Source organism: Leucopleurus acutus, assembly GCF_964270905.1.
Source record: "Leucopleurus acutus genome assembly, chromosome: 13".
Taxonomy (NCBI): Eukaryota; Metazoa; Chordata; class Mammalia; order Artiodactyla; family Delphinidae; genus Leucopleurus; species Leucopleurus acutus.
In genome coordinates this window covers 5,953,950-6,026,038 of record NC_139155.1, presented here as the reverse complement: position 1 = coordinate 6,026,038, position 72,089 = coordinate 5,953,950, and positions in this window count along the sequence as shown.

Below are 72,089 nucleotides of genomic sequence, written 5' to 3'. Positions count from 1 at the left end.
AATGTGATTCTTGAGTCAAAGGGATCAAAATGATTGGAGAAGATTCACCCTTAAAAAGATTTCACGTGGAGATTGCCTCTTCATTTTAGCTGCTTTCCCCTTAAAGCTATCTCTTCTCTTTATTTTTTTTTAAATTTTATTTATTTTATTTATTTATTTTTGGCTGCATTGGGTCTTCGTTGCTGCACGCATGCTTTCTCTAGTTGCAGCGAGCGGGGGCTACTCTTCGTTGTGGTGAGCGGGCTTCTCATTGCAGTGGCTTCTCTTGTTGTAGAGCACAGGCTCTAGGCACACGGGCTTCAGTAGTTGTGGCACATGGGCTCAGTAGTTGTGGCTCACGGGCTCTAGAGCACAGGCTCAGTAGTTGCGGCGCACGGGCTTAGTTGCTCCGCGGCATGTGGGATCTTCTTGGACCTGGGATCGAACCCATGTCCCCTGCATTTGCAGGCAGATTCTTAACCACTGCGCCACCAGGGAAGTCCTAAAGCCACCTCTTTTTCTGAGGCCTTCTCCTTTGATATGCTCAGCGATCTCATTTTCTTCCAATATCTTTCTCTTTTACTTAAGCTTGTCAGATTTCGTTTCTGTTGCTTGCCTTCCCAAAATTCTAAGTGATACAGATATTAATATAAGTGGGGGCTGATACAACTTCAGAAAACGTCCAACCTCAAAGAGACAAGATTCAGTTGAAGTGGTCAGTATGATAATAAATAAGAAAATTAAAGTTAGGAATTCCTGCCTATTGCCAATGATCCAAGATTCTTGAGAGTCAGATATGAAAATTTGTGAAGTAGAAAAAGCGAATCATCTGTCCCAAGTTAAAGTCAGGGACTGAAAACCAGGGAGGGAGAAGACACGGGGCGTCCGGGTAAAGCCTTCCCTGCCTGCCCTCCACCCTGTGCACATATGTGCAGCTCAGGAGAGCTGACCTCGCGAGGGTGTAGATACCTATATAGTGATACTGCCTTTCTGTGTTTCAAGGAGTAAATGGAATGTGTGTGAATGAAGGAAGAAACAGGTTACTCTTAAGATAGATTTCGGTAAAGAAATGGAGGAGAATTGTGGTCCAGGGAGTTATTTGTTTTCAGGCATAGAGAAGATATGAATATGCTTGTAAGCCTAAAGAAGGAAGCAGTGGAGAGGAAAAGACCAAAGCAAGGAAAGAGAAATAAAGGCATCAGCCCACAAAGGCAGAGGGAGACGAGGAGGAAAAAGGCACAGTGCTCGTTACGCAGGCGTCACTGAGGTTAGTGGAGCATCAGATAGACCGCGGGGAGTTTACCCTCCTCGCGGTCTCCATCCACCCCTGGAAGCTAACCCTGCACAACAGGATGCTTTTCAAAGTGCGTTTGGTATTCTAGTGTCTCTTCTAGAAAAGCTGGGCGCCTTCTCACGTCAAGAGCTTTATCGATTTCGGCCCCTCCTATGCAGCACTTGTGGAATCGCTGCCGGGGTGGATGCTCTGTGTGAGGCTGCACGCGGCTGGGGGCCACACAGTGAAGGCACCACCCTTGGCCTTGTAGGGCTTGGTGTTGGGGAGCGGGGATGGGGTCTGTGCACTGATAAATGCAGAGCTGCATTGCAGTATGATGTGGTCCTATACCTAACCCAGAGTTGGGGCAAATTAAAAACTTCTTGGAAGAAACGACATCTAAGGTAAGATGTAAAGGATGTGTTGAAAGTATTCAAGGAAAGGATCTGGGAGAAGAGGAGCATGTTCAAGGCAAAAGAATGGCGGGTATGAAAGAAAACATAAAGGCCACTGAGAAGATGGGAAGAAAGCTGTACAAAGTAACAATGTGTAATCTAAATGGCAGAATTATTTTAAAATCTCTGTTTTTCTAAGTATAGTAAGTTCATATAAAAAGACTAAATAATTTAAGGAACATAACATGACCAGGTACAGCAGATAAACTGGAAAGTTTATCTTATTAGAAAATGTTAAATTGAATTATTTCAACCTAATGAAATAAGTTATGTTCATCCTACAAGAATGTTATTTAAAATTGTGTAAGGTAGTATTATTTCCTTACTCCAGACAGTTATTCTGTGACATAAAATGATCAAATTCTATATACACATAATCGTTATTTTCCCCTTGTCTGTTAACGTTTTATGTGTTTATTACTACGCATTATTTTTATATTTTATACTTATGATCATTTAAGCTTGACTTAGATCTAGAACATGGATGGAAGTACAGTCTGTATTTTATTGTGTTTAAATAAATGCATTTACAACTCATTTCCAGGTTAGGATTCTGAACTGTATACAGACACTACTCATTCTTTTTTTTTTTTTTTTGGAAACCTGTATCAATGCACTTTTAGTGTATTACTTCATTCTATTTTTCCAGTCAGGCTTTAATATTTTAAATTCCTTCTCCTTTAAGTTCTTGGCTTCGTATAAGTGTATGCAAATTTTTTTACCCTTTTATCTTTCAGAGAAGGTCACTTCAGTTTATTGAAAAGAGCAACAGGTTTGGAGCTAGAGAGACATCGGTTACTTTCCTGTCTCTGCCTCTTATTGGTTGATCCTAATAATACTTAAGTTATCTCAACTTTAGTCTCCTCAACCCCCACATAGAAAACACTTTTTCTCCCCTGAAATAATCTGGCAGTTCCTGCTTGGATTAAAAATTTGCACATCCAGTTGAGAAATTCAACTATGGAGAAGATAACCTACAGAAATAAAAGCACCAAGAGATCATAAATATGAGCAAATATGTTTGCTTCAAAAGCTTCCAAAGAACAAGAAATGGAAACTATGTAAATATTTACTTCAGGGCAATGACTGAAAAAATATATTTCATATTTATGATGTAGTTATCATAGACATGTATGATGTAAAAGCAATTGGTTAGACTTATAGTTATTGACATGGAGGCATAAGCATGATACATTGAGTGAAAATAGTAAAAAGAGAGTCACCATCAAATAGTTGTTGATTGAAATAGCCGAAGAAATGAATGCGTGGATGGACTGAGCTGTGTGCGTGGGTAGTAGAGCACAGCCTCTGGAGCAGTCAAAGGAGGGGTCACGAAGTTCAGGGTCATGGTGGTCATACTCAGGGTTGGGGGACGTGCTTTCCCAGGTTTGGTGGGGCAGAAAAGAAATGTGAAACCCACTGCCCCATCGCAGTGATCCCCGAGTGTACAGATTGCATGTCCAGGAAAATTTAAACAAATATTGGGCATCATTGCAAAATTTTTATTTTATTTTGAATTTTACCAGAGATGATTTTAAAAAGCACCCTGCAACCTACTCTCACATCAAAGAACACAAGAAATCACATTATTTCAAAATTAGCAAGGATCATGAACTACATGGTGTTCCTACAAATAGTACACATACACTTTGTGAAAACATTACTCGGCTGTTGTAATTTTCATCTTTTGGACTCAGACTGCTGAATACCTCTCATAATCCCAAACCAGCCCAGAGGCATGAGTCTAGGAGCCCCTGTCATGGTGTGACCATTGCAGATCTGAAGAATGGACAGAAGTAGAGGAGAAGACTTCAGTGGGGAGTTATTTTGTTTGCTTTTAATAGATTATTTGACCCAAAGAATTTAAAAGGAGGAATCTAAAAAAACAAGCCCAGTTTCTACAGTCAAACTAAAATCACCATCGAAGCTATAGATTCTCGGCTGATCAATTAAATGTTGTGTGTTCTTTATATTAATCTAACCCAAATAAAGACTCAGGGTCAGAGGATGGTATGGACTGAAGTAAAAGGTGAGAGTGAATTGCCTCGGCTACAAAGATAATGGATCCAGAGGCAAGAATACAAGCAGGTTATTATACTGGAGCTCAATCTAATGTATTAAAACAAAACAACAATTACAACTCCAGCACAAAAGCAGAGCTAAGGGGTTACAAAGCAGATGTCCTTGCCTGAGAGCGTAGTGCACACCACATGAATACGCCACGTGGCAATAGATGACAGTGGACACTTGACATTTGTTAAACTTAACCACGAGTGAGGTAATTTTTTTTTTTAATTTAATTGTAAGCTGAATACTTCAGAGAGAAGTACATTCCTCATAAACACTGCTACCTCTCTGCTTATGACTTTAGAAGCATCATTAACAGCCTTTACTTTTGATTGGATAGCTGAAAACCAAAAATGATACATATATATATATATATATATATATTTCAGAATCTCAGGTCAGATTTGTTTTGAGCATATTTTTATGAATTTATTTTATTAATTTCCCTGGGGGTGGGCACACTTTCTTTTAGAATATCAACACTCCTGGGAAGTAAAAAAGAATAGCCTCTTTCCCTTTTCATAATTCAAGAGTATTTACTGACTCTTATAGTATTCTGCTTGGGCTGCCATAGCAAAATACCACAGACCGGGTGGCTTAAATAACAGAAATTTATTTTTTCGCAGTTGTGGAGGCTAAAGTCCAAGATGAAGGGACCAACATATTTGATTTCTGTTGAGGGCTTCTTCCTGGCTTGCACCTTCTCCCTGTGTCCTCACATGGTGTTTCTTCTGAGCTCACATGGAGGAGACAGAGCTCTGGTGTCTCTTCATCTTCTTATCTAAGAACACCAATTCTGTGGGATTAGGGACCTACACTTATAATCTTATTTAACCTTAATCACCTCCATAAAAGCCCAACTCTAAATATAGTCATGTTGGGGGCTGAAGCTCAAACATATGAGTTTGGGGCAGATTCAGTTTCATCTATAATGAGATGTTTATATTATTCATTGTTTCATGTATCGAAAACTTTTTAAAAATTTTAATTAAACTTCTAAAATTTTGGTGAAAACTTGTGAGATCTCTGGTTTGGGTAAATAGCTTGAAAATTCCTAAGGCTTGAACTTTGGGGCAAAAATCCCCTGAAACTAATCCTGTATAACCTGTTTGTGATATGTTGTGTATTTGGCGGCATTAAAATATTTAGAAGTAAAGCAAGCTAAGCACAATTTATAAATTCATCTTGTAAAACAGAGGAATCATTCACCATAAAGGACAAGTACTAAGTGTGAGAATTTAGAAATAAATGACAAAGAGATGGCTTATAGTAGGTTAGTCCCCAAAAAAGGTCCCAAAATGGCTTTGGTAAAGAGAAATGAAGGGCTGTTTGAGCAGATAAGGTGATGTGAGGGGAATGAAGTCTCATTTATTTTGTTTCTTTGTACAGTAAAGGGAAAGTCTAGAAGAGATTAAACCAAGAATCAGAAAAGTTGCAAGTACAGTCTTCATAAGAGTTCGAGTATGAAAAATTTTTCAGATAAAAGGAAATTTCATTTTCTTTCAACTGTTTTACTGAACTATTTTGTTGTGTAAAATTTAAAACCTGGAAAAAGTGTTTTTATGTATTTCATAAGAACAAATTACATTTTAGGAGAAAGAACGAATGAGACTGGGTGTTCTACTCATGATGATGATTATAAATACCCAAGAACATCCCCACAATTTTGTTCCAAATACACTAAACAGAAATTAATGGCAGTCAAAGAACAATCCAGGAAAGTGCCCAGGAGGAGCTCTCTCATTTTCATAAAACTAGATTATACCCCTTGACCTACAATTACAGAAATTTTACACCTGTCACGTTGTGGCCATCAGTACATTGTTTCACTGTGAAATCCAGCTCGTTTCTCACACACAGTGGCAAGTTCAAAGAAACCTGCAATCTGAATTTGTCCTTCTCACTTTTAACACACTTGCTGCAACTTTCCCCCTAGATTCGTGACATCTGTTTCTAGCCTGTAGTATCCTTAAAACATGGGTCATTTCAAGGGAAAACTTTAAAAAATTTTTCTTAGAATATTTTTTGAGAGATGGCAAAGTGAATTTTATCTATGTTGCCTAGGCTGTGTGTTCCATTTGTGTTTTCTGGGTCCTAGATACTGGTCAAAGACCACCCCAGGGGACATAAAAAGGAATGGAAATAGTAGCAAAGGAATCAGCTTCTCAAAACGTCCACTGGCCTCTTGGTGAGAGCACTTCCTCCTGATGACTATATAGACATATTTTAATTTTGACCTCTAACACTCTGGGCCCCTGAAACAATGTACAGAGCTGTTCCCAACCACACAAACTCATTCAGGTCTTGCCCAATCATTTACCTCCTGAGCTGCTGGAGGGCATAATCCTAAGAACAGGAAAAGGCACGGATGTCCCCTCTCACCACTTATTTTCAACATCATACTGGAAGTCCTCGATAATGCAAGAGAGCAAGAAAATGAAATACAAGGTATACGGGTTGGGTAGGAAGAGATAAAATTGTCTTTGTTTGCAGATGACATGATTGCCGATGTAGAGATTCTGAAAGAAGTGATCAAAAAATTCTTGGAACTAATAAATTATTATAGAAATGTGCAGGATGCAAGGGTAATATAAAAAATCAATTGTTTTCTTATCAACAATAAACAAGTAGAATTTGAAATTAAAAATGCATTACCACTTACAGTAGCATTCTAAAAATTAAATTTTAGGTATAAATCTAACATAATGCATATAAGATCTTTATAAGGAAGACTATAAAACTGTGGATGAAAGATATCAAGGAAGGATTAAACAAATGGAGAGATATTCCATGTTCATGGATAACAAGACTCAATATTGTCAAGATGTCAGTTCTTCCCAACTTGATCTATACATTCAACACAACAAAAATCCCAGAAAGCTATTCTGTGGATATCCACAAACTGACTCTAGAGTTTATATAGAGAGGCCAAAGACCCAGAAGAGCCAAAATTATATTGAAAGAGAAGAACAAAGTTGGCAGACTTACACTACTTAAATTCAAGACCTACTATGAAGCTACAGTAATAAAGGCAGTGCCGTATTGGTGAAAGAAGAGAAAATAGATCAATGAGACAGAATGAGGGCCCAGAAATAAACTGGCATAATTAGAGTCAACTTGTTAAAGTAGAGATCTGTAACAATAACAAGGCAATAAAATGGAGCAAAGATAGTCTTTTCAACAAATGTTGCTGGAACCTGGACATCCACATGCAAAACAAATAAACAAAAAAATGTAAAGACCTTTCACCCTTCACAAAAACTAACTCAAGTGGATCACACACCTAAATGTAAAAATCGAAAGTATAAAACTCCTAGAAGACAGGACAAAACTTAGATAACCTTGGATATGGTGATGACATCTTAAACAAAACAAAGGTAAAATCCCTGAAAAAAACAAATGGCAAATTGCATTTTACTAAAATTAAAAATTTCTGCTCTGTGAAAGACAATTATCAAGAGAATGAGAAGAGAAAAAAGAATTGTTAAAACTCAGCAATAAGAAAAGAAACAGCCTGAATAAAAAATAAGCCAATGGCTTAAATAGATACTCCACCAAAGAAGATATACAGATGGAAATTATGTATAAGAAAAGATGTTCCATATTAGATGTCACTAGTCTAAATTAAATTAAAACAACAAGAAAATATCACTACATAGGTATTTCAATGGCCAAAAATCCAGAAAACTGACAAAATCAAATGCTAGCGAGGACGCAGAGCAACAGAAAGTCTCATTCATTGTGGTGGGAACGCAAACTGGTGCAGCCACTTTGGAAGACAGCTTGGCAGTTTCTTATAAAACGAAACAAATTCGTATCGTAAGATCCGGTCATAACATTCTTCGGTGTTTATCCGAAGTTGAAAACGTATGTTCATAACAATACCTGCACATGAATGCTTACAACAGCTATATTCATAATTACCAAAACTTAGAAGCAACTAAGCTGTCCTTCAGTAGATGAATGGATCAATGAACTGTGGTCCATCCAGACAAGGAAATATTATTCAGTGCTAAAAATAAGTGAGCTATCAAGCCACGAAAAGATGTGGAGGAATCTTAACTGCATGTTGCTTAGTGAACAAGCCAATCTGAAAAGGCTACATACTGTATGATTCCAAAGATATGACATTTTAGAAAAGGCAAAATTATCACTCTTTCACATTTTGGGATTACTTATCTCCTAGTTTATTGAAGATGTCATCAATTGTTGTGTCTTTTTTCACTATATTAATTGCTTTTTCTGTTTTGAATGGATAAGAAGACAATAAAATAATACATATGTTACTGCTAAGAACTTGCCATTTGAGACTGAAGATTTTACATTTTTTTCTAACATACAACTCAGAGGCTGACAGGCTTCTTCCCAATTCTAGCCCCTGACCTCCCCTTTCTTAGAGCATTTTATTTAGAAAACTTGCAATTGTAAATTATCCCTTTGCCCCTTGGAGATACAAATCTTCTTCCAGCTTCTCATCCCTTTTATAAACCAGGAGTGTCATTCTCAAGGACCCAGAAGCAATCCCTTTGAAACACAGTCACATAGAAAGATAAGGCCCTTATCTCCCAGTCTCTGTGGGACGGCAGGAAAATAACCTTGATAAGTCCCAACCAGCAAAAGAAGGTGGTTAATAATACTACCTGGCCTTCCCTATCCTTACAGCAATTTTCCACCAGCTCACTCTTGCACTTTTAATCTCCCCATCTTTTGTTTCAGGGAGTTGAGTGCAACCTCTCTCCCCCATTGCAATAGTGTTGAATAAAGTCCTCCTTGCCTGTACCAGTGAAAAAGTGTTGCCTGCCGTATCAGTAAACAAAGGATGTTGCAGCCATTAAAGACACCCCAACGGTGAGCCCTGAGGGAACTCAGAATAGAACAGGATGCCCGCCATCTAGCAGTCTAGCTGTAGCAGCCACCCCACCTCTACCCTCTCCACTCCCCCACCCCCCATGCCCCAGTGCACCCTGAGGAGACACAGGATGAGAAAGCACAGGATACTGGCCCCAAAGAGCTGAGGTGCCTATCAAAGGGATGATGTTAGTGAGCTCAGACTCTTGCACCTTCCCATACATAGAAAAGTGTTACATTCCTTAAGTGGAAGTGTCTGGTTTTCTTTAATTAACAGTAATCTTTTGTTGTTCCCAACTACCTGGTCTTTGTTGCAGAAACTCCTATACATGCTGGCTCCTCCTTTGCCTCTTGGGAGCTGTCTTTCAGAGCTATCTGAGACTGTCTCCCAGGCTTAGGTCCTCAGTTTTGTTCACCAAATAAAACATAATTCTCAACTTTCAGGTTGTGCTCTTTTTTCAGTCTACACCTGTTTACTTTGTCTGGGACAATCTTCCTTTGACAAAGATAATCTTTCACAGGTTTAGAAATCATAACATGGAGGACTTTTATCTCTGCCTGGCCTTAGAGGAATGTTTTTGCTTTCATGAATTTCTGATTCATTTTCAGAAGATAAAAGTTTCCCTTAAATTTGGAAGCTTGTATTTATTTCTCTTGGATAAAGACCACACCAAAGTCCTTTAGTTTTCTCAGACTCTTAAATACATAGAAAGTCAGGCTAAATCACGTGTCAAAAGAACTGGGAATTACACTAGGTGGATCAAAATCATTTTTTTAGAGATGAAATATCTTAATGAGATTGATTTGAACTATGGGGCAGGAAATAAAATGATTGAATTCTCTAAATTGAGGTACCTGTAGCTAAGCAATTCCTTTCACACATGTCTTGTATTTTTCATGTGTTAAAAGGGATCAGCCAACAATACTAATAACAGTAAACACACACACACACACACACACACACTTTCTCTGAAATAAAATGAAAAGTGCACTTAAAGAGTTTCTGTTTATCTTTCGGAAATCTTTCATGAGGGTCAAATCACCAGATCACACCTGGATAAGGCAGTTTTATTTAAATTAGCTTTCCAAGTCCCTCTTGACAAGGATAACTACTTTTATAGCTTTAGAAAGAGGTATACTGCAATTGCCATTTTAATGTAAAAAATAAAGGAAGCTCCTTTTGAGAGGCAGCTGCTAGGTAAAGTAGGAAGTGATCCATTTTTTTCTGTCTTTTTTTTTCCTACTTCTTTCCAGAACTTTCTCAGAGTATCTACTTTATTTTACTCTCAATTTAGAAAAGTATGTGCTTTCAAATTTGGGGTGAGTGTTTGTGACTCCAGGGCCAATTGGGGGCAATAGACAGGATTTCCTTAAATCTATTTATGACATGGTCAGACAATTGTTTCCTTCCTAATGGGAAGGAATCGCAGTAATATAGCTAGCAGCCACTTTCATTTGGGGGATGTAATAAAAGAGACTCTGTAGAAGGTCTTTTGCATCTCATTATCAGACATTCTTCTAAAGTAGCTCTTTATAATGGAAAAAAAGGAGTCTTTCTCCTGAGACTATCTAAAGCTCCATGCTGTTCATTAATAGGCCTGAACAGAGAGGTCTCACATCTTTATTCAAAACCAACATTGGACAAGTCTTTAAAGAAATTATTAGGGCCCTCTTTGTTACCAAGGCTACCTTGTTTCTTTAACCTCATCCTCTGGCTGTGCACAGATCACTCCAGAGAGGGCACATCCAATTCCCTTTACTGAAATGAAGATGGACTCGTTACTGTGCCACGTGAATATTAACCAGTCAGTGGGCACTGGCAATCTGGAAGTGTGTGCTGAGTTCCTTTCTTTCCATTTCTAAAAGAAGTAAATGAATTAAAAAAAAAAAAATTCTTGACTGGGGCATCTGGGCCCAGGAACTCAAATTATGAGAGCTGTAAAGAGAAAATTAATATGAGGTGTTGAAACTAAAGATATTCTAATCCTACCTGGCTGTGATGAGAAAAAGGTGTCAGGTGACAGGATGGGTTAGGCCACACTCATCATTCAGAACAAAGTAATGTCATCTCTTTCTGTTCTGAAAATGAACCATTGTCTTAATAAACAGTTGAAATTAACAATGCATTTGTAGATTCACCAGAGGATGGATAATCAACTTCATTTCCACCCAGGTGAACCAGTCTCCTTGGCCTTTTCCCTTATGCCTGGAACTGCATCCATGGTCATGAATTTTAAAAAGCAGCTGAAGATAACATATTTCATGTAATTACCATTGAAACTGCAGAAAATCCCACCTGGGAAAGGTTCTAAACCCTTAAAAAAACTACAAAGTGTTCACATGCTGCCAGCATGCCAGCGGCAATCATCTGAAACTCTACCGTTAAATTTAGAGAATGCCAAGGCACAGGGTCCCTGCATCATGAGAGAGAAAACTCTGTCTAAAAGATGGTTTGTTTGTAATGCTCTATGTTAATGTGGACACACATGGGGCAGGGAATTGTCTTGCAAGCTCTGCTGCTTGTGGGCTGTGCATGGGGGCAGTCACACAGGCTCTAAATACAGCCTGCCAAGGGTCAAAGCCTCATTATCCTCCTTATTAACCTTCTGTGACTCACCTTCCTCATCTGTAAAAGGGGCTCAGCAGCAGTTTGTATTTCACAGAGTTGTGGAGGCAAAATGAGTTATAGAACGTGCAGCACTTAGAACGGTGCCCGGTGCACTACAGCTCTCTGTAAACTGTAGTTATTATTTCTACCAGCTTGGTTCTACAAGGACACTTTTTTTCCTTGCCCCCCACTTTACCTTTATTAACCAAGTAACAATCATTGCAAAATTTTAAAAATGCAAGTAAGTAAAAAGAGAATAAGATTACTCCTATTCCCACCATCAAAAATATACACTGGTATATAGTATCCCTATCACTTTTCACTGCCACTATGTAATTTCATTGATTTGACATATATTGGGGGGCTTATATACACATTATTCTATGTGATGTTCTACATAAATAACCAAGCAAGTACCCTGCCTTCAAAGACTTTATATTTTAGTGGATAAGAAAGACTGTTTAAAGCATACATGCCTACACGCATGAGTGAATACATCCACAGATACATACATACACACATAAAATATTAAGTTAGGGAAGAGGATCGTGGAGAAGAATGCTGATTAAATCAATGGTGACTAATGGACAATGTTCTTTTAGGTAGGGTGGTCAGGAAAATGCTTTCTGTGGTGACACTGGAATAGAGACCAGAATTAACTGAGAGGGAATATCATGTAGGTATCTAGGGAAATAATTCTCTAGGCAGAGGCAACTGGAGGTAGAAAAGTCTGTCTGCATGCTGGGAGTCTTTTAGGCACAGTAGAATTAGTGTGCCTGGAATTCTGTGAGAGGGGAGAAAAGAGAGATGCTCTCTAGAAGTGGTCAGGTATCAGACCATCTATGGGTTGTAGCTCATTGTAGGGACGTCGAATTGTGCTTAAGCAGAAGAGATTCCATTGGTGGATTTAGAGTGGGAGAATATAAATATTTGTAAATATTTAAAAATAACATCTTATAGGCTCTGTAACAAGTGTATGCTATTCTGTAACTTACTTTATACTATATATAATATATATATATACAAACATACATATAGTTAGGCATCAAAGCCAAGGTAATATTGTCCCAGCCTAATTACTATTAGTCTGGGACAATGTGTAAGGTGAAAACTTCCTGGGCACAGAAGGAACCAATACCTAAATAAGTCGATTCTCCTGTGGTGTTCCCTGCAGGATTTCCTTTCATGAAGCTGTGGCAATTCAAGTGACAAAAAAGCGAATATGGCTTTATGGGCACGTGCCTCACTTACGTGGCTAAGCTAGGGGAGAAAAGATAGCAAGATATTATGAGTCAGAGGCTCTCAAGTCCGCAAGCGCAAGATGTATCCTTTAGGATGGATGAGACCGTGTGTGCTTCCTTTCTAAGTAATTATTTTTCATTATATTATTATTTATTTATTATTTTACTTTGTATGAACATATTTTGTTAATTATATGGGCAGACAGTTGTCACTGTGATACACACTGCCCTGTTGAAGATTTTCAAATTACTTAATTTCCAACTTCAATTATAAAAATATTTTTAATTATAGCCCATTTTTATAATCTATATTTTTAAGTTTTAGTCAAGTCAATATACCTATAAAGAATTTGTATTTGTTCACTCCTGAAAAATCTACTTATCTCTTGCACATTTTCAAAAGCCTTATTTACTTAATTCCTTTTGATTTCTCAGGTACTATTTGTCTATCATAGATACTATTTTAAATATGTTCTAATTGTGTGTGCACCCAATCTGTTTTCTTATGCTTTGTTTTTAAATTATCTGTTCAAAAATACATTTATTTATGGCTTAATACTTTGAGCTATGTTCAGAAAACCTAACCTCTGTCTCAAGATTATATAAATACATATCCTTTCATATTTTTAAATATTTCTCTCAAATTACCTTTGCATTTAGGTCTTGAACCATTGGGTAGGCTCTGTCCATGGGAGGCTCTGGCAGGCACCTGGAAGGTGCAGGAAGGAAGCAGTCATCTATTATCCTGCTCTCATCAGACGCCTAGAGCAGCAGTGGCAGCTGGGAGGCTGCAGACCAAGAAACTCGGTGCTGGTTTCAGCAACACAATCAGCTGGACTGCCCGGGTGCTGGCCCCTCTGTTGGGCATCTCCTAGAAGCGACAGCCAGTGCTACTAATAGTTTTTGATCAGTTCTTTATATTAAGTATGTGTTTCAAACACCTGAAGCAGCTTCGATTATTTTTTGCCTGGGCCTTGACTAATTGGACCAACTATTTCCCAAGCTGTCACTATTTCCCAAGCTGTCACTTTTATCTTCTATTAAATCACCTCCACTCTCCCTTACACCCCTCCTCAATGCTTGGGTTCCCTTTCATGTGTCCTACTGCAAATACCCTCCATCTCAAAACTCTCTAGTAAACCTCTCTGCAGCAAAGGGATCTTTCCCAAGTACAAATCTCATATTGTCATTCTCCGCTTTGTTGAAAACTTTCTGTGAATGACCATTTTTTTTTTCCAACAAAGACAAAACCTATGAAAGCCTCTGCATGATGCTAAGCAAATGGTCTTTTGACTCCACTTTCTGACTCATCTTGAACTGTGTTCATTCTAACTTTCTCACTGTTCGTACAAACCTGAGACTGGTTTTCTTCTAATCTTCATGCTGCCAAGCTTCTCTCCACCCCAGGACCTGTGTTCATGGTGTTTCCTCTCCCTTTAAAGCTGTTCCTTCCCTTTGTGCATTTTTTTCAGTCATTTGATGTGTATCACTTATTAAATCAAGACTTCTCATACCTGATTAGTCTAATCCTCTATTAGAGTTTATTTTATTACTGTGTACATATCCTACATTACCCTTGGCAAAATCACAAATTTAATATTTGCAGTGGAGGTTATTGGATTAATATCTGGTATCTTTCACTCCAACCAGACTTAAAGTCTCATGCATGCAAAGGATGTGTCTGCTTTTGCTCATTCTTTAATTCCAGAAACTAGCACAGTGCCTGATATATTGGGTTCTATGATTACTTACTGCGGCCCTTATTCCTAGATTCTCTGCTGGGTTCATGTGCTGTTCCACTTCTATACTAGGCTATCTTATATGATTAGAGGAGTGTTGTAATGTCCTTTGCTCCATGATACAGCAAGCCCCCCTGCATCATTCTGCTCTTTTTTCACGATTTTATTGACTATTCTTGTATACCTTTTTCCAGGTGACCTTTATAATTCTTTTTCTGGTACGAAAACAATAACCACAATGATAGAAATAATAATAATTAGGATTTTAATAAGAGCTGATGTTTTAATATGTTTGTTTAGGAAAGATAATGCTTTCAAACAACCCTTAGCAGTGGGCGTTGGGTTTGTTTGCAGTTGTTTTATATTATAAATAGCTTGTGTCCATATGCATGTATCTTTCTTTTCAAAAGATAAGTTTAAATTTTATGCATTTTATTGTATGTGAATTTTAACCTAAGAAGGGGAAAAAAGTGTAAGCACATGTTGAACCCTAGATTATATGCTTAACAAAGAATTTAAGGTATACTGGTGTCTGTCACTTACTTTTTTTTCTTTTTCTTTTATATTGGAGTATAGTTGATTAACAATGTTGTGTTAGTTTCAGGTGTACAACGAAGTGACTCAGTTTACATATACATATACCTATTCTTTTTCAAATTATTTTCCCATTTTTATTAAAGAATATCAGAAAATGAGATGAGTTAATAAATGAACAGAGGGATGGATGGATTCAAACATGGTAAAGTGAATTTTAGACAAATAGTAATTATAAAATCTAGATGGTTGGTATATGAGATTTACTATAAAATTATTTTATTGTTTATGTATGTTTGAAAATATTCCTAATAAAATATTGGAATGAGAATTATAAACATCATCATCAGGATAATGATATTTGCCATGATCTTGTTTCTGGTACCTAAATTATATTTTTGAGGAAATATTAATGCATCATAGTGAATTTATAGAAAAATGATATAAAGCTAAAATTTTATATTTGACCAAATTTCCATTAATATATTTAAATAAAACTTTCATACAATTTATTTTCCATTGACTATCAGTCTCCTATTCATGGGTTTTTCACGGATTCCAGCAAGATTCTGTTAATTCATGTTTATTTTAAAACAGTTTTTCCCAAACAATTAAATGCATTATATATTTTCTTATAATCATATATATATCAGCTTTATTCCTGTATTGACCTTTAATATAATTTGTTGTTTTACTATAATATTTTTGCTCATGTTTTCCATGTGAAGCAAATAATATATACTCTACAATTATTATTAATTAAATGGATTCTTTCAAATATGGTTCACTTAAATATTTACATAACTTTAGTAGCCAAAGTAGATTTAAACATTTCTGGCAACACAATTGCTACATTTTTAAAACAATTGCAATAATTTATTTACAATTTGGGTAAACTGTTTCTCTTTTTCTTTTCTGCTTGATATTGAAAGTCTCCTTATTAGAAGCTCTAGAATTTAAAGCTTCAAATTTTCTAAATTTAAATATACCTAGATCACTTAAAAAAGAGAGATGCCTTATAGCAGTAATTTTAAGTTTGTAAATCTTTTGCAATCTTAAATTCACACTATATCTATTTTAATATTATTCATTATTTTTTATTCTTCTACATGTTTAAACTATTCCTTTCACGTAATATTGGTATTTGATAATTTTATAGTAATTACCGTATGTTACGGGATGAATTGTGACCCCCTTCCAAATCCATATGTTGAAGTCCTAACCCAAGCACTTCAGAATGTGGCAATATTTGCAGATAGGGTCTTTAAAGAAGTAAGTAAGGTAAAATGAGGTTATTGGAGTGGGCTCCAATAAGAGTCATATTCAGTATGACTGGAGTCCTTATAAAAAGAGGAGATTAAGACACAGACACACAAGAGGGAAGACCATGGGAGGACACAGGGAGAAGACAGCCATCAGCAACCCCAGGAGAGAGTCATCAGAAGAAACCAAACCCACCGATGTCTGGATCTTGAACTTCTATTCTCTAGAATTGTGTTAAAATAAATGTCTGTTGTTTAAGCCTCCCAGTCTGTGGTACTTTGTTATGACAGTCTTGGAAAGCTAATGTCGTGACTATCATTTCTCAAGTTATTCTGCAGAACAAAATGTTCTTAAAATGTTTTAAAAGTTTCTCAAATTTGAATATGTATGAATATATATTATTTCTTTTGGAGAAGATCAAAGTATTCTTTGGAGACGATACAGTTTCAAATGGCATTAATACATGGTCATTTTTGATGCTCCTATAGGACTCCTGACAGAATGGGTTAAAAAGAAAACAAAAAACTCAATCTAGATTTATTTATTTTTTATTCTTGCTACAACATATCTATTGCAAAATTTTAAAATTTAATTAAAAAGATGGAACAGTAGGTGGTAATATTTTATAAATTCCTACTGTCCTTATGGGTATAGTATCTGGATATTAAAATATCCAGTGACAACATCATATACAAATTTGAAAAGTGCTGTAAATCAAGCAACCTGGATGGAAGGGAGGAAAAGGTACTCTCAAAAAACTGTGTTAGATTACTCACACTGATGCCATAGATGTGTGTGAATAGCTTGAATAAAATTATTTTATGTAAGAGAGGACATATGTTATAGATCTAAATTAATATGCCATTTATATGTATGTTAATTAAATATATGACAAAGTAAATGAACCTTAAAATTAGACATTTAACTATTTCGTTTATACCCTTAGAATTTAGATATCCATGTTCACCAAAAACCTTCTGTGTGTTAATGTACATTCAGTTTAAGCATTTGAAATAGGCCAGCAAAAAACAAACAAAAGAAAATAACAAATATAAGTAGAAATATAACTATATATGTATATATATATATATACATATATATATATATATGCTAGGCATCTGTCATTCTAAGTGTCTGATGCATTCTTTTGCCTTTATAACTAAAGAAATTGTCTAGATTATTTTTTTTTGGAGTGGTTGAGGAAATATTTCAGCAAAAGATAAAAAACTGCCTGAAAACAGTTTAACTTGTGTTATCTTAAAGCCTTGCCTCTCTGTCATGTTTGCAATTTCCACGAGCTTTGCAATTCTAGCTTTTCCCCTCGTGCAAGTCTAGACAATGAGTGACTTCAGTTTCTGCTCCTTGCTTGCTAGTGTAGCACAAAGGTAATGGAGAAAAATAATGGATGGATAGTCCATTGTTTCTGCTATTTATTTGCTTTGCTCATCACACTTTTCCATTTTCACCTAGACTTTGAAATCCCCTGACTCAGGAAAGGGAACTCGTGGCAGAAATGAAAAGGGAAACAGAAGTTAGTGTTCCTTTTGAGCTTTCAAGAGTCAAGGACAGGACCAAAAGCAGCTTGGAAAACCAACTTCTTTAGACACTCCCTGACACTTTCCTTGGTCCGCCCCAACCAGCAGGGATGCGGGATCAAATGATGTCTTTGTCAGGGTAGAAAAAGTATGCATAATTATCGAGGCAGCCAAGCAGTTTGCCGCTTGGAGAAGGGACCTTGAGTCTTAGGTGTCATGAGCCAGGATGAGCTGAGAGGGAATGATAAAACTACCAGAGAAATTTGGTACTCTAGGCCATTGAAGACCTGTCATTTTCCTTGTTGGGATTTGGGAAAGGGCTTAGCTGACTGTCCTTCATGTGACACCGGCATCTTGCAACAACTGTGGAATTCAAGAGGCATCACTGTCTACAGCCCGATGCAGGGATGCAGGAGTGGCTGGGGCAGGAAATAGAGCCCATGGGGCACCATGCGGTGAGGATGCGGGAGTAGACCCAGAGCCTACAGACCTGCGAACAGAAAATTATGGGATGTAACAGTGCTGCAGGTTGAGTGGAGGGGGCACTACTACCACAAAGGCAAATGAAAAATAAGACAAACTCCTTTTTGGTCTGCCCTAGAGAAAGAAAAGCAACAAGAACAGCAACAAACAGTTGGACCTAAACCATAAAACTGATACAACAAAGATAATGCTGACGTTATCAGGACCAAGGACTACAGAACCATGTGTCGGCCCATCATCACACCACCACCCTTTGGACTCCTGTTTCTTGACTCACTCATCAATAGCTGCACACACACTGCCTGATGCATGTGGGAGGGGTGTTCACCCAGAACACGGCCAGTGTGAAGTCACAACTAACTGGGATTCATTCCTACTGAGTCGGACCTTGTTGCTTGATCATTTCTCATTGGTTAAGAAGAACACGGCTCTTGTTTAAGTGAAAGGCTGTAATCATTAATCACTCTTACAGCAAAACCATGTAAGACTGAATTGAGGAGTTGTTCAAATACTGATATTTGGTCTTAATTATTTAACAGGGGGGCCACAGACAAAGGCAAAACCATGTATAAACCGCAACTATTAAGTAGCTAGCTTGTTTTTATGCATACGAACCCATCCAGCTAAAACCACATCAATCAGGCAGTTTTTTAAAGTAAACTTGTTAGACATTTAAAAAAAAAATTTAATGAAAAAATTTTTTAAATTATATGTGTTTGAGAGCCAAATGTGTTTCTGTTGTAGAAACAGTGGGAATCATACTCTGCCCACCAAGCATAAGTTTTTAAAATTACTATGTAGTAGAAAATCCACATATGATACTTTTAAAAGTCATAAAATATAATTTTCTTTTTATTTTATGACTACGGAACAGACTCCTGAGGTAGTTAAAATTCTACACGAAACACTTGAGCAATGCTTCCTCCTACATATGCTCTCCTTAATGTATCAGATGAGTGGTGCCCCAGAATTATTTAAAGGACAGATTAGGAACCTTTGATGAGCCATGTCCTGCTTCCTCATCTCAGATCACCACCCGCAGTTTCCTTCTCTTTCCTCCCCAAACCCAAAACATAGGTCTTTTTTTTTTTTTTTTAAGTTTTTCAAAAGTGCCTTGTTTTTTCCCACTTGTGAGTGTTTGCATCTGCTGTTCCATCTGCTGGAATCCCTGAGTCCCTGCGCTGTGATTCCCAGGTGACTTCTTTTCCTTTTGTAGATCCCAGAAAAGCATCACCTCTATCTGCTATTTGCCTTTCTATCTCCCCACCCACACTGCCTCAGATCCCAACTCCACTCTTTCCCTCCCCTCATCACCAAACCAATTCACATGTTCTCACACCACTCACTGAGTTTTTTCATAACATTTATCTGATTTTGCGATTTTAGTGTTTGCAGAATGATTATTTGATTAATACCTTTTACTTTCTCCCTAATGTGTAAGATTCTTCGTGGATCTTAGTGTTCCTTCTGTTATCATTATGTCTTAAGTGTGAGACATATGGTAGATGCACAATAAACATTTTTCCATATTGTCTGAGTCAGTCTGGGCTTCCAGAACAGATTGCCATAGCAGGGTGGCTTAAACAACAAACATTTATTTCCCAAGATCAAGGTTCTGGCAGGTCGCTGTCTGGTGAGGGCATTCCCCCTGGTGTGCAAACATTCTTCCTCTCCTTGTGCCCTCACTTGTTGGAGAGCAGAGAATGGTCCTCTCTCTCTCGTTTCTTTAATAAGGAGGGCTCCACCCGCATGGCCAAATGACCTCCCAAGGACCCCACGTCCATCACACTGGAGATTTAAGCTTTTACATATGAATTTCTGAGGTTAGAGGGTGGATAATACAAACATCTAGTCCATAGCACATATATTTACCATATAATGCCAAATGGCAAACAATATAAATAATCTTAGATGTTTCCATAAATCTCTGAGTTTATTTATCATCTTTGAAAAGGTAAGGAGCAAAGGAGATATTGATAATTATCCTAAAAGCATTTTGAAGTGCTAAAATCTGACCAAGTAACTGGTAGAGAGAATAAAGCACTAATGGAAATCTCTTGTGGGGGTTTCTTCACTTCAGCTTCTTAACCTCTGCATATCTAAAGATTCTGGAGAGTCAGTCAACCCGAAGCATCTCCCACTACACAGGGTCCATGAAGGAGATAGTAGGTCTATCCCTTTCAAGTTGCCTTTGGGTATGAGAACAACAATGGCTTTCCTTCTTCCAAGGGAAAACCCAAATCCCAAGACAAGGTCCTGAGTCCCATCCTGAGATGAGGAAGAGAGAAACACATAACATTCTTGAAATATCATTCAGGTTGTAAAGAGGTATTAAGTAACTTGCCTCAGGCCATCATGGAAAAGCTACTTTTTTTTTTTGGCCACACCTTGCAGCTTGCAGGATTTTAGTTCCCGGACCAGGGATTGAACCCACGCCCTCCACAGTGAGAGCACAGTCCTAACCACTGGACCAACAGGGAATTCCCAAGCTACATTTTTAAAATTTAAATCTAGGAGTTCACCCTGTCATCCAATTTTTGCCAAATGCTTTTCTTTTTTTAGACAAGTATCATTCCGTTTTCCTTATTTTCAGAAAACCTGACATTAGTTCATGTGTCATGTTCATGATTGTATGATTTTTCCTTCTTGTAGTCCACACTCAATTACCCACAGTATTGGTCTACAAAATCGGTTTGTAAATATAGAAAACAGATAAACTGCAATGGTAGTTTCCAAATGATACAGTTCCTAAAAACAAAACAAAACAATGAAGATGGAGACCAAGATGTCATCTCGAGGGACAAATGTTGATTTGCGTTTTGCCTTTTACCTATACCTTGTTCATCTTAATGAAATTGTTACACAGGAAGAGAGGGGGTGCCTAAAATAGTGGGGGGGGTAGCGGAAGAAACAACCTCCTGTGTTAAAGCCAGTATGTAAACAAAATACAGACAGCACAGTTTTCAGAAATTATATTTTGTGCTCCTCCTTGGCTTCTCCTTCATGTTTTCAACATTGCTCTCTTCCATTTATGAGTATTTTCTCTAGCCCTCATGACGATTCTTGCTACCCTATGTGTCAGGGTCACCTCTTCTGGGGCTATAATCTAACCTTCTTAGTGTCTCATCACTTTACTAATTCACAAACATCAGCACAGACTTCCAACCACAATTCTTATAACAAGGCACTAGGTCATGGTGTGCAAGGATGTGTCAGCCTATGGTTCAACGTGAAATACATCAGGAGGAAGTAAAATTGTTCCGTAGCAAGATCGCCATAAAGCATCCCCATTAGATCCCCTCTCCTGCTCTCACTCACATCTGTTTGACAGAAGAACACTTCTTAGGTAATAGGGTTTTTTTAAATGAGGGTATTGTCATCGTCATCACCGTTGTTTATTTCATTTATGAGTTTTCTACTCTGAAGAGGTCTAGGAAGTTACCTCAGAGGGTGGCATTGAGAATGTAAGGGTAGGATACATGTTAAAAGGACCTGAAAAGACTTGGAAGAGCTATAGAAATATAAAATATTATCCTAGCAAAGCAATTCTCAGTTTTTAAACAGTATCTGTAAAGATAACCACAGAAGTCAGAATAATGCCAGAAAGCAAGATAAAGCACACTTGCACAGGCAAGAGTTTCTGCATGAAGGAGTAAGGATAGGATAAAAAGTTAAATAGCCAGGCCGACACAAGGCAACCACAAAAGAGAAAAAGAGACCAAGGAAGAGGAATTAACGGGAAAGTCATTTAATGTAGCTCAGCTATGCAAACAGCTGTGGACATACCCTTGCGTGGATGAGGCCAAAGGGCTTATACAAGGGAATATGTAATCAGATGCTTGGTTTTACTGTTGCTGTTTAACTTAGCTTTGGGTGCCACAAGTTTGCATTGGTCTTTTGGCCCTGTGTGCCGCCAAGAGGAACAAACACTGCCACCATCCAGTATGGACTAAGCCAGGATGCATGTGCAGGGTTTTAGCGGGGAGATCAAACTCCCATATCTCTCCAGGAAAGAAGAACACACAATTATTTTTACCTTTTCCCACATGAGATCTGGCAGTGGTATGGAAAATGCTTTTTTCCCACTTGGATTCGAAACTCTCAGGCAAAATTCCATCTTCCTTATGTTTTGAGCAGACAAGTAGACAGTGGAACTTAGCAAGTAATAACTGCAAACGAAACAAAAACAATTCTGTTTGTGTTCTGCAGAGATAACAAAATATGCAGAAAAGAAGAAAGGGGTAAATGCCTCATGACCAGAGAACATTCTTTACAAACCTTGAATTGACTTTTTGTGTCTCCTTCCAAGAACAAGGAAAGCAAAAATGCTGTGATTAAGGACTCAGCAGTGGGCGGTGGATAAATAACACCCAGAAGGATCTACTAATGACGGTGTCTTATAATAAGTAAAGGCAATGTTCTGTTGGCCAGAAGCCATACCCTATAATTTATTACATTCTATCCAAAAACTGTGTGGCATGATTCATTAAAAACCGTGAGAATGAGATGTGACGTCCGAAGGTATTCAAGTTAAACAGTAAAACCAAAGCTAATTATTTGACAGTAAAATCAGGGAAGTAATGCCTACTCATTTTCTACTTGAGGCCATGAACCAAATTCATGGCAAGACCTCGGTCATGCCCTTGTTTCTTAAATAAGGATAAGGAGACACATTCAAAATTAACTCTCAAAAACATTTGTAAAATGAGTGTTATTATAACAAATAGGACTTCTGGTCATTAACTTTTATTTATTTACTTTTTAGTTTATTTATTTGGTCATTAACTTAGATATTATGCTTACTTGTAAATTTATGTTTTTAAGTATGTCTTCATATTATTAGTTAATTCTGTAAAAATGTCTTTGTATTACTTTGAGTTTTCAGAAAGACTCTAGGAGAATATATATATATATAACATATATAGACTTATATATAATATATACATATATATTTCTATAATATATACTTATATATATTTATATAATATACTTATATAATATATATACTTATATAATATATATACTTATAAATATGTATATATTTACAATGTACTATTTTTCAATGCATAATATAGTTAATCAAATGCATACACTAATTTTTTCAGCTTATATGTTCAAAATAAAAGATAATTGTCATAGAAGTACTTAATAACATTATATGAATATTAGTATTATTACTAGTACAATTAGCAAACAAAAATCGTGTTATTATTATGTGACACGAATTTTAAATATTATTTCAGTATAACCAAAGTGAATGTATACTTTTTCATCTTATCCTCCCTACCGACTAGGTCCTCTAAGAATCATTGTAAGGTGTTCTTGATCTTGTGGCTTACAGACGTCATCTCTCCTTTTTTTTTTTAGATTTCTTCTTTCTGGCAATAGTAATCTCTAGAGCTTTTTATAGATTGGGTATTCCTGGAAAACAGAGTTTTATTTAGATGTGTCATCTTAAATATAAACAAGAGTTTGTTAGGATTGCCAATTTTGTGACTTTTCAAATCTTACAAAATTTTCTATTTAAATTTGTGAAATGCACAAGGTGGACAATATTCAGAGCCAATGTAATATTAAGTATTGGTAATATTGAATTCAGTCTGTCAACTCAGGTGCAGGTGATAGAAGAAGCCAGGGAATTTCAGATGATAGAAGAAGCCAGAGAATTTTAGAGTCTTCTGAGGACATTGAATGTTCATCGTTCAGATCAAAACAAGTTCCTAAAGTCAGCATTCGTTCATCCACTCACAAAATATTTACTGGGGGCCCAAGTTGTTCCAGGAATTATGACATTGTACAATGGACATGGACACAGGTAAAGACAATACCAAATCATTATTTTATTTTTGTCTTTCTGTATTGAGGCTACCATATCTGAGTTATTTAGTCTGAAACTAAATGCTTAGGAATAGGCAAAATGAGGTATATAGAATGGTTCATACAAGTAAAAGTAATTACTAATAGATTTAGTTTAACAGACGAAATTTCTTAAAGGACTGGGAGGAAAAAAATCTCAGTAATTTTGGATATAAGAGAGAAAATAATCGGACTTTAAGGATATTCTCAACATCTTAGTTTTAAAAAGGTAATGATTCTTTATTTCACTAAAGTTTGGCAATCTTTTTAAAGAAGCAATACCTTGAATGAAGTAACAAGAAGCAAATAAAGAAAAATAAATATTTGTACAATGCAGTACTTACACTTCGCTACAATAATACACATAATAATTTTGAAAAAATTGAATTGTTTTTCAACAAGTATTTTTCTGTAGACCTTGTACTCGGACATGCCAGAAAAAAAAAAAAAAAAGCTACCTAAAAATTCTCAGCTACCAAAAATATCTTGATTCTTTGTTTACTGCCTACTTAAAATATAGCAGACTATTTACAAATGCTTTAAAGAAAGAAATTATACATTCCGGGTAACATTTCTCCTTTTGTTAAATTTTCTGTTATTTTCTGGGAAGCACTAAGCCTTATTTAAAGGAATTAATTACAGCTTGTATTTAAAAAAAAAAAAGAAAGGATTAAGGGAATGTTTTCACTTACACTTTAAGATTTCAGAGAAATACTCAGTGAGATTGGCCTATGAGCTTCATAAGTCAAATAACCTTCCATCCAATGATGAAAATACCAAATTATTCACTCACTGTCGTTTCATGTGAATGGAGCCTGGGCAAATTATAAAGGGAATGGGGCAATAGGTGAACTTTGTACTTTGACAACCATGATGTGATATTTGAAGTCCAGAGAAAGTGCTGACAGTAGATAAGAATCAATAGTAAGAAAAATAATTCAGAGTTTCCAAACACCTTAGCATTGTTGACACGTGAACGGGTTTGACGCCTGACAGACGTGAGCACTAAAAATGTTATCATAGTGCTACGGACTCAAGGCTTGTGTCTCCCCCAAATTCCTGTGTTGAAGCCCTAACGTGATGGTGTCAGGAGCTCTTGCTGCTGCCAGAGGCCACCTGCATTTGTCTTATACTCCCCCCGCCTCCATCTGCAAAGCCAGCACAACGTCATAGCGTAGTTTCTGTTGAGTCTAACCTTTCTGCCTTCCTCTAATAAGGACCCTTGTGATTACATCAGGTTCACCCATACAATCCAGCATAACCTCCCCATCGCCTCATTCTTAATTTAAACACACCTGCGAAGTCTCTTTCGCCATAGAAGGTAACATGTTCCAAAGTTCCACGAATCAGGAAGTGGACACATGTGGCAGGCATTATTCATCCTGCCATAGCTCCCAAACCTAAACTGAGTGCAGACTTGTCATGTGGGTTGAGCGATGGTCAATATGATGATGAGAATATGAGCTGATGGCAGTGCTGATATGCAAAATTTTATCGTAAGTAAGGCAGTGATATCAGCCGACTCAGCCATGCACTGAGGCAGTACATAATGAGTAATGAATGAATTTATAATTAATTAGCTTAAAATAAAATACATGTAGCCTTACAGACGTAAGGCTGTAAATGCAATCCACATTTAGATCTAGATTGTGATTTAAATGGCGGTTGTTATTTACCATTTAGGTTTTATTTTCAATTGAAATATTGTTAAGAAAAATGTTTGGATCCCCAAACTGGCCTAAAAGTCTAGATACCATGTAACATAGCCTTTTCGATCCTGATGACAGAATACCAGCTTGAAAGACTCACATCGTTGAAGATCGTGAAAACGCAGAACTTGCTTTCATCAAACCATAAATTGGTTTGGAGAATTCGGGGTTCTTTTTAATTTTCCTCTGTGCCAATGCTCTTTTACAATACCACCATATAAACACTTAATCTAATGTTTCTACATGAAGAATAGATTCTACTATCAAGTCAGTTAGTCTTTTATAAATGCTAAATTGCCCTAACATTATAAAACCATTCCAAGGCCAAAAATTTATTTCATTATTCAAATTTGCAAATGAGATTTAGGCTAAGAGAGATTTCAAACTTCTGTCCTTAATAAGAACATATGAAGATAGAAATGTGCTATACTTTTTCTGCAAATCTTTAAAGAAAAAGCATACCTAAAATATACAGAAATGATTGCTGACAGGTGTGGGAGGCACCCAGATGCACCTACATAATTCATAATATCATGTCTTGGATTTGTTCCTATTCAACCCCACTGCATTTTATAAATTGTTTTGAATCTTGAACCAGCTACAAAGAAAGGTTTGCTAAGCAATTTAATGTTGTTAAATGGTTATTATTCCTAACAATATCAAGTATGGTTTTTTATTTTTATTTTTCAAGATTTGCATTGTTCTTGACTGTTGTTTTCCATTTTCTCACACAGATTGTTATACAGTAGAAACCTAATCCTTCAGTGCCCCCGGGCAGTAGGAAAAATAAAGCCTGATCCTTGGCTTTGTTCACTTACATTTTCAGTTAATTAAAAAAATAAAAACGAAAAGAAGAGTGAAATCCTTTAATGTTCAGACTAATTATTTGACTCAATGATTAAATGCACATTTGCCAGTGAGGCTTCCAGATATTTAAGCAGCTGTGAAAGAACTCAAAATTTCCCAACTGGAACCGGCAAATAGAGCATTTGCTCCTTTTGGGGGCTTTGCAATCTGCAAACAGGGACAGTCGAGTCTGACTGAAAACAAATTGAATACTGTTCTCTAATCTTTCATTTGTGTAAAGCCCAGACAGTCCCCAAACATCAACTGATCACAGTGTAAGTGATTCAACACTCAGGTTCTTGGGTGGCACCCATCATGCCTAAACTCTCATTTGCACATATAACATTGCTTGAGTAAAGTGTTCAATAGCAAGCCATCTGCATTAAAAAACACTGTCATTTTAATTTCAAATACGTAAATCTTCAATGCTAATAGATGCTTAAAATTTTACAATATATTTTAGATAACTTAAAATACCTTTCTTCTAAACGTGCTCTGGGTGTACTACACTGTCTATCACACAGAGCATGTCCAGACCTTTTTCACTTTCCTGCCTTTCTAATTTTTGCCCCTGGAGAGATTTGTACAAACCTTTGTAGTAAAAATAATCAATTGATTGTGACCAAACCAATTATAAAACAAGGAGGACATCAATCAAAAGCTTAGTGGTAATGAATACTGGTGTGTGTATGTGTGTGTGTGTTTGCACACATGCATGTTCATTGGCAAAAAGGCTAAAGCTGAATGAGAAAATAATTGGAAACCATCTAACCTTTAATGTGTTCCAAGGACAAGAAAGCCCTCATCTTCCCACATCCAAACCCAACATCCTAGATTCCGTACTGCGTTCCTTCTTGCTGATTCAGTACAAGGGCCCCTGCTTTCCTTTTTGGCAAACCACTGCTTCTGAGATCTGAATTCCAACTTATCTCACTTTCTCAAAAACTTTCTTTCCACCCTTCCTTTCTCCTAGGACTTTACTATGAGCACATAAAACATGCTCTAGCATCTACTACATGAAGACTACCTTTGACCCCAAATGTCTCTGAATTATCAACTGCTCCGCTTACAGGAAAGTCTGTCCACACAAGTTGTGTCGTCTGTCTCCCTCTTTCCACCCTCTCCTCAGCCATCTCCGATCTGGTTCCTGACCTTTGCGAGTCACAGAAACTCTGTAACTGATTCATCAATTCTCTCCTGGCTGCCCACACAAGGACCCTTCGGTAGTTCTGGTTTCAGATTCTCAGCACCTCCTACTGGACCAGTCCGTCCCTCTCAAAATGCTTACGCTTCTGAGGGATTACATTTTGCTGTATTTCTTTTCCTTTTGATTTTTCTCCTCCATCCTCCTTTTACTCACTTTGGAGACTTTATCAAGCTATTTTTATCCAACTCGAAATATTAGAGTATCCTGCACTTTTTATCTGAGGTTTTTCCTCTTTTCTATTTATATTTTTCCCACAAGTGATAGCATCGAGATGCATGGCTTTACAGACCATGAGACTAGTGCTAAAAATTCCCAAAATATCTACTTGACATTTCCACTTCAGTGTTTAAGAAGAGTCTCACATTTAATCTATCCAAAACAGCGCTCTTGCTTTCTACTATTTCTAGCGCCTGTGCCCCTTACTGCTATAGACATTCCCCGTTTTAATAAACACCAGCAACATTTTGCTCAAGCCAGAAACCTACACGTATGCTCTCTTTCCCCACATCACTCAGAGCCAACTGAGTAACACATTTTATTCCATTTCTCTCCATTTTCTCTGCTCCCACCATCAAAGCTACCATGTTTCTTCTCAAGGACTGTTACATTACCTTTGCAACCAGTCTCCCGGCTCCCGTTCTCGCCCGTTATAAACAACTCCCCAGGAGCTTCAAGATGGCGGAAGAGTGAGACGCGGAGATCGCCTTCCTCCCCACAGATACATCAGAAATACATCCACACGTGGAACACCGCCCACAGAACACCCACTGAACGCTGGCAGAAGACCTCAGACCTCCCAAAAGGTAAGAAACTCCCCACGTACCTGGGTAGGGCAAAAGAAAAAACAGAGACAAAGGATAGGGACGGGACCTGCGCCAGTGGGAGGGAGCCGTTTCCACACACTAGGAAGCCCCTTCGCGGGCAGAGACTGCGGGAGGCGGAGGGGGGAGCTTCAGGGCCGCGGAGGAGAGCACAGCAACGGGGTGCGGGGGGCAAAGCGGAGAGACTCCCGCACAGAGGGTCGGGGCCGACCGGCACTCACCAGCCCGAGAGGCTTGTCTGCTCCCCCGCCGGGGCGGGCGGGGCTGGGAGCCGAGGCTCGGGCTTCGGTCGGAGCGCAGGGAGAGGCCTGGGGTTGGCGGCGTGAACACAGCCTGCAGGGGCTAGTGCGCCACGGCTGGCCGGGAGGGAGTCTGGGAAAAGTCTGGAGCTGCCGAAGAGGCAGGAGACTTTTCCTTCCCTCTTTGTTTCCTGGTGCGCGAGGAGAGGGATTTAAGAACGCTGCTTAAAGGAGCTCCAGAGACGGGCGCGAGCGTGGACCCCAGAGACGGGCGGGAGACGCTAAGGCTGCTGCCGCCGCCACCGAGGGGCCTGTGTGCGAGCACAGGTCACTCTCCACACCCCCTTCCGGGGAGCCTGTGCAGCCCGCCACTGCCAGGGTCCCGGGATCCAGCGACAACTTCCCCGGGAGAACGCACGGCGCCTCAGGCTGGTGCAACGTCACGCTGGCCTCTGCCGCCGCAGGCCCGCCCCGCATCGTGCCCCTCCCTCCCCCCGGCCTGAGTGAGCCAGAGCCCCCGAATCAGCGGCTCCTTTAACCCCGTCCTGTCTGAGCGAAGAACAGACGCCCTCCAGCGACCTACACGCAGAGGCGGGGCCAAATCCAAAGCTGAGCCCCGGGAGCTGTGCGAACAAAGAAGAGAAAGGGAAATCTCTCCCAGCAGCCTCAGGAGCAGCGGATTAAATCTCCACAATCAACTTGATGCACCTGCATGTGTGGAATACCTGAATAGACAAGGAATGATCCCAAACTGAGGAGGTGGACTTTGGGAGCAAAAATGTATACATTTTTTTCCCTTTTTCTCTTTTTGTGAGTGGGTATGTGTATACTTCTCTGTGTGATTTTGTCTGTATAGCTTTGCTTTTACCATTTGTCCTAGGGTTCTGTCTGTCCGTTTTTTTTTATTATTACTTAAAAATTTTTTTTCTTAATAATTATTTTTTATTTTAATAACTTTATTCTACTTTATTTTATTTTATCTTCTTTCTTCCCTTCTTTTTTTTTCTCCCTTTTATTCTGAGACTTGTGGATGACAGGCTGTTGGTGCTCCAGCCAGGAGTCAGGGCTGTGCCTCTCAGGTGGGAGAGCCAACTTCAGCTCCACAAGAGACCTCCCACCTCCACATAATATCAAATGGCGAAAATCCCCAAGAGATCTTCATCTCAACACCAAGACCCAGCTTCACTCAATGACCAGCAAGCTCCAGGGCTGACACCCTATGCCAAACAACTAGCAAGACAGGAACACAACCCCATCCATTAGCAGAAAGGCTGCCTAAAATCATAATAAGTCCACAGACACCCCAAAACACACCACCAGACGTGGACCTGCCCACCAGAGAGACAAGATCCAGCCTTATCCAGCAGAGCAGTGGCACTAGTCCCCTCCACCAGGAAGCCTACACAACAAACTGAACAAACCCTAGCCACTGGGGACAGATACCAGACTACGAACTACGAACTCGCAGCCTGTGAAAAGGAGGTCCCAAACGCAGTAAGTTAAGCAAAATGAGAAGACAGAGAAACACACAGCAGATGAAGGAGCAAGATAAAAACCAACCAGACCTAACAAATGAAGAGGAAATAGGCACTCTGCCTAAAAAAGAATTCAGAATAATGATAGTAAACATGATACAAAATCTTGGAAATAGAATAGAGAAAACACAAGAAAGATTTAACAAGGACGTAGAAAACTAAAGAGCAAACAAAAGTGATGAACAACACAATAAATGAAATTTAAAATTCTCCTAGAAGGGAACAACAGTAGAATAACTGAGGCAGAAGAACGGATAAGTGACCTGGAAGATAAAATAGTAGAAATAACTACCGCAGAGCAGAATAAAGAAAAAAGAATGAAAAGAATTGAGGACAGTCTCAGAGACCTCTGGGACAACAATATATGCACCAAAATTTGAATTATAGGGGTCCCAGAAGAAGAAGAGAAAAAGAAAGGGACTGAGAAAATATTTGAAGAGATTATAGTTGAAAACTTCCCTAATATGGGAAAGGGAATAGTTAATCAAGTCCAGGAAGAACAGAGAGTCCCATACAGGATAAATCCAAGGAGAAACACGCCAAGACACATATTAATCAAACTATCAAAAATTAAATACAAAGAAAAAATATTAAAAGCAGCGAGGGATAAACAACAAATAACACACAAGGGAATCCACATAAGGTTAACAGCTGATCGTTCGGCACAAACTGTGCAAGCCAGAAGGGCGTGGCAGGACATATTTAAAGTCATGAAGGAGAAAAACCTACCACCAAGATTACTCTACCCAGCAAGGATTTCAAACAAGCTAAGAGAATTCAGCACCACCAAACCAGCTTTACAACAAATGCTAAAGGAACTTCTCTAGGCAGGAAACACAAGAGAAGGAAAAGACCTACAATAACAAACCCAAAACAATTAAGAAAATGGGAATAGGAACATACATATTGATAATTACCTTAAATGTAACTGGATTAAATGCTCCAACCAGAAGACATAGACTGGCTGAATGAATACAAAAACAATACCCATATATATGCTGTCTACAAGAGACACACTTCAGACCTAGGGACACATACAGACTGATGGTGAGGGGATGGAAAAAGATATCCCATGCAAATGGAAATCAAAAGAAAGCTGGAGTAGCAATTCTCATATCAGAAAAGATAGACTTTAAAATAAAGACTATCACAAGAGACAAAGGAGGACAGTACATAATGATCAAGGGATTGATCCAAGAAGAAGATATAACAATTGTAAATATTTTTGCACCCAACATAGGAGCACCTCGATACATAAGGCAAATACTGACAGCCATAAAAAGGGAAATCAACAGTAACACAATCATAGTAGGGCACTTTAACACCCCACTTACACCAATGGACAGATCATCCAAAATGAAAATAAATAAGGAAACAGAAACCTTAAATGATACATTAAACAAGGTGGACTTAATTGATATTTATAGGACATTCCATCCAAAAACAACAGAGTACACATTCTTCTCAAGTGCTCATGGAACATTCTCCAGGATAGATCATATCTTGGGTCACAAATCAAGCCTTGGTAAATTTAAGAAAATTAAAATCATATCAAGTATCTTTTCTGATGGCAACACTATGAGACTAGATATCAATTACAGAAAAAAATCTTTAAAAAATACAAACACATGGAGGCCAAACAATACATTACTTAATAACCAAGAGATCACTGAAGAAATCAAAGAGGAAATCAAAAAATACCTAGAAACAAATGACAATGAATACATGATGACCCAAAACCTATGGGATGTAGCAAAAGCAGTTCTAAGAGGGAAGTTTATAGCAATACAATCCTACCTTAAGAAACAAGAAACATCTCAAATAAACAACCTAACCTTACACCTACACAAATTAGAGAAAGAAGAACAAAAAACCCCCAAATTTAGCAGAAGGAAAGAAATCATAAAGACCAGATCAGAAATAAATGAAAAAAAAAATGAAGGAAATGATGGCAAAGGTCAATAAAACTAAAACCTGCTTCTTTGAACAGATAAACAAAATTGATAAACCATTAGCCAGACTCATCCAGAAAAAAAGGAAGAAGACTCAAATCAATAGAATTAGAAATGAAAAAGAAGAAGTAACAACTGACACTGCAGAAATAAAAAGGATCATGGGAGATTACTTCAAGCAACTCTATGCCAATAAAATGGACAACCTGGAAGAAATGGACAAATTCTTAGATGCACAACCTTCCGAGACTGAACCAGGAAGAAATAGAAAATATGAACAGACCAATCACAAGCACTGAAATTGAAACTGTGATTAAAAATCTTCCAACAAAGAAAAGCCCAGGACAAATGGCTTCACAGGCAAATTTTATCAAACATTTAGAGACGAGATAACACCTATCCTTCTCAAACTCTTCCAAAATATAGCAGAGGGAGGAACACTCCCAAACTCATTCTATGAGGCCACCATCACCCTGATACCAAAACCAGACAAAGATGTCACAAAGAAAGAAAACTACAGGCCAATATCACTGATGAACATAGATGCAAAACACCTCAACAAAATACTAGCAAACAGAATCCAACAGCACCTTAAAAGGATCATACACCATGATCAAGTGGGGTTTATCATACGAATGCAAGGATTCTTCAATATATGCAAATCAACCAATGTGATACACCATATTAACAAATTGAAGGAGAAAAACCATATGATCATCTCAATAGGTGCAGAGAAAGCTTTCTACAAAATTCAACACCCATTTATGATAAAAAAAACCCTGCAGAAAGTAGGCATAGAGGGAACTTTCCTCAACATAATAAAGGCCATATATGACAAACCCACAGCCAACATCATCCTCAATGGTGAAAAACAGAAAGCATTTCCACTAAGATCAGGAACAAGACAAGGTTGGCCACTCTCACCACTGTTATTCAACATAGTTTTGAAAGTTTTAGCCACAGCAATCAGAGAAGAAAAAGAAATAAAAGGAATCCAAATCAGAAAAGAAAAAGTAAAGCTGTCACTGTTTGCAGATGACATGATACTATACATAGAGAATCCTAAAGATGCTACCAGAAAACTACTAGAGCTAATCAATGAATTTGGTAAAGTAGCAGGATACAAAATTAATGCACAGAAATATCTTGTATTCCTATACACTAATGATGAAAAGTCTGAAAGTGAAATTAAGAAAACACTCCCATTTACCATTGCAACGAAAAGAATAAAATATCTAGGAATAAACCTACCTAAGGAGACAAAAGACCTGTATGCTGAAAATTATAAGACACTAATCAAAGAAATTAAAGATGATACAAATAGATGGAGAGATATACCATGTTTCTGGATTGGAAGAATCAACATTGTGAAAATGACTCTACTACTGAAAGCAATCTACAGATTCAATGCAATCCCTATCAGACTGCCAATGAAATTTTTCACAGAACTGGAAGAAAAAATTTCACAGTTTGTATGGAAACACAAAAGACCCTCAATAGCCAAAGCAATCTTGAGAAAGAAAAACGGAGCTTGAGGAATCAGGCTCCCTGACTTCAGAGTATACTACAAAGCTACAGTAATCAAGACAGTATGGTACTGACACAAAAACAGAAATATAGATCAATGGAACAGGATAGAAAGCCCAGAGATAAACCCACGCACATATGGTCACCTTATCTTTGATAAAGGAGACAAAAATATACAGTGGAGAAAAGATAGCCTCTTTAATAAGTGGTGCTGTGAAAACTGGACAGCTAAATATAAAAGTATGAAATTAGAACACTCCCTAACACCATACACAAAAATAAACTCAAGATGGGTTAAAGACCTAAATGTAAGGCCAGACACTATAAAACTCTTAGAGGAAAACATAGGCAGAACACTCTATGACATAAATCACAGCAAGATCCTTTTTGACCCACCTCCTAGAGAAATGAAAATAAAAACAAAAATAAACAAATGGGACCTAATGAAACTTAAAAGCTTTTGCACAGCAAAGGAAACCATAAACAAGATGAAAAGACAAGCCTCAGAATGGGAGAAAATATTTGCAAATGAAGCAACTGGCAATGGATTAATCTCCAAAATTTACAAGCAGCTCAATATGAAAAAAACCAACAACCCAATCCAAAAATGGGCAGAAGACCTAAGTAGACATTTCTCCAAAGAAGATATATGGTTTGCCAATAAACACATGAAAGGATGGTCAACATCATTAATCATTAGAGAAATGCAAATCAAAACTACAATGAGATATCATCTCACACCGGTCAGAATGGCCATCATCAAAAAGTCTGCATAGAATAAATACTGGAGAGGGTGTGGAGAAAAGGGAAGCCTCTTGCACTGTTGGTGGGAATGTAAATTGATACAGCCACTATGGAGAACAGTATGGAGGTTCCTTAAAATACTAAAAGTAGAACTACCATACAACCCAGCAATCCCACTACTGGGCATATACCCTGAGAAAACCATAACTGAAAAAGTCAATTACCACAATGTTCATTGCAGCTCTATTTACAATAGCCAGGACATGGAAGCAACCTAAGTGTCCATCAACAGATGAATGGATAAAGAAGATGTGGCACGTATATACAATGGAATATTACTCAGTCATAAAAAGAAACAAAATTGAGTTATTTGTAGTGAGGTGGATGGACCTAGAGTCTGTCATACAGAGTGAAGTAAGTCAGAAAAAGAAAAACAAATACCATATGCTAAAACATATATATGGAATCTAAGAAAAAATACAAATGGTCATGAAGGACCTAGGGGCAAGACGGGAATAAAGACGCAGACCTACTAGAGAATGGACTGGACGATATGGGAAGGGGGAAGGGGAAGCTGTGACAAAGTGAGAGAGTGGCATGGACATATATACACTACCAAATGTAATATAGATAGCTAGTGGGAAGCAGCCGCATAGCACAGGGAGATCAGCTCGGTGCTTTGTGACCACCTAGAGGGGTGGGATAGGGAGGGTGGGAGGGAGGGAGACGCAAGAGGGAAGAGATATGGGAGCATACGTATATGTATAAGTGATTCATTTTGTTATAAAGCAGAAACTTACACTCCATTGTAAAGCAATTATACGCCAATAAAGATGTTAAAAAAAAAAAAACAACTCCCCACACAGCACCAACTAGACTTTTGTACTTAGAAGTTTCTTGTGACTCTTCTTTGCACAAATGAAACTTAAACTCCTTTTATAATGTGAAATAAAATTCATATTTTGTGGCAAAACAAGAAAAATTTAAACATAAAAATTTGGCCTCCCCTCTCCCTGCACTGTGCATTGTTGTACCTGCCTTATACATAGACCAAACGTCCCCCATCAGCAGGAATACCTGCTCAACCATAAACAGCAATGTTCTCCTAGCATCAACAAGGCAACTCCTTAATAGATAACATTCCTTCTTGATCATGTAAGGGGTCACATGACCCACCAGGATGACGCTTAGATCTGGATTATGTAAATTGTCAATACTATGTCATTTGATGTACAGCCCTCTGTCTCAAAAAAACTTCTGTAACTGTGCCTTGATTTCTAACCAGCGGAACAGTTCTCAGAGCTTTCTGAGATGCTCTGCAGATTATAATCCTCAAATTTGGCTTGAATAAATATTTCCAACTCTTTCTTAGATTGACTGATTAATTTTTCATCGACAATAGCAGGTGAAACCTCTACCTCTGTTGTCATCATTTTGTTCTGTCCTCATTGTTCCCTGTACTCCTGCCCCCCTGAATATTTTTTTATTCCTCAAAGAAACCAACTTTTGTTTTTCCTTTGAAGATTTTGCACTGGCTGTTTTGGCCTTCCTTTTCCCCAAATCTTTTCCTTACCTGCTCTTTGAACATGTCTGACTCAAATTTCATCTTTAAGGGACTTGCAATTATCTCCTCCAAGCGTGAATGTAGCTTTTCTTTGTCTGACAACCTATATTCTAAAAGACAAGTGATTCTAACCTCCAAACACCTTAATAGACAAAGGCAAAAAAGCCAGGATAACCATAATAAAAACTGCCCCTCAGAAGATGGAATATGTCAATCACGTGTCAGTCTACAGCATCTGTCAAATCTCACTGAACTGATAAGGGGAAGACTCACTGGCCCTTTAGCCCATCTTTTAGCCCTGACTGTGCTCTTCCCTTCAATTAATTATAACAAAAGATCTTAAGTAAACCTAATCTCTTAGGTCTCAAACTTGGCTTTTGTGCTCTGCTGTACCTCTTTTTCTCTGGAAGTTAAACTTAATGGGTAATTAAACCAATGAGTTTAGATGGAAAGGCCACACCCTTAATCTGAATTTTGCCAGGAGGCAAACTTTCATCTCTTCCTAATGGCCACTTTTCAGGCTGCTTCCATTTGGTGAGAGTGGGAATAATTTTCTGGTTTGTTTATTGTTCTATATCAATTGCTTAGACTAATGCCTGATACAAAGGAGACATACAATATACATATGCCGAGTAAATGAACAGATTTATAATCTAATTTATAAAAACATCATACATTATTTATGGATATACTCATATATAATAATATTACAAAATATACACAGAAATCATAAGCAGCAACTTCAGGAATGGTTACCACTGTGCAAGATGAGAAAAGAAAGGATTTAGGGAAATGGAGCTTTAGCTGTGTTTGTTACTATTTCCAATTTATTGAAAATTTCCATTTTCAAAACTAATATTTCAATTTATTAAACATACATTTAAAGGAAATATGGAAAAATAAGAATATACTAATATCTATTATCTGAAGATAACTGGTTACTTCATATATCATTTTTTAAGAATCCCAATTTAATCTTTCTTTTTCCTTTTTCAACTGAAGTATAGTTGATGTACAATATTACATAAGTTACAGGTGTATAACTTACTGATTCACAATTTTAAAGGTTATAGTTCATTTATGGTTACTACAAAATATTAGCTACATTCCCTGTGTTGTACAGTACTTCCTTGTAGCTTATTTATTTTATGCATAATAGTTTGTACCTCTTAATCCCCTACCCCTATCTTTCCCCTCCCTCTTCCCTCTCCCTGCTGGTAACAACTAGTTTGTTTTCTATATCTGTGAGTCTGTTTCTTTTTCGTTATATTCATTAGTTTGTTTTATTTTTTAGATTCCACATAAAGTGATATCATACAATATTTTTCTTTCTCTGTCTGACTTAATTTAATCTTTAAAGCAGAGTTAATGAGAGTTAATTGACATAACTGCACCTATTAACATATACAACTTGATAAGTTTTGACTTAGGAAGGGAGTTGTGAAACCATTACAGCAACCAAGATAATGAACATTTACATTAGTAGTGAAAGTTTCCTCTTACCCTTTTCTCCCCTTTATTTATGTCATTTTCTATGATATTAAAATAATTTACAGGAGCCGAAAAGGAAGCCATAGATATGTGAAATTAAAATGCTGGAAACGTACCTCACTGAACATCTATACCTGCTGAGCAGGGATGGGTTTAGCTCGCCCAGCTTCATGAGGACCTTCTTCATAATTGAGGCTTTAATGCCACTTGGAGGATAAGATGCTATTGGATCACTTTCCTCACTTCTTTTAATTCTGTCGCCATTTCCCCACTTTTGATCTGCTTCCTTGTCCACAGTGGGAAGGATGGCTGCGTGTTAATCACCTCTCTTGGAGAAAGTTACCTATTGGACTTTCCATACAAAATACTACTCTTCCAGGATTCCCTGGTGGCGCAGCAATTAAGAATCCGCCTGCCAATGCAGGGGACATGGGTCCAAGCCCTGGGCCGGGTCCCACATGCTGCGGAGCAGCTAAGCCCGTGGCCACAACTACTGAGCCTGTGCTCTAGAGCTCACAAGCCACAACTACTGAGCCCGCGTGCCACAACTACTGAAGCCCATGAGCCTACAGCCTGTGCTCTGCAACAAGAGAAGCCACCGCAATGAGAATTCCCTGCTCACCACAACTAGAGAAAAGCCCACGTGCAGCAACGAAAACCCAACACAGCCAAAAACAACTAAAATTAATAAATTAAAAGAAAAATACTACTCTTCCTAATTGGACCTGGGTTTTCTGGATTTAGCTTTCATAAAATGTCTTTAAAACAAAAACAAACAAAAAAAAACCTCCTTGAGGTGTTTTAGACAGATACAATTTCTCCATTTGACATTTTCTTAGCTTGGTTTTCCCACTAAGCAGAACCTGAGGCAGGTATAGACAGGTATGTCAGGAAATGGGGAAGAACAAAACCCAGAAGGAGAGACAGCCCATCCAGGTGTGCTGGGGAGCTGTAGGTAAGGATTTTGGGGCTCCTGATAAGCCCCAGGAGAGCTGACTCCTCTGCTCCCAGATCCGTGCATGTGGCTGAAATGCTCTCCCAGGCAGCCCATCCAAACAGTGTAAGCAGAGAAGCAGTAGGTCAGAAACCAAGAGATACGCAGTGCAGCAGTGGTGGCAGGAATGGTTAGGACAAAAAGGAGCCCAGAGATAAACATGTCCAGCAAAAGTATTAAGCTCCCTTGAGAATGCATGTGATTATATTTTATTTATTCCATAAACAAATACAGACTGGACACTTAGTGAATGACTATGCAAATTTTTTATCACCTTCTAGGGACTGATATGTTATCTCACAAAAATCATCATGTCTAGCTAGTTTAATCCTTCCTAATATGTATTAAAATGTGCTTTTATTATAGAGACTGATTAATTACAATTAATTATATTAAATATTTATAAAAGATTAGGTAATTAGCGTTCAATTAAATGAAACATTTTGTAATACTATCAAAAAGGAATCAGCTTAACAAAAGTAAATAGACAATAGATTCTTCAAGAAACAATAGCAATTACAATAATACTAGCAAACACCAATGCAGTGCTTAATTTGTACTGTTTTTAGATCTGTACATAGATTAACTCATTTAATACTAACAATGTCCTATGAGTTAAGTAGTGTTGACATCATTATTTTCAAGATAGTAAACTGAAGTACGGAGTGATTAGTAATTAACATTTTAGGAATAAAATAAAATAAAATGGTATCTCATAAACACTACACAATCTTTTTTTTTTTTCCTTTCCTTTTATTCTTTTCTTTTAGGCAGCAGAATCTGGTGGTTAGATGGTAAACACACAAGCCTGTCTAGTGGCTCAGTTCATATCCTAACTGTACCCCTTACTAGCTCTACAACTTTGGGCAAGTTATTATTTCCTTTAAAAGTAGTATTAAAAATTATGTGTGAATATAAATAACATTTTATGAAAAATAGATTCCCCCAAAACAAAGAAATTAGCAAGAACATTGACCTTGTTTTATAGTTTTTGTAAATGTGTTTAATGTCTGCTTAATAGAAAATAGCTATAATCTTATATTGGCTTCTGTACCTAATCTGTTGTGATAGTAGGTCATTGGCTTCTAGAAAATGTCACCGTACACACATAAGAGAATGAGCAAAAAGGCAACTAAAGTCTTATAGTTATTATAAAAATAACTGTGACCTTATGAGCCCTGAAGGTGTCTGAGGGACTCTCCCACGGAATCCCCAGGATACACTCTAAAATCTGCCACTAAAACACCAACATATATAGTCAATTTAGACAATTCACTCAAAAGTATAATTCCCTAGGAGAAAACTTTCAAACAGTTCATAAGATATTATCTAGACAAATCTGACAACTGATTGGCTACACTTTTCAATTTTCCAGTGACTTTTGCTTATTTATACCTATGTATTAAATCTTTTATAAAGATGTAATATGGCCCATCTGATTTTCAAAAATTGATCTAGAAGATTAGTAATATTTCTAGAAGAAAGTTATCTTCCTATGGGATATCAAGATTCAAAAGCAAGAAATTTTCCAAATGCTTTAGAATTTCAATATCCTTGGCTTACTGATTTAAAAAGAACTTAGATATTTCTTTTGCTGTGGAGCAGAAGGAAGGTGGGTGTCAGAATTTCATGTCTCATAATACATGTGCAATAGTTCATTAGGTTGTACATACGACAGCCAATTAAATACTTATTATTAAAGGTCAACAGCCGCGTACAAGCTGCAGATCCTCTTTCCTGCTCTGCGGAAAGAACATAAAAAGCCTCATTTATAAACTCGTACAATTCCCCAAGAAGTCGGTATTCTTTAAAAATCTAGTGTATTCTATTTTAAAATAATAGATAAGATATCAATTTGCCTCTTTGGTATATGTTTCTTTCTCTTAAAATGCTTAACATTTCAGAGTAAAAATGTTTCCAAAAGATCTTATTTAAAAATCAAAGGGTTTTTTTTTTTTTTGGTGTTGTTGGTAGTGGTAATACTCTCCACCCCAATTTTCAACCATTGTTAATTTAAAAAAGTTCAACTCATTTTAACAGGTTTAATTCAATGGATTGATTCTTAAATTGCATTAATCAATTGATTCAATAGCTATTGCTGAACTCACGTTAGTTCTGAATCACTTAAGCAGAGAAACTGCCCTCAGTGCTATTTTGCCTGCATTCAAAAACAAGGAAAGTCATAGTAGCTTTATCTGCTTTCCATCATAATCCATCCCTTAAAGAACCAATCGCACATTGAACCGCATTATCACTGCGTGCGAACATCTCGGATTTCCTCCTAGTCTCATTCCACTGAACACTCTGGCCATTCTCATTATCAACCTAAAATCCTGCAGTTCATAATTCTCTTGTATTATCATGCACCAAAACACTTCTTTCTGCATCCCACAGCTGACTAGAGATTCTTCCTAAGCTGTGTCTCATTGGATCTCAATTTTCAGCCTTGCTCTCACTTTTAGTCTGGATTTTCTCACACATTTCTTCCTCTGTGGCCTTCACTTTTCCAACAGTTTGCTGGGTATTGCCGATACGTTTTGTTAAAATCTTGTTTGTAGGATACGTCAGTTTCTGCCGTGCATTAAAGCCGTTAGACAGTCATCTCATTCCCTTGATGAAAAATATAAACTCTATGACAACAGGGTGTACTTTACTCTTTGTTATTTCCTGATTCATATATTGTTTTTTGCACTCAATAATCAGCCAATGAATATTTGTTAACTTCAATATCTTTCCCATATATATGTATTAAAAATATGCTGCAACGTATGCTTTGTCTTGGCGCAGACCGAAATTTGAGAAAGACAATATTTTTTACTAGACCTTTTAGTATCAAAAAGATTCTGAAGATATAATACTATCAGTAATTTACCACATAAAACGTTTTTAGTCCATGAGAGCCATGGAAACTAGATCAAAGTAAATGGAATGAATATTCAAATGTGAAGCATCTCATGAGCTTCAGACTGGACCACATCACATGTACTCAAGCCTCCCGCTCTCTTTATATTCATATGCCTTCATTGACCCAATTGTCAATAATTTTTCAAGAAAAAAATCCCATTTTAAAACTATAAAAGACCATTAAAGTAAGAAAAGATTATAAATGTAATTGTGATTTTTTTTAAAGATAGTCAATTTTGTTCACCTTTGATTCATCTAGGAATTATAAACTCAAAATTGAAATAAGAGTTAGAAAATCAGAATAAACCAAATGTTTTTCTTAGGGTAAATTGAAAACACTGTCAAATAATGACCACCTATCAAGAAATAAAGATTATTCTATAGACAAGTTCTTTTCAATCTTTAAGAACAGACAACACTATAATAATTAAATTGTCCTTGAGCATAGGAATATCAGTGGCTTCAAAATTTGTTGTTAGTGTAATCTTTTTGCGGTACCCGGGCCTCTCACTGTTGTGGCCTCTCCCGTTGCGGAGCACAGGCCCCGGCCGCGCAGGCTCAGCGGCCATGGCTCACGGGCCCAGCCGCTCCGCGGCATGTGGGATCCTCCTGGACCGGGGCACAAACCCATGTACCCTGCATCGGCAGGCGGACTCTCAACCACTGCGCCACCAGGGAAGCCCATTAGTGTAATCTTGATAGGGAAATCTTAAAATCTTAGGAAAATTTATAGGTGTCATATCTATTTTTAAAAGGAGATACAAAGCCATCAAATATAATACCATCAAATAAAATAGGGTGCTACATTAGAAGAACTACTAATGAATACATAAGATTTATTATAATAATGCAATGATGATACAATTCTAAGAAATCTTTAAAGGGAGAGAGGGGTGAGTAAAATAGGTGAGGGAGATTAAGAGGTACAAACTTTCAGTTACAAAATAAATGAATCATGGAGATGAAATATAGAAAGAAAGAAAGAGAAAAAGAAAAAGAAAGAAAGAAAGGAGGGAGGGAGGGAGGGAGGGAGGAAGAAAGGAATGAAGGAAGGAGGAAAGAAAGAGCTCTTTAAAGGAGAAAAACTTTATTTTCATTCTGAAAGGGAATTTAATGAAATTCAATATATATTACTGACTCAAATATTTTAATAAAATAGGAAGAGATATATACTTCCTTGAATTATCCATCTGAAACAAGGTGCCAGCATTACAGATAGCAGTAAAAATTTGACAGCATTCTACTCACATTTAAAAAGAGGTATTTTTGCTATTATTTCTGGTATTATTCATAAGGTATAATAAAATAATAGATGTTAATATCCGTCTCGCCATTTACATTTTACAAGCATTCTGCTAAGCATTTCTTTAAATTCATTTGACAAATATTCATTGAGTGTCTCTGTTGCCGCTGTAGGTACTAGGGATTCATCAGTGCAAAGAGACAAAACACACACCCTGTGGGGTTGGCAACAGGCCTATCAGGGAGTTATTATGCAGTGGCCACAGTTAACAGATGAAGAGACAGGCCTGAAGATGCTAATTAACTTTCTCAAAGTTACACAGCAAGTGGCAGAAGGGATTCAACCCCAAGGCCATTTAGCTCCAGATTCCAATCTCTTATTTATTCCCTATATTTTGTTTCCTCCATTCTTTGTAAATTTCTAGTCAATTCTGCACCCAAGAAAATAATAACATGTATAAACCTTATAAAGCAGGGGTGTGACCTTCCATTACTCACTTCATTTCCTCCCATGAAAGAAAAGGAAAAAAAATAGACCCCAAATTTCCCAGGACTGGCTGTGAAACACTTTAAAGACAGGACAAAAAATTTGCAGGGGGAAGTTTCTCAAAGAAAGACCCCCAGTCTTACAACTCTTTCACTTTCAGTCCTAAAAAAGACTTCTAGATTGACCACGTTGACCTGCCAGATGTTTCTCCAGCAAGGATGTGTTTATTCAGGATCAGCAGAGAATTGCAATGCTGGGTCTGCCCCCATGGTGAGCTGCATGTGTCCCCGCGTGGCAAGGGAAGGAGAACCCTTTTATAGAGGGCAAAGGAAGATGGGAGGGCTACAGTAAACAAAGAGCCCATGGCTGTTCACCTGCTGAGTCCTTGCCAGGAAACAAGAGGAGTCTTTCATCTTCCTGTTGGACTCTGCTATCGTTAGGGCATGAGAGCGCCTCCTTCTGGCTCCCAACTCTATTTAACTGAGGTTTCTGTTTATTAATATTTTACAGCTGCATTTAACAATATTTTTTTAGGTCATAGTGATAGTATTTCTTTCTTGGGAGAAAGAAGAGTCGTTTATCTACAGCTCTCTGCTCTTTCCTTCTTTGTAAATTATTTCCTTTGATGCAGATGTTGATGTGAACTTTGCCTCTGTCTGAGAAGGTCCAGGCTAGTCTAACGCTGACAAGGGACACATTTTCTCTAATGATAGTCATGTTTCGTGGGTCACGTTTAGAGCCAAATCTGCCTCTGGTTTGCGCTAAAGAACTTGGTGGCAGAATCTAGCCTAGCTCACCGACTTTCTACATGGAGGCCAGATCCTATTAGCAAAGAAGAGTATTGACAGGCTGAATCTTCTAATCTGTTAATATAGTTCACTTTCAAAACTTTCAGAGATAAATGAAGATTTAAGGACAGGATTCTGGTCTTGTTGGGTTGCCCTGGATAAATATTATCTCTATATTAACACATTTGTTTACCAAAAAAAATCTAGTAATTACATTCACAAGTTTTAGTATTTTAGATAAGAGAATATTTCATTTGATTATATTCGGATATTTCACTTACATTATAATGAATCTAAAATGCTGCTACCACAAATTTTCTCAACTCCATAAGCTCCCCCAGGCTCCATCTCTTCAATTGTTTTGTATTGACTACAGAATTAATTTGCAAACCCTTAGTCTGCTGTGTACGGCCGTTCCCAACCTGGTTCTGACCTGCCTTTACTGCATTTCCTCCTGTCTTTTTAATTCAGTAAGATTTTTTTTTTGAAAGTCCTAATTATATTTGCAAATATATATATATATATATACACATTGATTCACATATATTTTATATATCTAATATATAAATAAATAACAGGTTGATATACGGTACAATAAGGTAACTGATGTATTTCTTTTTTTTTAAAACATCTTTATTGGAGTATAATTGTTTTACATTGTTGTGTTAGTTTCTGCTGTATAACAAAGTGAATCAACTATACATATACATGTACCCCCATATCCCCTCCCTCTTGCGTCTCCCTCCCACCCTCCCTATTCCACCCCTCTAGGTGGTCACAAAGTACCGAGCTGACCTCCCTGTGCTTTGCAGCTGCTTCCCACTAGCTACCTATTTTACATTTAATAGTGTATATATGTCAATGTCACTCTCTCACTTCTTCCCAGCTTACACTTGCCCCTCCCTGTGTTCTTAAGTCCATTCTCTACATCTGCATCTTTATTCCTGTCCTGCCCCTAAGTTCTTCAGAACTTTTTTTTTTTTTAGATTCCATATATCTGTATTAGCATACAGTATTTGTTTTTCTCTTTCTGACTTACTTAACTCTGTAAGAGTCTGACATACTCTAGGTCCATCCACCTCACTACAAATAACTCAACTTCGTTTCTTTTTATGACTGAGTAATATTCCATTGTATATATGTGCCACATCTCCTTTATCCATTCATCTGTCGATGGACACTTAGGTTGCTTCCATGTCCTGGCTATTGTAAATAGTGCTTCAGTGAACATTGTGGTACGTGACTCTTTTTGAATTATGGTTTTCTCAGGGTATATGCCCAGTAGTGGGATTGCTGGGTTATATGGTAGTTCTATTTGTAGTTTTTTGAGGAATCTCCATACTGCTCTCCATAGTGGCTGTATCAATTTACATTCCCACCAACAGTGGAAGAGAATTCCCTTTTCTCCACATCCTCTCCAGCATTTATTGTTTGTAGATTTTTTGATGATGCCCATTCTGACCGGTGTGAGGTGATACTTCATTGTAGTTTTGATTTGCATTTCTCTAATAATTAGTGATGTTGAGCAGCTTTTCATGTGTTTGTTGGCAATTTGTGTATCTTCTTTGGAGAAATGTCTATTTAGGTCTTCTGCCCATTTTTGGATTGCGTTGTTTCTTTTTTTTGATATTGAGCTGCATGAGCTGCTTGTATATTTTGGAGATTAATCCTTTGTCAGTTGCTTCATATGCAAATATTTTCTCCCATTCTGAGGGTTGTCTTTACGTCTTGTTTATGGTTCCCTTTGCTGTGCAAAAGCTTTGAAGTTTCATTAGGTCCCATTTGTTTATTTTTGTTTTTATTTCCATTTCTCTAGGAGGTGGGTCAAAAAGGATCTTGCTGTGATTTATGTCATAGAGTGTTCTGCCTATGTTTTCCTCTAAGAGGTTTAGAATATCTGGCCTTACATTTAGGTCTTTAATCCATTGTGACTTTATTTTTGTGTATGGTGTTAGGAAGTGTTCTAATTTCATTCTTTTACATGTAGCTGTCCAGTTTTCCCAGCACCATTTATTGAAGAGGCTGTCTTTTCTCCATTGTATACTCTTGCCTCCTTTATCAAAGATAAGGTGACCATACGTGCATGGATTTATCTCTGGGATTTCAATCGTGTTCCATTGATCCGTATTTCTGTTTTTGTGCCAATACCATACTGTCTTGATTACTGTAGCTTTGTAGGATAGTCTGAAGTCCAGGAGCCTGATTCCTCCACCTCGGTTTCTTTTCTCAAGATTGTTCTGGCTATTCGGGGTCTTGTGTTTTCATACAAATTGTGAAATTTTTTTGTTCTAGTCTTGTGAAGAATGCCCTTGGTGGTTTGATAGGGATTGCACTGAATCTGTAGATTGCTTTGGGTAGCATAGTTATTTTCACAATATTGATTCCTCAAATCCAAGAATATGGTATATCTCTCCATCTGTTTGTATCATCTTTAATTTCTTTCATCAGTGTCTTATAATTTTCTGCATACAGGTATTTTGTCTCCTTAGGTAGGTTTATTCCTAGGTATTTTATTCTTTTTGTTCCAGTGGTAAATGGGAGGGTTTCCTTAATTTCTCTTTCCTATTTTTCATCATTAGTGTATAGGAATACATGAGATTTCTGTGCATTAATTTTGTATCCTGCTATTTTACCAAATTCATTGATGAGCTCTATTAGTGTTCTGGTCGCATCTTTAGGATTCTCTATGTATAGTATCATGTCATCCACAAACAATGACAGTTTTACTTCTTTAATTAATTTATTTATTTGTTTTTGGCTGTGTTGGGTCTTCATTGCTGCACTTGGGCTCCCTCTAGCTACGGCGAGTGGGGACCACTCTTTGCTGCAGTGCACGGGCCCCTCATTGCGGTGGCTTCTCCCATTGCAGAGCATGGGCTCTAGGTGCGCGGGCTTCAGTAGTTGTGGCACGCGGGCTCTAGAGCGCAGGCTCAGCAGTTGTGGCACATGGGCCCAGCTGCTCTGCGGCACGTGGGATCCTCCCAGACCAGGGCTCAAACCCATGTCCCCCGCAATGGCAGGTGGACTCCCAACCACTGCACCACCAGGGAAGCCCTACTTCTTTTCTGATTTGGATTGCTTTTATTTGTTTTTCATCTCTGATGGCTGTGGCTAAAACTTCCAAAACTATGTTGAATAACAGTGGTGAGAGTGGACAACCTTGTCTTGTTCCTGATCTTAGTGGAATGGTTTCAGTTTTTCACCATGGAGAACAATGTTATTGGCTGTGGGTTTGTCATATATGGCCTTTATTATGTTGAGGTAAGTTTCCTCTATGCCCACTTTCTGGAGAGTTTTTATCATAAATGGGTGTTGAATTTGTCAACAGCTTTTCTGCATCTATTGAGATGATCATATGGTTTTTATCCTTCAGTTTGTTAATATGGTGTATCACATTGATTGATTTGCATATATTGAAGAATTCTTGCATTCCTGGGGTAAACCCCACTTGATCATGGTGTATGATCCTTTTAATATGCTGCTGGATTCTCTTTGCTAGTATTTGGTTGAGGATTTTCGAATCTATGTTCATCAGTGATATTGGCCTGTAGTTTTCTTTCTTTGTGACATCTTTGTCTGGTTTTGGTATCAGGGTGATGGTGGTCTTATAGAATGAGTCTGGGAGTGTTCCTCTCTCTGCTATATTTTGGAAGAGATTGAGAAGGATAGGTGTTAGCTCGTCTATAAATGTTTGATAGGATTCGCCTGTGAAGCCATCTGGTCCTGGGCTTTTGCTGGAAGATTTTTAATCACAGTGTCAATTTCAGTGCTTGTAATTGGTCTGTTTGTATTTGCTAGTTCTTCCTGGTTCAGTCTCAGAACTTTTCTAAGAATTTGTCCATTTCTTCCAGGTTGTGCATTTTATTGACATATAGTTGTGTGTAGTAATCTCTCATGATCCTTTGTATTTCTGCAGTGTCCGTTGTTACTTCCCCTTTTTTGTTTCTAATTCTGTTGATTTGAGTCTTCTCCCATTTTTTCTTGATGAGTCTGGCTAATGGTTTATCAATTTTGTTTATCTTCTCAAAGAACCAGATTTTAGTTTTATTGATCTTTGCTCTCCTTTCCTTCATTTCTTTTTCATTTATTTCTGATCTGGTGTTTATGATTTCTTTCCTTCTGCTAATTCTGGGGTTTTTTTGTTCTTCTTTCTCCAACTGCTTTAGGTGTAAGGTTATGGTGTTTATTTAAGATGTTTTTTGTTTCCTGAGGTAGGATTGTATTGCTATAAACTCCCCTTTCAGAACTTCTTTTGCTGCATCCCATAGATTTTGGGCCGTCATGTTTTCATTGTCATCTGTTTCTAGGTATTTTTTGATTTCCTTTTTGATTTCTTCCAAGTGATCTCTTGGTTATTTAGTAGTTTATTGTTTAGCCTCCATGTGTTTGTATTTTTTACAGTCTTTTTCCTGTAATTGATATGTAGTCTCATAGCATTGTGGTCAGAAAAGATACTTGATATGATTTCAATTTCCTTGACTACTTCCTTTCCCATATTATGGAAGTTTTCAACTATAATCTCTTCAAATATTTTCTCAGTTCCTTTTTTTTCTCTTCTTCCTCTGGGACCCTTATAATTCGAATTTTGGTGTGTTTAATGTTGTCCCAGAGGTCTTGAGACTGTCCTCAATTCTTTTCATTCTTTTTTCTTTATTCTGCTCTGCAGTAGTTATTTCCACTCTTTTATCTTCCAGGTCACTTTTCTGCTGTTCTGCCTCAGTTATTCTGCTATTGATTCCTTCTAGAGAATTTTAAATTTCATGTATTGTGTTGTTCATCATTGTTTGTTTGCTCTTTAGTTCTTCTAGGTCCTTGTTAAACATTTCTTGTATTTTCTCCATTCTATTTCCAAGATTGTGGATCATCTTTACTATCTTTAGTAAAGATTTTGGATCATCTTTACTAACTTACTGTTTTGGGGTCTCCTTTTTGCAGGCTGCATGTTCGTAATCCTGTTGTTTTTGGTGCCTGCCTCCAGTGGGTAAGGTTTGTTCAATGGGTTGTGTAGGCTTCCTGGTGGAGGGGACTGGTGCCTGTGTTCTGGTGGATGAGGCTGCATCTTGTCTTTCTGGTGAGCAGGCCCGAGTCCAGTGGTGTGTTTTGGGGTATCTTTGAACTTAGTATGATTTTAGGCAGTCTCTCTGCTAATGGGTGGGGTTGTGTTCCTGTCTTGCTAGTTGTTTGGCATAGGGTGTCCAGCACTGGAGCTTGCTGGTTGTTGAGTGGAGTTGGGTCTCAGCATTGAGATGGAGATCTCTGGGAGAGCTCTCACTGATTGATATTACGTGGGGCCAGGTAGTCTCTGGTGGACCAATGTTCTGAACTTGGCTCTCCCACCTCTGAGGCTCAGGCCTGACACCTGGCCAGAGCAGCAAGACCCTGTCTGCCACACGGCTGCTAGTGCTGGAGGGTCTTCTGCAGAGGTGGGAGGTGGCTGTGGCTCACCAGTGGGACAAGGACACTGGCAGCAGAAGTTCTGGGAAGTACTTCTTGGCGTGAGTGCTCCTGGAGTCTGCCATTAGCCCCACTGAAGAGCCTCTCAGTAAGATTTTATTTTTGTTTCTTGACCATGTCTAATGTACACCAAACTTTGTTCTTTGCTTAAATTGTTATCTTGATTTGCTGTGTTCATTCTTCTTTTCTTTCTTCTCATTCCACCTATACTCCAAGACACAGTTGAGCACTCTTACATTCAAACTAGAAAGTATCGATTTTCCCTAATTTTTAAAATTCATTTGATCTTGAACTCTGTATTTTCTTATATTTCTTTAGTGCACATGCATCATTACCCTATATAAATTGTGGAGGTCATGAGCATTATCCTAGATCTACTTATATTCCCTGAATGTGAGACAGTGCCTTGAATATATTAGAGCCTCATAATTTTTCATTAAAATTAATTACTATAAATTTATGATGTTAGTGTAAAATACGATATTTATAAATACAAATTATGTAGAAGAATGTTCCTTATAAAGACCCAGAAGTTACTGTCACATTTAGACAAAGGACAATTTATGGTGGTGCTATCAATATTTCAGAGAGAAAGATTTCTATTTATTTGAGTGCTCCAGATAATCAGAGAAAATTCGTCTTTTATAAACTGAAGGGAGTGATCTTTTAGATGAGGTATCAAAAAAATAAATGCCACTTGTCCAGAAGGTGACTGAATTTAAAAGTTTGGGTTGCCAACCAGAATGTGGTATTTTCATAGCAATTTCACCAAGCATGTCCTTTGTGAAGCATGCCACTAATTAGGCATCTGTGAGCACCTTATGCTTGATGCATTATGCAAAAAACAACTTCTCTTTCTTACAGAAAATACACCCACCACTTCCAAAGAAAATTATCCACATATGAAGGTTTCAAGACTGTCACAGTAATGAATTTTATTTATTATATTTAAACTGCTAAATTAAAATCCATTGTAATAAGTAATAATGTCGAACATTTACTAAATGCCTCGTATTGTTCTCAACATTAGAATGAACTCTTCACACTGTAAGATGGATGCAGGTATCATACTTACTGGTCCCCAAAGCTAGTACATGACAGAGTTGGGGTTTGAACCTAGGGATTCTATTTGCAGATTCTGTGTACTTAACCATGGTACTATATTATTCCATATGAAAAGGCTATATACATTCAATAGAACATTTATAGCAGACTGATGAACATGTGGCCTGAAAACTAAGTTACCATGGAAAGTTTGGAGAAAACATAGTATACCTTAAACCAGTTACTAATAAAATTCCATTAAGCAAGACAGTCTTGTGGGAGGAGAGTAGTGAGATATTTGGAATTCTTATATTTTACATTCTGTAAAGATTATACAATAAAGCTTGGAATTTAAGACAGCTGGAAGGTTTAAACACAAGTATATTACATTTTATTGGGTACTTGTAATGAGTAGAGCATTGAGCTAAGTATTTTATATGCTATTTTACCTAATCCTCCCAAACCTTTAGAAGTAGTTACTACATTGAAGTCATATTTTATGCAAATTTTATGTTTTTAAAAACTTCTCATTAAGTTATAACATATGACATGCAATAGCACAGACCATAGTATACAGCTCAAAGAATTTTGACAAAATGAATACACCCATGTAACCAACGGCCATATGAAGAAATAGAATATAAACTACCTTTCATTAGAATATCTTGTGACCACACTTGCTAAACACCTGCCTTTATATGTAAATACTATCCTGTTTTTCAGCATCACAGGTGAGCTTTACTTGTTCTTGAATATTATATCAGCAGAGTCATCTTTTATAAACATACATTACATCACATATTCTGTTGAGCATAACGTTTAAGGGATTCATCATATATTTATGGCCAGCAGTAGTTAATGATCTCTTATTGAAGAATATTCCATTGTATGAACTTACTGTAATTTATTCATTCTAACATTGATGAACCATTTAGTTGTTTCTAGTCTGGAGCTATTATGAATAATGCTGCTGTGAAGACAGTTGTACATGTCTTTTAGTGCACATATATAAGCCCTTGAGAGAAGCATACACTTAGCTGTAGAATTTCTGGCTTCTATGGTATATACATGTTCAATTCAGTAGATTTTGACAACTATTTTACCAAAGTGACTATATCAATTTACAATCCCTTCATCACTATCAAGGACTTCCAAATGTTCCACATCCTAGCTAAATGCTTACTTACTTTCCATCTTGTTTTCAGGTATTGTGTCTTAATATATGCACAGCTTTCCCTTGCTTTAGCAAATAATGTATTCAGCTTTTTGATTCAGATGTTAAGTCATGGATTCTTTGAAAAATGGAGCTTCCACGGAGATACTTTTTTGCAGACTTTCATTCGGCAGCATTTGGTGGGACCTACACAGCAGCAGGTGCATTCTTCACGTCCCTTGTTCCCACAGTTCAAATGTGCTGCCAATTTGTTGTCAGGAACATCTCTCAACAACAGTAAGGGTTCTGCCTTATTTTATTGAATCCTAGTTGTTGAATTTATTTTGTTATCTGAGAAGTTGTTAATTACACTCTTTGATGTGAAAGTGCATGATGTGGTAAATACTCTAACCATTATCCTATGGAGCCTTCCACTGCTCCCTTTGTTCTTTCTGCATGTTTGTCTGTCTATATTGTTTTGTTTCATATGTTTTGCTTTGTTCTTTGAAGGTCTTAAGTCTGATGAATCTATAAAGAAGTGCTCCATAGGGAACAATGGCATCATAGGCCCCATAAGTCTCCTATTCAAGCCAACTCCAAGAACTACTAGCTATGAGCTCATTAAATGGGCACGCAAATTATATAAAGGTAATTGGTCGGAGGTTGGGTTGGGTCTCTCATAAGATCTATAGTTATTTTTTCTTTATTCCCTGGTTGCCTCTAAGAGTTTTTCTTTATCATTGCTTTCCAATATCTTGAATATAATGTATATTAACCCAACTTGGGTTTCTCTGCATTCCTTTTACTTGTGATTTGCTGTTTTTAATTATATTTGAAAATTATCAGCCATTATCTCTTCAAATATTCCTTCTTATCCATTCTCTCTTCTTCTAGTATTTCAATTTACATATATGTTAAATAATTTGATATTGCCCCATAGCTCATGTACACTCTGTCTTTACTCCTTTTTATTCTCTTCCTAGTTTTCTCTTCAGTTTGTGTAATTTCTACAGATTTATCTTCACATTAACTCATCCTTACCTCCTTTGTGTCTAGTCTGGTGATGTTAGATTTATCATTAAATGTGTCCAGTGAATATTTTGAAAACTTTTTATTTCTTCTACCATTTATTTTTACTTCTAAATTATCCATTTGATTCTTTTTATAATTTCAGTTCTTCTGCTGAAATCTGTTAATGCATATTGTCCAATTTTCCACTACAGTATTTAACAAAGTATTCATAGTTATTTTAAATCTTTCTATTTCTAAGACCTGAGTCATCATTTGGTCTAGTTTTGTTGATTGTTTTCTCTTGTTACAGTGGGTTGCTTTTGGTTTCTTTTTTCCCTGTAGACTTGCATTACATAATTGACCTGATCTAAGGCTGAGTGACAGTTTAGGCAATTTTAGCTTAATGTGAAATTATCTCTGTAGCTAAGGTGTACCCCACCAAGGTTGTCAACTTAGAGCCAGTTGTGATCAATATAACATTCCCTGTAGAGTTGTGAGCACTAATCTTTTTCTTTTAGCCACAATTAGACTGATGAATATATCTCTCTATTTCAGGGGTTTTCAGCAAAGATCTTTAGGCTCTCACTCCAAACGACTTCAGAATTCAGTAAATGTCTGGAAACGTAAACTGATCATGCTTTTGGTGCCCTTTTTTTTGCCATTCAAATATCTAAATATTGCATGTGCTGGGTGGATTTCTCTGTCCTCTAGCAGGAGTTTTCTTCTTAAAGGAACAATAGAATTGCAGCCACTTGCTCATGCCCAGAATCGTCAGATATACACAAGGACAAGTCAATTGCAAAATATCAACTTAATCCTTAAATTTCCTCTTCTCTGATTGTTAGGTCCTCTTTTCTTGTTATTTTGGCTACTGTCTGATGCCTTCAAGCAAATGAGTTTTGTGTTTCAACAAAGTTTACAAACTTTTGTCAATGGGACCATTGGAATGCATAAAGTACTCAATTCTCTCTTGAAGCAGAAATTCATAGTGCTATTTTGAAATAGGGTGACATTAATGGTCTCATTTGTATGAGAAGATTGTTTTAATCATAATATCATCCCCCAAATTTTAAAGTCTTAATAAATCCTCATTTATAAGTTGGTGCATCTTCCTTGGAAGTTGTAATTTGTTTATATTTTTGCCATATAATTGGGCTTCTTTAATTATTAAACATAAGTTATTTTTAGACCACCTGTTTATTTGTACAAATCTTCTATTAGGGTTTTGGTTTTTATGGTTGCTATTAGTATTTAAATTGTTTTAATCAATATGAAATGTCATCCAAATATTTTCTTTGTTTGCAATTCTAATGTTAAAATTTGTACTCAAAAGTTGATAATATTGGAACAGAAACTGTATGTAATAAAGTGCAACAATATGGCCAGACAACCTCAATATTATTTTTTACTATTGCTTTTTAGGAGTGAACTTAAACATCTATAAGAGATAATGTCAAAAAATAAAAAGCAGCATTAAAGTACGATACATAGCATGTTTATAGATTTACATGCTCTGTTAATTTTCTCATTTACAACAAACCTGAACAAATTTGAATTACATAGTATTTTCAGAAATGTGTATCATGGAGAGAAAAGCAAGTAGATGTTTTCTTTCTTTTATAGGTAAGAAAAATAAAGTTCATTGAAATTAAATAACTTGCCAAAAATACATATCTTGCAAATGGGGATATATTTGACTTCAATATCCATGCTTTTAATCATTATAATATACCAGGTTTCTAACTATTTTAATGGTTATGCTCCCTTGGTGTATGCAAAGAAATTTACTGAGCATCTACAAAGTTCCAGAACATATGGCATATCTGGGGATACAAAGATGACTAAGACCCATTTTCTGCCTATATTGAGCCAGGAGGCTATTAGAGAAATTCAGAGTCTAATAAGAAGTCAAGATTTGATACTACTCAAAGGACCATTAAATAAAAAGATGGATAATTGGATTTTTTTCTAAAAAGTATTCTTTGGGACTTGGAAACCAACCAATGCTGCTGCAAAGGTGAAAGTGGTCACATTTATATGATGATTTAAACTATTTAAAAGATTGGGCATATGATCACTCCATTTTAGCATTAAAAGTAAATTGTTTTCCAGAATATTTACAAGCAAAAATATTTCTACTTCCATTCCATTCTTATCCTGTCATCAAATCCAGGTTCTTTAAATTGGATGCAGTCAAAGCATTTGGAGTCCTCTCAGTTTACTGTGTTAATTCATACTTCTGTGCACTAGTTTCTTCTTCCTCTTTCAGGAATGCATTTTATGTTTTGTCCATCTGGAAAATAGCTACTCATCTTTCAAGACTCAGTACACAAGTCACTTACAGGAAGACTTTGACTCAATCCCACATGATTGCCAATGCCACAGAATTGACTCTTTGCTATTTTAGCATATTTACCACTTAATTGTACTAATTTGTTTTCAAGTTTTCAAGGTTCACATTTCATAAGTGTGAAAGCTCCAGGAAGAATATCTCCTTCAGTTTTATATTTCTAGCACATTAAACAGTTGCATTCTCCATTCAAGGCTAATTCATCAGCATTGTGTAGTTTGTAGCAAGTAAGTCCTCAGTAAGTTTTGTTAGATTTACAACTAAGTATTTCATTTTTTGAGTGATCGAAAATGGAATTATAGTTCTATTTTCAGTGTTTATGTGTTCATTACTAGCTTATAGAAAGACAGTTGATTTTATCTGCTTATCTTTTATATGCAAACTTGCTGAACTCATTTATTAGTTCTAGAAGGGTATTTTTTGTAGGCATCTTGGGATTTTCTATTTAGACAATCAGGATGTCCGTAAATAAGAACAGTTTTCTTTTTGTTTCATTTTCTTCTCTTACCTTATTTGATTGGCCAGAAAATCCAACACTTTTGAATGAGTAGTGAAAGCAAATATTCTTGCCATTTTTCTCAGTCTTAGGGGAAAACATTCAGTCTTTCAACATTAAATACAGTGTTAACTACATTTGTGTGTGTGTAGATGCTCTTTATCCAGCTGAGGAAGTACCCCTCTATTCTTATTAGAAATATACACGCAGAGAATTTTTATCACAAATGGGTGTTGACTTTTGCCAAAGATTTTTCTGCATTAATTGATCTAATCATATAATATGATCAGGTTTTCTTTGTTGTCCTGTTAATAGGATGGATTACACTAATAGATTTTCAAATATTGAACAATCTTTTCAAATCTGGAATAAAACCTTCTTGATCAGGGTAGAAAAATAAATTGGGTTGTGTTCTCTCTTCTATTCTGGAGAAAGATACTGTGCAGAATTAATGTTAATCCTTCCTTAAATTCTTTGGTAGAATTCTCCAGTGAAACTATCTGGGCCTAAAGATTTCTTTTTTGAGAGCTTTAAAATTATTAATTCCATTTTCTTAACAGTAATGGGACTATTAAGACCATCTATTTCATATTGGTGAGCTGTGGAGGTTTGTGTTTTTCAAGGAATTGGTCCATTTAATCTGAGCTGTCAAATTTCTATGTGCAGAGTTGTTCTTAGTATTATTTTTTCTCCTTTGGATGTCTGCAGGGTCTGTAGTGATACCCCTTGTTTCATTCCTGATATTAAAAATTGTATTTATTTCTTTTCTTTTATCAGTGTTGTTAAAGTTTTGTCAATCATATTGATCGTTTCAAAGAACCAACTCTATATTTCTTTGGATATTTCTATTTTATTCTGTTTTTAATTTCATTGATTTTACTTGTGTCATTATTATTTCCTTCCATTAACTTTTCTCTGTGTTTTTGTTTTTTTTTTTTTTTTGCTCTTCTTATGGCAGACTCTTGAGTGAAAGTTTGGATTATTGAATCGAGCCTGTACTTTCCTAATATACTCATTTAGTGCTATAAATGTCCTTCTCAGCATTACTTTATCTGTGCCCTACAATTTTTTATACAGTGTATTTTCTTTATCATTCACATCAATGTGTTCTTTTTAAAAATATTCCTTGAGAGTTTTCTTTTACCTGATATATTAGCAGCTCTTTATTTAGTTTCCAAGAAATCAAGTTTTCTGTTTTCTGTAATTGATTTCTATACTAATCCCACTGTGGTCAGAGAAAATACATTGTATGATTTAAATTCTTTTAATTTGCTGAGATTTGTTTTTATCCTGGGATGTAGTCTATCTTAGTGTATGTTCCATGGGCACTTAGAAAGAATGTGTATACTGCTGACTTTTAATAGAGTATTCTACAAATGCTCATTATGACCCTGCTGGTTGATGGTAGTATTAAATTCTTCTATATACTTGCTGGATTTTTGCCTAGTTATTCCACCAATTGCTGAGAGGCAGATGTTCACAAAACTAACTATAGTTATGGTTTTGTCAATTTTTCCTTTTAGTTCTATCAGCTTTGCACCATATATTTTGCAGCTTTTTTGGGGGGCACATACACATTATAATTACTATATCTTCTTCATGAATTGCCTTTTTATCATTACTTATGAGTTTTATTTCTTTGCTCTGATGTCTACTTAACTAATATTAATACAGCCTCTTATTTCTTTTGATTAATATTTATATGTTTTTCCATCATTTTACTTTCATCTTACCTATATCATTATAATTGAAAGGATTTCTTGTATATAGTATATGGTTAGGTTATTGTCACTATTCTAATCTGCCAATCTCTGTCATTCAATCAGTACATTTAGATCATTTACATTTAATGTAATTATTGATATGTTAATGCTTAAGTCTGTCATTTATTTTTTCTGTTCTCTCTGTTTTTCATTTGCTGTTCCCCTTTTCCTGCCTTCATGTGTGTTATTTGAGTCATTTTAAAAATTTCATTTTAATTTTTCTATAGTGGTTTTGAATGTATCTCCTTATATAGTTTGTTTTGCAGTTGTTCTATGTATTACATTATATTTGCATAACTTATTACAGCCTACTGGTATCATCATTTTATAATAAAAGTTCCAGAAGAGATGTGTAGAGACTTTTGTGAGTGGAAATTATTTATAAAAGTAAAGTCTGAGAATTTAGTAGAATTAAAGAAAACATGGGTTATAGAATGAAAACGTCCATCAAATTGACAGTAGGAAGAATAAAACTAAAACTACTCTCAGGGCCATCTTGGTAAAAATTCAGAGCATACAAAACTAACACAATGTCTGAAAAGTACCTGAGAGAAAGGACAAATGACCTACAAGGAAACAATATTTAGCCTGGTGGTCATTTCATCAGCAATGGCATATGAATAAGAAGATGGAATACATATTTAAAATGCTGAGGAAACATAACTGTCAATCTACAAATCAATATCCAGCCAACTTATAATTAAAGACTGAGGGCAAGATAAGGACACTGAGAAACACAGAGGTGAAAAAAGCTCTGTGTGGGTGCCTAGTTTAAAGCGACTAAAGTTAAAATTATGCAGGAAAAAATTCTGATAGATGATCCTAGTGAAACATAGATAGTTAGATAACACCTTAATTATTCAAATTACATAAGATCTTTAAACTATCTCTTTTATGCACATAGAAATAATTTTGAAAAATATGTATCTCTTCACAATAAAGACCCACACATCGTTTTCTACTTTTTTATACATTCTATGCTATCTAGCAGAACATTGATGCTTCTCTTCTCAAGATATTATAAAATTATTCCTTTAGCTTTTGTAATTTGTATGATAAGGCGTAGAACTATAGATGCAGTTTCTATTAAACCTGGTTTAAATAAAACTTGTAGAAATTCACTGCAGTACTATCTCCAAGGAATGAAAGATGCTTTTTGATATTAATTTAGCAACACTTTATAAATCCATTAAAAATCCTTTATTTGAAGGTTATGCTCTGTATTTTAATCCTCATATACACAGGTAAGGAACTGCTTCAGGTAAAGGATAATGGAATAATGGAATTGGCATAGCCTTACACAGCCTCCGCAGCAATCTCCTGTTTTCTTTTCTTTTTTTTTTCTTTTTAAGTATCCATGTCTCATAAAATATGACATTGAAGTTGTGTCAATCAACCTTGGTGGTGCGCATACATGTTGGGGTTTAATCAAGAGAAATAGAGTGTCTAAGTGTGCTAAGTACTAAGTACACTACACGTCCTTGGGCCAGAGTTCTTAGGACTAAACTGAGCTATACCACTTACCTGCAGGTTGACTTTATAAAACTTGCTTTAAATTGTTTTCTGTGACTCAGTTTTTTCTTTAACTAAGTGGGAAATTAGAATAGTATTTTTCTTAAACATATAGTGTATGTGTGTGTTTACATACATACACATAATGTAAATACTAGAATCACACCCAGTTAGAACATAATAAATATTAGAAATATTATTTATTATCATGAAAACATACAATGTCTATGTATATCAAGAAGAAGAAAACAGAAAAAACAAAATACATATTTCTTTTACTTTCTCGACTAGCTTTCTATTCCCTGTAGCATGCACGCAGCAGTGCTCCACTGTGTTATTTCCTGAAGCATACTCTCAGTTCCAATGTTCCATCTCATGACTGATACTTTTAATGGAGGGGGCAGACAGTGGATATTACTCCAAGCTGACATCCTCCCTTTTGTTTAAGCAGAGTATATAACCTGCACAGAAGAAAGGTCAGGTGGAGAGCTGCACAGAGACACCTAAATCAGTAATGTTGTACAATAAAGATCTCATAAGAAGCATTATCACAATCAACTCCACCGCCACTCTTGACATCAGCTCTTCCGTGACCGTCTCCCACTTGTTTGGCAAGAGTTCCTAGTGCTTTTCATTTCCCATTAGGAGGTCAGATCGGCACTTAACTGTCATCATATTTACATTAGTGAAATGATGCAGTTTCAAAATGCTCAGTTAGTAGATTCAACTTTCAGTAGCGCTGAGCCAAGTATTAATTTGATGTTGTTGACTGCTGGTGGCTCTCATCTTTCCCTTGGCATTCAGGTTGCTCAGTTCATAGTAGGAATCCCAGTCACTTTCTCCTCCTGTGATCAGAGTCCTGACAATTTTCCTCTTTACTATGATGTACCATTAACAGAGGTACTCAGTTGGTTCTTCCCAGGAACTGAGGGTAGGATTAGCTGTAGAGCGTATTCTATATGGCTTATATTTCAGGCTTCCATGAAACAAAGTCACCACTCAACAGAACGTTAAATTAGCATACTCAGGAAATCAAGAGCTCCCAGTGTAATTAGCATACAGCTGCTAATTATCAAGTGAAATGCTGCATTGAAGAGGGATGGGAGTTTACTGTCGATTTGGGTGTTAACATGAAGAGATAATTATTTCAAGCCACTTTACTTCAACATTTTGGTTATTGAACATATGTTTCTAATTTCCCAGGATGCAACATTTTATTGGAAAGATATACAAGGCAACTATTTCTTAAAGCACATCTTAGAATTGTTCAGTAAGTTCATTTGAACGTTGTATTGTTATATACTCTTGCAGACAGCAATATGTTAAAATGGTGTTCTCATAAAAATTAACTATAATATTTTAAAGATGCTGTATAAGTTACAAAATGCTTTAGTATGTATAGTACACACATATACAAATAACTTCTCGATTAATGTATTTTAATATAGCCAGCTTCTCCAAATAAGTGACCAAGAGTTACATCTATTTCATTTTTCCAATTTATTACTTTAACATGTATCACCTTTGTCCTTAGAAAGTGAGTATTTTACTTTTCAGTGCCCCTGGCTGGCTCTTTGAAACAGTAAATTTCCAACAATTTCTGGGGTTTATTCTATTAAAAGGATAACAGATTTATTTCCAGATTATGTTTTTGGAGAAAAATTAACATCTGGTCAGTTGAGGGCTGCCTTAGCTCCACTCTGCCCCACGTGTTGCTGTTGACAAGCCATCTTTCATAAGGAGGCAGATAACGTTCCGGTCTGCAGCTATGCCTTTGATTGGGCACATCCTCGTGCGGGGCACAGAGGAACCGCATGCTTTGTTTCCAAGCAGCAGTTGTCTTTTTCATATCCACATGGTCAACCACTGTTCACAAAAGCATGGGTCTCCAGGTGGTGTGAATGAGATATAAAAAAATCTAGAAGGAAGTAATAATTGTCCATTTTAGGTATAGCTGAAACATAAAGTTCAAGAAAAAGTATGTGGGTCTCAGAGAATCATGGAGGTTTTATGTCATGATTGATCCTTTTAAGCCGATAATAATTTTGTATATTATTCTGTGAGAAAATGTCTTGTGCGGTGGGGTAGAAACACAAGGGAGAAACAAAATTCTAGGAAGAAAGTAGGTGTTCTAGTTAGTGTTGTTTTCATTTGAAAAATTTTATTTTTATTTTGGTAACATTAAGAAAATGAAATAGATCAAAGGTCTAAAAAGTTATTTGAATTTCCTTTTCACAAAGAGGGGAATATTTGTCACTTATTATTTAATATGTATTTTCTATTTCTAAAAGGTGGGGAGGAGGAGATAAGGGAGAAAGAACCATGTGGAAGGTGATGATGTTATACTGTTTCTGTATAACAGGAGAGAGATTTGAATCCTGGGAAATGTCTTGGCCAAAAAGGACAACCGTGTAAAGAGAGTGGGGACAAAGGAGTTGATGCAACCCTGGAAATAGGAGTCTGTGAGACCAAAGACAAAAGGAACCACACAAAAATAATGCACTGTGGTTGATACGGTTGCTTCCTGTGGGGATATAGGTTAATAATTCCGAGACAGCTCTACACGTAGACTGAGGCTGAGCAATGAAGGAGATGAATAGCTCTGGTGGGAGCCAGATTTCTCACTACTGGAGGCAGAATTATACATAAGCAAGGAAGGAGGTTACAAAGACCCATGTGGTCATTAGTGTTGCAGACTTCCATACGGACTCACGTTTAGCTTAATAGATACAGATGCTTACTTATAGATATGCATATATACATGGTTCACTATGTACACATTTTTTTTTTGTCAGCTGACAGAGCCTAGAAGCAACGATTACTATGACGTAGGTTATTTCTAACAACACTTCCCTTACCCTAAATCTCAGGATGTGCCGTGTTTGATTTTCATATAGATTTTTGTTTAATTTAGGGCATCGTTTTTGAGATATATGACTTCCGCACATTGTAACCTTGAGTTTAATGTGTAATGTGTGTGTGTGAGAGAGAGAGACAGAGAGGAGAGAGAGAGAGTTTAATGGGCCCTCTTCCCATTTACAGGGTTCAGTCCTGTGAATGGTTCAGTCCAGGACCTAGACCACTCTGATAGAATTGACTGAATGATAAAAAAATATATAAAATAAATATTAGCACCTCCTAGAGTCATTTGTCAGGGATGATTAAATCCTGAAAAATGTAGTCTGTTTGAATAAGTCATCCTATCTACAAACCTAAATAAAAGCTTGGGGGAGATACAATTTCAACTGTGGCCGCAAAACTCTGGGAAAAATAGCATTCTACAGTGAGTGTATAAAAGTCCAGGAGAAGGCACTATTATGTTGACAGTAATCTAAAAATATAGATGAAGTCTTTTTAGAGAGGTATTCTATCCTCTTTTACATCTTTGTACAGAAAAATAAAGAAAAATACTTTCAGACAAATTCAACATCGCCAGGCCTCAAACTGTTTGCTTGCATTTACCTAAAATATATCACAGGTATGTTTTCTTGCTTTAAAATGAGCATTTTATTAGTATTTCTTCTCCAAATATGCTTATCTTCCAACCTACAGCCCACGCATACGTAACGCTGCAATTACAATCCTGTTATATCACAAATTTAAGCTGTTTCCAGTCTGTACAATACAAATGAAATTATATTGTAGAAAACTGCTTGGGGTGTGACTTTTTTATAGGAACTTTTGGTCTGAGATAGAGGAGGATTCTGCTTCCTAATTAATTGGTCCTGACTGTGAAGCAGTGAGTTCTTTTGAACTCAGTGAGATGGATAGCTGTCGAGAAAGGTCTTACATAAAATCCTCTTTTTCTTTTCTATTCAAGGCAATATTAAGTAATAATCAACTTTAAGTGCAATGTTTTTTCAGCCCTCTGAGGTTCTTTGCAATATTTTAAAAGTACAAGCAAGGGAAAACGCCCCTAAACTTTTCTTCATTCCTATCTTAAGAAGTACAGTAAATACAAAACCTCACCCTCAGTTAAACTGTGGGTTTCCAACATACTCACCATTCCCATCGGCGGCAAGATATTCAGTCTCCTTTTTAAAATAATTGTTCTGATAGTGATGTCTTCCCATATCAATGATTCCCATCTCATTTGGGGTCCCGAGGGGCACAGAATCTCTCTACTTACATACGTAACGAAGATATGAATTAACATGCACACAGTTTTCTCAGCCTAAAGCATACTACAAAAATCTTTGCAGAGCTACTCATGGTTTTGTTCCCTTTTTTTTGTAACTTAAATATTTTTTTCCTCTGGTTAATGGAACGATCCACACTTAACAATTCCTTGTGAGTTATTCTCAAATCAGTATTTCCCCCAGATAAAGAACCAGTTGCCATAAGGCATATAGGAAAGGAGCTATTTTGGTTTATGAGGTAATATCCTCCAAGAATCCCCTGGACCCGTATTTTAATGAATCCTGGAATCTATATAAAGCTAAACACAGATGATAAAATATTTAAAATGCTAAAAATAAGTTTCCACTGATTTTGATCGTTGCTACATTTTAAGATTTTATTTACTGATGCCAACCTCGGAATCATATTTCAAAGTCCTCTTCAGACCTAGCCACAGTGATTTAAGTTGCCTATTGAGACTTGGTTACAAATGCCCAAGCAAGGGGTTTCAGAATAGAATCAGTATTGCAACTTTGCAAGCTCTATGTTTTAGCTGTCTTTGATGGAGACAATAAATGTATAAGAATGCGCTATTCTCCTTGAAAGATATTAGTGAGCTTCACTGTTAATCAAAACTAATTATCATATCAGAGGTCACTATTGTGAAAAGTTATTTACATACTGACAAACAGAAGAAGACAAATGTAGTGTTTGACAAAGACTTAAAAAAAATCAGCATAAAATTATCAGAATACTAAGTTTCTATTTCTCATTTTCTTGTTTATGAATAAAAATGTAGAACTATTACTTTTGATTTTGCAATAAAATTATAAAATCCCTTTCTTTTTGTTTTCTCCCCTAAGCTCCCTAGAACGAAAGCCAAAATTTGTGTTTACTGCTCCGTAAATGTTCCATATGAGACTATGCCATCAATAAACATCCTATCCCACACAGCATCTCCTCTGATGGAGGAACATATTTATCCATCAAATAATGACATTTCTTCGGGAATTAAGTTTTGAAAGAACTCTGCTCCATGCTGCCCTCTCTGGTACAAGAGTGGTCCAACGAAAGCTGTTAACTTCTCAAGGTACCCCCTGAGGAGGCATGGGGTTAGGGCATAGGCTTGTTAAAATGCCACAAATCTCAGTCTTCTTACAGATATTCAGACATTTTTCTTAAATAAATGTTCTCTGGGTTGCTGCAAGCCTTTAGTTAATTTCCAGGGTTCTGAAATTGTTGATATTGACCATAGTTGCCAGTTGTTTGGTCACTTTTATGGAAGAGTGGATGTTCAGAGGTCCATACTCTGCCCTTTGGCTAATGTTGGCTGAAGCTCTTATACAGAAAGAGCCAGCTCCCAGTTCCACTGGGGGGGTAGGGGGTGGAGTAACTTCCCACTTTTGCTAGTTTTTTAATACATCACTATTCCATGATGGTTTTCTCAACCTAAACCACACCTCTGTAAATAATCTCTCTTTAAAATTATTTTTGTTTAAACCCATTTCATTGCATCAAATCTTTCCTAACTGAACCATGACCAATACAGTAATAAAATTCAATAGAACCCAAACAGTTTAAGCAACAAATATGTACGTACAAGACAGAGTGCTAATTCTAGAGTTATTTTAAAGAGGACCACAATAGATTTTCTATGACAAAATAATTTTAAAACTTTGCCTTCTGATAAAATATTTCCTTTAAACCCACTTTGCTTTAGATATAATCCATTCAATAGGCATTTATTTTCCTTTAAGAAACTGCTACAGATTTTTAAAATAAACATACCAAAACAAAAAGAGAATAGCCTGTATTTCTCTAGTTATTATTGAGGTTAATATTTTTCATTAGTATTTTGAAGGATGTATCTATAAACATTTGAGGAGTGCCAATTATAAATGTTATTCTAATTTCCTCAAGTGATTTTACTTTTGAGATATAATATTTAGATAATAAATATTGTTTCATTTTCCTTAATTGAATACTGTTTATGTAACAGAAACATTTTGTTTGGGGATTTAATGTAGATGAAATATCTTTTCTAAAGATACAGAGATTTCTATGTAAACAAACTTGAAAGGATTTTAATTGTTTCATTGTGTATAAATGCAATTATATAATGGAAATCTGTTTCTACAGGTACAGAAGGGATACATGGTACTTTAAATATCATTTACATGAAATAAATTATTTTCATGTTGTAATAATTTTAAAATAACTGTATGAATACGTGAATATGTGAAATAATAACATATGAGTTTTCACTGGATGACCTTGCTGAGGAGTTACTGTTTAATGGGAACAGAGTTTCAGTTTTGGAAGATGAAAATGTTTATGGAGATGGGTGGTGGTGATGTTTGCACAACATTCTGAATATATTTACTACCACTGAACTGTACTTTTAGAAATGGTTAAGATGGTAAATTTTTGTAGACTTTCCCAAAATAAAAAAAAATGAAGGAAAAAAGCATGGGAAAAATGCATTCATGTAAAAGAAACAATGTAATATTCATAAAGGGAGCTTTCAAATGAAAAACATAATTATCAAAATATAAAATCCAGTAGAGAGTGAAAAATGAATAGCCTCTAAAGAAAACTGGATTAGTAATATAAAGATCAGCACAGGAATTTTTTGAGAACTAATTGAAAATAAAAAGAAACAATGAAAGAGACATGTATTATAGACCCTCAAGGCTCAATTTGCATATAATATGAATTCTATTAGGACTGTATGGGAGCAAAATCAAGGAAATGGAAGTAGATGCTCTGAAAAATGACTCTTGAGATGTAAATGATTCATCAAGTACCTGGGTAAAATTTTTAAAAAATAGACTCATATATGGGCATTTCTTAATACTTTTCTTTTTAATTCAAGGTTATATAGGCAAAAAAAAAATCAGGTATGTACAGAGACACGCAAAACATACGCACACAAATATAGAGTTGGCTGCAATGGAACCAAAAACGCTGAAGTGTCGTTCTTCCTTCTGGTTTCTGGTATTTCTTTATATTCTTCAAGACCTCCACACAATTTCTAAATCTCACACACTGGATGTTCTTTCCGTACAGTGTGGGATCAAGTGCGTGACCCCTGCATCAAGCCGTCTTGGGCTCGTTTCTAGTGAGGATGCTATTATGGTCCCAGACAAAGTCCATGTTCCTTGGGAACTTCGGTTTATTCACCATCAAACATAGCTTAAGTGTTATAAGGCTGTTATCAAAATTAATGGAGATGGTATACATGTATCAGGAGGTCAGATGAGCTGATGAGGGAGAGCTGAGTGGTTACAGGTCAGAGTACAGAGGAGTCCGTTAAAGCAACGAGCCCAAAATGAAAGAGTACAGCCTTGAGTCACTTACTGCAACGGTACAAGAAAGAGGTAGAAATCTGAGAAAGCACTGATTCTCCTGCTCCGTCTCGCCCCTCGGGATGGTGCACCAGGTGTATGAGTCCAGACATAGGGGCGTTGTCTCACTGTGGTGGGAGCTCGAACAGAAGCCTCTGCAGTTTTATGGAACCTGGGGTGGAGGCGGGAGGACGAGGGGGAAGGGCTAAGAGTGGAAAAGCATTGCGACTGAGCCAGAGTGGGGAAAAGTGACTTTGTTTTTCCAGAAAACCAATACTAAGTTTTGTCTTAACAGACTGATGAGGCTGGCCAGAGATTCTGGGTGCCTCTCAAACCTTGGTGCTCATCCAAATGGCCATGTTTGTTCTAAACAGCTCCCGGGAGATTAGAGTGTGACAAGTCCTGTCAGCCTCTGGAGGTGGGGTAAATGTGCTCCCACACATTCATCCCCCAGGAGGACTACTAGTTACATGCCCCATCTGCTTCCAGATGAAGGTGAATTCGAATTAGAATTAGCCCAGCCTTCAGGTGGCAGCCGCGAAAGCTTGCATTTAAACCTCTCCAGGGAGAAGCTGGGACCTCAGCATTTTCTCATGGTCCCTCTGTGCTGAGCCCACGGGGATGGCAGCGGGGAGCACTCATGCCTGTTCAAAACCTGCCTCTTTGTTTTCTGTGGTCCTGGGAGTCTCGGGAATGCTGAGACCCATTGGCTTTAGAGCTGGGTGATTTGATAGAAGTTGGGGTGCTAGATGTATGTTTCAAGCTCTTTGGTCCTGAGGGAGAAGCTGGGGTTTCGGGGTTCCCTCTCAACTGTGAAGTGCTGTGAGGTTTATGTAGTTGAGTGTATGTCACCTTTTCCTACCCATTTAGATGTGGTACTTTCTCAGTCACCTGATGGGCAGCTGTCTCTCAACTAGTTTCTGGATTTCTCCCAGAGGGGATTGATCTGGGTGTAGCTGTGTACTCAGTGTGCCTGTAGGAAGAGGGAAAGTCGGGAGTTTCCCATTCTGCATCTTGCTGACATCACTCTGTCTTTGTCTCCTAAGACCTTCAACTGATTGGACAAGGCCCACCTACCTCATGGAGGATAATATGCTTTACTCAATGTGTACTGATTTAAATGTTAATCGCATCTGAAAAATACCTTCACGGCACATCTCGTGGTATTTGACCAAATATCTAGGTACCGTGACTTAGCCAAGTGGACACACCTAATTAACCAGCATGGTGAGAAGTCTGTATTGGAACTCTGCTTGTTATTAGAGCTCCTACGAGTATTTGTTATTTCTTAAATTCATTGCACTTCCATCAACAAAGTAGTGAACTATTCTGTCTGTTAGGGACATAAGTGAACCAGTCAGAAGATATCCATATATATCCATATATATATATATATATATATATATATATATATATATATATAAATATGATGAAACCATATGGAGAAAATGTTTCTTGTGATAATAGAAAGCTGTCATCTTTGTAGCTGTATTGTCATTAATGAAGTCAAATAACTGTGAGGCCACCTGTGAACACCCCTGGTGAGGTCACACTGGCACATAGCAAATCAGCAAGTTAAACACAAATTTTGAGAAAAAGCAAGTAATTGAAATGTCAATTCCTTTTACTCCAAGTTTCTCAAGAGCTAAAATGCAGCATGTTCTTTTGTGTTATTAATTTGAGGGAGGTGAGTATATACAAGCCTTAGAAGTCAAGCTACACATAGTAAATATATAGTTTTAAGATATTTTACAGTATTCATGAGTTGCAATTATTTTACAAGTAAGGCAAACCTACTCAAAAAATGGCCTGGGGATCCTGCAGTTACCAAAGAGAAGACTTTGCTTAGTGGTTTAAAGAACATCGTAATAAACTCCTGGACGTAGTAGCCTTTGCTTCTTTCCCCTGTTGACCAATTGATGAACACGAGCAGCCCTCTGGGATGTGGTTCACAGAATAAGCTGTATGGTAAGAAGACAGGGAGCCCAAGGGAAATGAGAAAAGGTCTGAGTTGTCCTGAGTGGACCCCAAACACTTTTAATGTCATAATCTGAATGAGACTCCAAACTCCTGACTTTGTATTTGATGACTGAGTTTGTCTGGAAAGGACGGCTCCCATTCGTTTCCGGTGTGGGTTTTCTTGTTGGCTGGATTTCATCCTCCTTCTGTCCTCCAGGATACCTTTGAAATTTGTACACTGCTGCTGGATCCTTTATTATATTCATGGCAATTTATGGCTCTGTTATGTTCTCTCTATTTCTCTCACTCTGTCTCTCTTCCTACACACACACACACACACACACACACACACACACACACACTTACTTCAACATGAGCTTTGTAAAGGAAAAAGGAACACAGTATCAAGTGTTCCGCCCACTAATCTGAACCAAGTAATTTCAGTTTTGACTTATTCAAATATATACAACATAAAGATCTCATACCGTACCTATTTCTTATTGGCAAAATAAAGTCAATGTGCCAATTCTTCTATGCGTTGATTGACTGGAGAAAAATGTTCAGACACTATTAAATTCTAATCTCACCTCCATCCAAATGAGTCTACGTCACATAATGTGTGCTTTACTGGAACTGAACAATATCGTCCAGGCAAATAAGCAAACAAACATAAATCAAAATAGCTAGAGAGAGATAAATAGAGGGAAAGTGTAATTGTAGTGGTGGAGTGAGTTGATCAGCCCTGTCAGTCACTATGCATCAGTCCACAGAAACGATGGCCTTCAAGACCAAAACAGTGGAGGCTTTCTGATGAAACCTAAGAAGGATATGTGAATAATTTTAAGAGTTTCTCATTATTGGCCAAGAGGTGAAGCATACTGTCAGGGGGGCAGGGAAATAGATTGAAATGTCTTCAGGAAGAAACTGAAGAATTAATTAGGGGCCGTGAAGAACCCTAGATTAAAGGAGGGTTTGGGGAATTGACACAAAGATCTGCAGAACAAGAATACCTCTAACAGGATAAACCTTAAATTGGAATCTTTATAAATCTGATGTTATATTCTAAGCATCCAACATTTGAAAATTTTAATTTTGAACAGTTATCTAGTAATCCTCTATAGAATCACAAAAAATACCTATTTCTTTGTTCATTAAATACCATACACACATATTTACTATATTGGACTTGAGGAACAATAAAATATGTACTGTACTTTGAAAGTTTATTAATGTTCTATAAAGTTTTATAATGTTTTATAAAACATAGACTGTTCAATTCTAAAACTATGAAAAAAAAGAACGTTATTTTTCAGTTTTGGAGAAATTATCTCTTTGTTGCATGTTAATATGTTAGAAATACCCTATAACAAGATAAAGTTAACTTCTTGTTACTTAAAAAAAAAAGAGTTAAAAAAGTAAGGAAGGGGATTCCCTGATGGTGCGGTGGTTGAGAGTCCGCCTGCCGATTCAGGGGACACGGGTTCGTGCCCCGGTCCGGGAAGATCCCACATGCCGCGGAGCGGCTAGGCCCGTGAGCCATGGCCGCTGGGCCCGTGCGTCCGGAGCCTGTGCTTCGCAGCGCGAGAGGCCACAGCGGTGAGAGGCCCGCGTACCGCAAAAGAAACAAAAAAAAAGTAAGGAAAAAGAAACTTTTGCAGTTCGAAAGTCTTTACAGTAAGCAATGTAAATCCCTCTTCAGGCTCTCTGTCCTGCTCTACTTCTTTTTCTTTTGGAAACAGTGTGTATCCCTCCAGATTTTTAAAAAAGATCATTTTGAACTTGCACATTTCTTCTTCTATGTATAATTTAGCACCAAATCCCATCGTGTCCTAACACCATTCTAGCTTACACATTTAGCAGTTATACTTTTATGACTAATTAGTTAGCAGGAGGTATTGATATCTTCTTATTCTTATGATAGAGAATAATAAAATCACTTTTAAGGAAGAGTTCACATGCATGATAGCAATTCTGCTCAGTACCAAATGATACATAAGTACTAATAACTATAAATTAGGAACTCATATCTTTCTTAATAATATTTGAAACCAAGGCTGCATCTGTCCCATGCCAAGCTGTGACTGATAACTTAAAAGTCAAGTAATTTAGGTTTAATAGTTAAAGCAGTCAAACCATTCACAGATCAGTTCAATCTTAATAGTTGATTTTGTGATTCTAAATGGAGGGGAAAAAATTAGCCACCATTTTAAGAAGATTCTATAGTTCTCACTGATATATTTAACATTTGCATGATTTTTTTTAATGTAAAAGGGAAAGCATTTCAGAAATTTGAAATACTTAATATTTTTTGATATATAAAGCCCTGCATTTTGGTATTTGTTCTATATCAATTATTCATTAAATAATTATAATCATATTGTAATACTATGAACCATTAATCTATAGTAATTGATTGGTGTTTTATTTAAGCATTTCTATCAGTAGTCACAGTAAGTTCTCCTGACATATGTAAGATTTCCTTCTTTGGTACTTCTAAGCTGATTTACGTTGCTCTTGTTTGGAGGGTAGTTATTTTATTTTATTTTATTTTAAATGGCTCTAACCTCTTATTTAAATATTCTGAATACAGTGGAACATGCAGACAAAGAGTTTTGTCCCAGCACTCACTGGTATCCACTGAAATTAGCATCTTTTAGTATCAGTATAAGACACAGTATCTGTATAATTAAATGTCATCCTAATTGATTTTCTTCTATAAAATAACTCATTTTTCTGGCATACAGGAATCCAAAATGCCTAAATTGAAACTATGTATTCAAAGACGTGTAATTTCAGAAGGATCACAGGAAGAGGCTGGGAGGAGGTGGAAGTTGGCTGTCTTCAGGGGTCTTCTGCTGTCGTTTGTCTAATTAGGTAGTTCCCTACTGAAATTTAATCTAAAGAGTAGTGACGCGATGGTGTTGATTACTTAAGCAGATTTGGGATTCACGTGGCTAGAAAATTAGTATTATGTGTTACATGTTACCTGGGAAATAAAGAGTTAAAAATAAGTTAATTCACAGCTACTCAAGGTTTATCTGATAATCGAGTCAGTCACTCTTTTCTCTTAATTTTATTATTGTATGAGTTTGCTTTTCAGTGAGATTCTACACATTACAGTAAAAGAAATTGAAAGGATAATGAAAAAATGCATTCAGGTACCTATTAGTCAAAGAATAAGGTAAAAAAGAAAGCTTGTAATGAAATATTCCTCTACTGATAGATATTTTTGCAGTTAATGTTGCACCATTAGAAAAATGCCACAAACATTCTGTGGGTATCTCTGTGTTCATGTAAGTTAGTGTTTCTGGAATCTTACAGAAACACTAACTTATATGCATAGATTTGTAATTGCTGAGCAAATTTTTATAAATACAACTAGATTGCTTTTCCAAAAGGCTTTCTACAATGTTCATTCCCAAAATAATTTTTGAATATAGGTTTTCCCCACATTTTTGCCAATATTTTATTTGATCAGTTTGCTGCATAAAACATGGGAATTTTTAATTTTCCCATGTTCCTGGTTACTAGTGAGTTCTACCATCAGTTTATGGTTTATTAGCCAACAATAAATTTAGTGAATTGCTTTTCATGAACTTTATCCAGTTTTCCTTTACTTGGCTTTCTGTTTTTGTGTTTATTTGTGGGAACTATTTATAAGTTAAGGATATTAACCTCTCGTCTGAAAAACATTTTCGAAATCTGAGAAGTGTTTACAATTTTGAATATTTGTAATTCAAATATTTAAAATTTTTAGAGTTATATTTTTTCTATCACCTTTTTTAGGTCTTCTGATATTGTTTTCTAACCTCCTAGGTTGGGCATGAGAAAATTAGAGGATGTTATAAGATAGTCTCTGGACCACATTGTTGCTTAAGAAAGACATTGATGCAGGGATCTTGTCCAGAGTTGTTTTTGAACAGAATCTGTCTTTGGGGCAGGACTGCCCT